Genomic DNA, 72,089 nt, shown 5'->3' on the forward strand with positions numbered 1-72,089 from the left:
GTCACCATCATTCTCTATGTTCTCCTCTGCAGACTGCGCTCTGATCACGGAGCCGTCACCATCATTCTCTATGTTCTCTGCAGACTGCGCTCTGATCTCGGAGCCGTCACCATCATTCTCTATGTCCTCTGCAGACTGCGCTCTGATCACGGAGCCGTCACCATCATTCTCTATGTCCTCTGCAGACTGCGCTTTGATCACGGAGCCGTCACCATCATTCTCTATGTCCTCTGCAGACTGCGCTCTGATCACGGAGCCGTCACCATCATTCTCTATGTTCTCTGCAGACTGCGCTCTGATCACGGAGCCGTCACCATCATTCTCTATGTCCTCTGCAGACTGCGCTCTGATCACGGAGCCGTCACCATCATTCTCTATGTTCTCTGCAGACTGCGCTCTGATCACGGAGCCGTCACCATCATTCTCTATGTTCTCCTCTGCAGACTGCGCTCTGATCACGGAGCCGTCACCATCATTCTCTATGTCCTCTGCAAACTGCGCTCTGATCACGGAGCCGTCACCATCATTCTCTATGTTCTCTGCAGACTGCGCTCTGATCACGGAGCCGTCACCATCATTCTCTATGTCCTCTGCAGACTGCGCTCTGATCACGGAGCCGTCACCATCATTCTCTATGTTCTCTGCAGACTGCCCTTTGATCACGGAGCCGTCACCATCATTCTCGATGTCATCTGCAGACTGCGCTCTGATCACGGAGCCGTCACCATCATTCTCTATGTTCTCTGCAGACTGCGCTCTGATCACTGAGCCGTCACCATCATTCTCTATGTTCTTTGCAGACTGCGCTCTGATCACGGAGCCGTCACCATCATTCTCTATGTCCTCTGCAGACTGCGCTCTGATCACGGAGCCGTCACCATCATTCTCTATGTTCTCCTCTGCAGACTGCGCTCTGATCACGGAGCCGTCACCATCATTCTCTATGTTCTCCTCTGCAGACTGCGCTCTGATCACGGAGCCGTCACCATCATTCTCTATGTTCTCTGCAGACTGCGCTCTGATCACTGAGCCGTCACCATCATTCTCTATGTCCTCTGCAGACTGCGCTCTGATCACGGAGCCGTCACCATCATTCTCTATGTCCTCTGCAGACTGCGCTTTGATCACGGAGCCGTCACCATCATTCTCTATGTCCTCTGCAGACTGCGCTCTGATCACGGAGCCGTCACCATCATTCTCTATGTTCTCCTCTGCAGACTGTGCTCTGATCACGGAGCCGTCACCATCATTCTCTATGTTCTCTGCAGACTGCGCTCTGATCACGGAGCCGTCACCATCATTCTCTATGTTCTTTGCAGACTGCGCTCTGATCACGGAGCCGTCACCATCATTCTCTATGTTCTCTGCAGACTGCGCTCTGATCACGGAGCCGTCACCATCATTCTCTATGTTCTCCTCTGCAGACTGCGCTCTGATCACGGAGCCGTCACCATCATTCTCTATGTCCTCTGCAAACTGCGCTCTGATCACGGAGCCGTCACCATCATTCTCTATGTTCTCTGCAGACTGCGCTCTGATTACGGAGCCGTCACCATCATTCTCTATGTTCTCCTCTGCAGACTGCGCTCTGATTACGGAGCCGTCACCATCATTCTCTATGTTACCCTCTGCAGACTGCGCTCTGATCACGGAGCAGTCACCATCATTCTATATGTTCTCTGCAGACTGCGCTCTGATTACGGAGCCGTCACCATCATTCTCTATGTTCTCCTCTGCAGACTGCGCTCTGATCACGGAGCCGTCACCATCATTCTCTATGTTCTCCTCTGCAGACTGCGCTCTGATCACGGAGCCGTCACCATCATTCTCTATGTTCTCCTCTGCAGACTGCGCTCTGATCACGGAGCCGTCACCATCATTCTCTATGTTCTCTGCAGACTGCGCTCTGATCACGGAGCCGTCACCATCATTCTCTATGTTCTCTGCAGACTGCGCTCTGATCACGGAGCCGTCACCATCATTCTCTATGTTCTCTGCAGACTGCGCTCTGATCACGGAGCCGTCACCATCATTCTCTATGTTCTCTGCAGACTGCGCTCTGATCACGGAGCCGTCACCATCATTCTCTATGTTCTCTGCAGACTGGGCTCTGATCACGGAGCCGTCACCATCATTCTCTATGTCCTCTGCAGACTGCGCTCTGATCACGGAGCCGTCACCATCATTCTCTATGTCGTCTGCAGACTGCGCTCTGATCACGGAGCCGTCACCATCATTCTCTATGTCCTCTGCAGACTGCGCACCGATCACTGAGCCGTCACCATCATTCTCTATGTTCTCCTCTGCAGACTGCGCTCTGATCACGGAGCCGTCACCATCATTCTCTATGTCCTCTGCAGACTGCGCTCTGATCACGGAGCCGTCACCATCATCTCTATCTCCTCTGCAACTGCGCTCTGATCACGGAGCCGTCACCATCATTCTCTATGTTCCCCTCTGCAGACTGCGCTCTGATCACGGGAGCCGTCACCATCATTTCTCTATGTTCCTCTGCAGACTGCGCTCTGATCACGGAGCCGTCACCATCATTCTCTATGTTCCTCTGCAGACTGCGCTCTGATCACGGAGCACGTCACCATCATTCTCTATGTCCTCTGCAGACTGCGCTCTGATCACGGAGCCGTCACCATCATTCCTCTATGTTCTCTGCAGACTGCGCTCTGATCACGGAGCCCGTCACCATCATTCTCTATTGTCCTCTGCAGACTGCGCTCTGATTCACGGAGCCGTCACCATCATTCTCTATTGTCTCCTCTGCAGACTGCGCTCTGATCACGGAGCCGTCACCATCATTCTCTATGTTCTCTGCAGACTGCGCTCTGATCACGGAGTTGTCACCATCATTCTCTATGTTACCCTCTGCAGACTGCGCTCTGATCACGGAGCCGTCACCATCATTCTCTATGTTCTCTGCAGACTGCGCTCTGATCACGGAGCCGTCACCATCATTCTCTATGTTCTCCTCTGCAGACTGCGCTCTGATCATGGATCTGTCACCATCATTCTCTATGTTCTCCTCTGCAGACTGCGCTCTGATCACGGAGCCGTCACCATCATTCTCTATGTCCTCTGCAGACTGCGCACCGATCACGGAGCCGTCACCATCATTCTCTATGTCCTCTGCAGACTGCGCTCTGATCACGGAGCCGTCACCATCATTCTCTATGTTCTCCTCTGCAGACTGCGCTCTGATCACGGAGCCGTCACCATCATTCTCTATGTTCTCTGCAGACTGCGCTCTGATCACGGAGCCGTCACCATCATTCTCTATGTCCTCTGCAGACTGCGCTCTGATCACGGAGCCGTCACCATCATTCTCTATGTCGTCTGCAGACTGCGCTCTGATCACGGAGCCGTCACCATCATTCTCTATGTCCTCTGCAGACTGCGCACCGATCACTGAGCCGTCACCAGTCATTCTCTATGTTCTCCTCTGCAGACTGCGCTCTGATCACGGAGCCGTCACACATCATTCTCTATGTCCTCTGCAGACTGCGCTCTGATCACGGAGCCGTCACCATCATTCTCTATTCTCCTCTGCAGACTGCGCTCTGATCACGGAGCCGTCACCATCATTCTCTATGTTCCCCTCTGCAAGACTGCGCTCTGATCACGGAGCCGTCACCATCATTCTCTATGTGTCTCTGCAGACTGCGCTCTGATCACGGAGCCGTCACCATCATTCTCTATGTCCTCTGCAGACTGGCGCGCTCTGATCACGGAGCCGTCACCATCATTCTCTATGGTCCTCTGCAGACTGCGCTCTGATCACGGAGCCGTCACCATCATTCTCTATGTCTCTGCAGACTGCGCTCTGATCACGGAGCCGTCACCATCATTCTCTATGTTCTCTGCAGACTGCCTCTGATTACGGGAGCCGTCACCATCATTCTCTATGTTCTCTGCAAGGACTGCGTCTCATCGATCACGGAAGCCGTCACCATCTTCTCTATGTTCTCTTGCAGACTGCGCTCTGACACGGAGCCGTCACCATCATTTCTCTATGTTCTCCTCTGCAGACTGCGCTTCTGATCACGGAGCCGTCACCATCATCTCTTATGTCCTCTGCAGACTGCGCACCGATCACGGAGCCGTCACCATCATTCTCTATGTTCTCTGCAGACTGCGCTCTGATCACGGAGCCCGGCACCATCATGCTCTATGTCCTCTGCAGACTGCGCTCTGATCACGGAGCCGTCACCATCATTCTCTATGTTCTCTGCAGACTGCGCTCCTGATCACGGTATTGTCACCATCATTCTCTATGTTACCCTCTGCAGACTGCGCTCTGATCACGGAGCCGTCACCATCATTCTCTATGTTCTCTGCAGACTGCGCTCTGATCACGGAGTTGTCACCATCATTCTCTATGTTACCCTCTGCAGACTGCGCTCTGATCACGGAGCCGTCACCATCATTCTCTATGTTCTCTGCAGACTGCGCTCTGATCACGGAGCCGTCACCATCATTCTCTATGTTCTCCTCTGCAGACTGCGCTCTGATCATGGATCTGTCACCATCATTCTCTATGTTCTCCTCTGCAGACTGCGCTCTGATCACGGAGCCGTCACCATCATTCTCTATGTCCTCTGCAGACTGCGCACCGATCACGGAGCCGTCACCATCATTCTCTATGTCCTCTGCAGACTGCGCTCTGATCACGGAGCCGTCACCATCATTCTCTATGTTCTCCTCTGCAGACTGCGCTCTGATCACGGAGCCGTCACCATCATTCTCTATGTTCTCTGCAGACTGCGCTCTGATCACGGAGCCGTCACCATCATTCTCTATGTCCTCTGCAGACTGCGCTCTGATCACGGAGCCGTCACCATCATTCTCTATGTTCTCTGCAGACTGCGCTCTGATCACGGAGCCGTCACCATCATTCTCTATGTTCCCCTCTGCAGACTGCGCTCTGATCACGGAGCCGTCACCATCATTCTCTATGTCCTCTGCAAACTGCGCTCTGATCACGGAGCCGTCACCATCATTCTCTATGTCCTCTGCAGACTGCGCTCTGATCACGGAGCCGTCACCATCATTCTCTATGTCCTCTGCAGACTGCGCTCTGATCACGGAGCCGTCACCATCATTCTCTATGTCCTCTGCAGACTGCGCTCTGATCACGGAGCCGTCACCATCATTCTCTATGTTCTCTGCAGACTGCACTCTGATTACGGAGCCGTCACCATCTTTCTCTATGTCCTCTGCAGACTGCGCTCTGATCACGGAGCCGTCACCATCATTCTCTATGTCCTCTGCAGACTGCGCTCTGATCACGGAGCCGTCACCATCATTCTCTATGTCCTCTGCAGACTGCGCACCGATCACGGAGCCGTCACCATCATTCTCTATGTTCTCTGCAGACTGCGCTCTGATCACGGAGCCGTCACCATCATTCTCTATGTCCTCTGCAGACTGCGCTCTGATCAAGGAGCCGTCACCATCATTCTCTATGTCCTCTGCAGACTGCGCTCTGATCACGGAGCCGTCACCATCATTCTCTATGTTCTCTGCAGACTGCGCTCTGATCACGGAGCCTTCACCATCATTCTCTATGTTCTCTGCAGACTGCGCTCTGATTATGGAGCCGTCACCATCATTCTCTATGTTCTCCTCTGCAGACTGCGCTCTGATCACGGAGCCGTCACCATCATTCTCTATGTCCTCTGCAGACTGCGCTCTGATCACGGAGCCGTCACCATCATTCTCTATGTTCTCCTCTGCAGACTGCGCTCTGATCACGGAGCCGTCACCATCATTCTCTATGTTCTCCTCTGCAGACTGCGCTCTGATCACGGAGCCGTCACCATCATTCTCTATGTTCTCTGCAGACTGCGCTCTGATCACGGAGCCGTCACCATCATTCTCTATGTACTCTGCAGACTGCGCTCTGATCACGGAGCCGTCACCATTATTCTCTATGTTCTTTGCAGACTGCGCTCTGATCACGGAGCCGTCACCATCATTCTCTATGTCCTCTGCAGACTGCGCTCTGATCACGGAGCCGTCACCATCATTCTCTATGTTCTCCTCTGCAGACTGCGCTCTGATCACGGAGCCGTCACCATCATTCTCTATGTCCTCTGCAGACTGCGCTCTGATCACGGAGCCGTCACCATCATTCTCTATGTCCTCTGCAGACTGCGCTCTGATCACGGAGCCATCACCATCATTCTCTATGTCCTCTGCAGACTGCGCTCTGATCACGGAGCCGTCACCATCATTCTCTATGTCCTCTGCAGACTGCGCACTGATCACGGAGCCGTCACCATCATTCTCTATGTCCTCTGCAGACTGCGCTTTGATCACGGAGCCGTCACCATCATTCTCTATGTCCTCTGCAGACTGCGCTCTGATCACGGAGCCGTCACCATCATTCTCTATGTCCTCTGCAGACTGCGCTCTGATCACGGAGCCGTCACCATCATTCTCTATGTTCTCTGCAGACTGCACTCTGATTACGGAGCCGTCACCATCTTTCTCTATGTCCTCTGCAGACTGCGCTCTGATCACGGAGCCGTCACCATCATTCTCTATGTTCTCTGCAGACTGCGCTCTGATCACGGAGCCGTCACCATCATTCTCTATGTCCTCTGCAGACTGCGCTCTGATCACGGAGCCGTCACCATCATTCTCTATGTTCTCCTCTGCAGACTGCGCTCTGATCACGGAGCCGTCACCATCATTCTCTATGTTCTCTGCAGACTGCGCTCTGATCACGGAGCCGTCACCATCATTCTCTATGTTCCCCTCTGCAGACTGCGTTCTGATCACGGAGCCGTCACCATCATTCTCTATGTCCTCTGCAAACTGCGCTCTGATCACGGAGCCGTCACCATCATTCTCTATGTTCTCTGCAGACTGCGCTCTGATCACGGAGCCGTCACCATCATTCTCTATGTTCTCTGCAGACTGCGCTCTGATCACGGAGCCGTCACCATCATTCTCTATGTTCTCCTCTGCAGACTGTGCTCTGATCACGGAGCCGTCACCATCATTCTCTATGTTCTCTGCAGACTGCGCTCTGATCACGGAGCCGTCACCATCATTCTCTATGTTCTCTGCAGACTGCGCTCTGATCACGGAGCCGTCACCATCATTCTATATGTTCTCTGCAGACTGCGCTCTGATTACGGAGCCGTCACCATCATTCTCTATGTTCTCCTCTGCAGACTGCACTCTGATCACGGAGCCGTCACCATCATTCTCTATGTTCTCTGCAGACTGCGCTCTGATCACGGAGCCGTCACCATCATTCTCTATGTTCTCCTCTGCAGACTGCACTCTGATCACGGAGCCGTCACCATCATTCTCTATGTTCTCCTCTGCAGACTGCGCTCTGATCACTGAGCCGTCACCATCATTCTCTATGTCCTCTGCAGACTGCGCTCTGATCACGGAGCCGTCACCATCATTCTCTATGTCCTCTGCAAACTGCGCTCTGATCACGGAGCCGTCACCATCATTCTCTATGTTCTCCTCTGCAGACTGCGCTCTGATCACGGAGCCGTCACCATCATTCTCTATGTCCTCTGCAGACTGCGCTCTGATCACGGAGCCGTCACCATCATTCTCTATGTCCTCTGCAGACTGCGCTCTGATCACGGAGCCATCACCATCATTCTCTATGTCCTCTGCAGACTGCGCTCTGATCACGGAGCCGTCACCATCATTCTCTATGTCCTCTGCAGACTGCGCTCTGATCACGGAGCCGCCACCATCATTCTCTATGTTCTCCTCTGCAGACTGCGCTCTGATCACGGAGCCGTCACCATCATTCTCTATGTTCTCCTCTGCAGACTGCGCTCTGATCACTGAGCCGTCACCATCATTCTCTATGTCCTCTGCAGACTGCGCTCTGATCACGGAGCCGTCACCATCATTCTCTATGTCCTCTGCAAACTGCGCTCTGATCACGGAGCCGTCACCATCATTCTCTATGTCCTCTGCAGACTGCGCTCTGATCACGGAGCCATCACCATCATTCTCTATGTCCTCTGCAGACTGCGCTCTGATCACGGAGCCATCACCATCATTCTCTATGTCCTCTGCAGACTGCGCTCTGATCACGGAGCCGTCACCATCATTCTCTATGTCCTCTGCAGACTGCGCTCTGATCACGGAGCCGCCACCATCATTCTCTATGTTCTCCTCTGCAGACTGCGCTCTGATCACGGAGCCGTCACCATCATTCTCTATGTCCTCTGCAGACTGCGCTCTGATCACGGAGCCGTCACCATCATTCTCTATGTTCTCTGCAGACTGCGCTCTGATCACGGAGCCGTCACCATCATTTTCTATGTCCTCTGCAGACTGCGCTCTGATCACGGAGCCGTCACCATCATTCTCTATGTTCTCCTCTGCAGACTGCGCTCTGATCACGGAGCCGTCACCATCATTCTCTATGTTCTCTGCAGACTGCGCTCTGATCACGGAGCCGTCACCATCATTCTCTATGTTCCCCTCTGCAGACTGCGCTCTGATCACGGAGCCGTCACCATCATTCTCTATGTCCTCTGCAGACTGCGCTCTGATCACGGAGCCGTCACCATCATTCTCTATGTCCTCTGCAGACTGCGCTCTGATCACGGAGCCGTCACCATCATTCTCTATGTCCTCTGCAGACTGCGCTCTGATCACGGAGCCGTCACCATCATTCTCTATGTTCTCCTTCAGATTAATAAAGTTAAGATGAAACAAAAAGTTTTGGGAGTGTCTGGTGGATTTCTCTTTGAGCTGTTCCCTTGCTCCGACGTTCCGTTCCGCCGCCCGTAATGAGACATTTGGTAAATTATTACGTTAAACAGGGAATAATCCCGAGCCGCGGTCTCATGTATCACAGAAAGGGGAATCGTCGTCTTAATGAAGATTCTATTGTAGAAGGAGTCTCCACATCGAGACAAGAATGTTCACCTAAATATAGGTTCCAGCAAACAGAAGTGGAATTAAGGTCTCATCAGGAAACGAATCCGCGGAGGGAGGAGAGAAAAGAATATTACATTCTGTGGCACCAGCTCACAGAACGATTTAAAGGGGTACTCCGGCCAAAATCAACTGGTTTTAGAAAGTTATTTAGATTTCTCTCCAGTCTTACACAGTGCTCTCTGCTGCCACCTCTGTCCATGTCAGGAACTGTCCAGAGCAGTAGAGGTTTTCTATGGGGATTTGCTGCTGCTCTGGACAGTTCCTGACATAGACAGAGGTGGCAGCAGAGAGCACTGTGTCAGACTGGAGAGAATACACCACTTCCTGCAGGACATACAGAAGCTGATAAGTACTGGAAGACTGGAGATTTTTAAATAGAAGTAAATTACAAATCTGTTTAACTTTCTGAAAACAGTTGATTTGAAGGAAGAAGATTTTCACCGGAGTACCCCTTTAATGTTAAAGGGACAGGCACCTCCAGAAAAGAATAATAACAGCATCGTTCAGTGCCACCAGGAGGTTGGAATACTCCATCCTATATACTGTATTAGGGCCAATTCACACGGCGTAAAACTGGAGGAATTCTGCGGCAGAACTCTCCGCCATGGAATCTCGCAAGCCTCGGTGTCATACAGGCAGTCTATGGGAGGGCTCAGCGCCTGCTCTCTCCGCTCAGAAGAATTGACATGTCAGCCAAATTGACAATTCCGCCAGTTTTACTCCGTGTGATCTGGCTCTTAGACCCCCCACTGCCTTCAGCACATCCCCCGCTGATCTCTACAACCAATCACTGAGAAAGATGATCAGTGATCAATATAAAACCAGGAAGCAGTGATCAGCGGGGACCTGCACCTAACATTTACCTCCGGAGTATATTCACATGCTGCAGTTTTATTGTTATGGCAAAGTGTGGTCACTCCCTGAGGGATTATGTCGGAGGAGCGGCCGGTCACTTGCTAGGTGGTTAGGTGTGACCATTGGCGTAGCTACCATGAAGGCAGGGAAGGCGACTGCTATGGGGCCTCTGCAGGAAGGGGGCCCGAGGAAGCCTGCCCTGCCTTCATGGTAGGTACTGACATCCGACCACTGTATTCCCAGGGATCCAGAGAGGAAGAGGGACCCACCACTGCACTGTTCAGCCCCCTCACTGTAGTGCCGGGTGAGCGGGCTGAACAGAGGAACAGGACCTGCCAGATGGCACAGGAGAGGGATGAAGGACCTTATGGTCACATGACCCAAAGGTCCTGTATACTTCTATGTGAAGATCAGCCTGGACTACAGGAGGAGGGGGGAAGCCTGGGAGCTGTAAGTGCTGTGTATGTGTGTTACTGAGTGTATATATGTATCTGTGGGTATATGTATATGTCAGTATGTGTATGTATCTGTGGATATATGTATATGTCAGTGTGTGTATATATGTATCTGTCTGTGTATGTGTGTCAGTGTGTGTACATATGTATCTGTGTATATATTTATATGTCAGTGTGTGTATATATGTATATGTCAGTATGTGTATGTATCTGGGGCTATATGTGTGTGTATGTCAGCAATGTCTGTAACACTGGTGTATATGTGTGTGTGTATGTATCTGTGGCTATATATATATATATATATATATATATATCTATATAGTCTGTAACACTGATGTATATGTGTGTGTGTGTGTATCTGTGGCTATATATATATATATATATATATATATATATATATACTGGTGTGTTTGTGTATGTCAGTTGTGTCTTAAGTGATTGACAGGTTTGCTCCCAAAGATGTTCTGCAGCAGCTTCTATTAATGTTGGGCTCTAATAAAAGAACCCACCACTAATATCTGCTGCATTTTCTTTTAATTCTGGTTGAGTATTTCTTATTACACTGAGATGATTTCCCTGTATACAGTCTATTCATGGTGTATACATCAGCACTAGTGTCATCACATTACAGCGTATATATGTGTGTATGTCAGTGGCGTATCTGTATATATGTTATTGGTGCCTCTGTGTGTATATATGTGTGTATGTCAGTGGCTTATCTGTATATATGTTATTGGTGCCTCTGTGTGTGTATAAATGTGCGTCATTGTATGTGTTTGGCGGGGGGGGGGGGGGGGGGGGGGGGTAGGGGAGCGTACAGGATTCATGGGGCCCCGTACAGTTTTTTGTTATGGGGCCCCATGAATCCTAGCTACGCCCCTGGGTGTGACGCCAGCTCTATGGTGATTGGCCGAGATACAGCCGAGCCCAGTGATGCCAGTGCTGGTCGGGCACACAGGTATGGTGGCACACCTGCTTTTAGTTGAACAGGCTGGTTGTACCTTGTTCCACTGTGGACAGTGTCCTGCCGGGCTGCCAGGGGGTCCCTTTTGATGATATCACGGTGGTCCGGAGTGGTGTAGTGACCTTTCCGGACTGTTGGAACTGCCACTCACATAAAGGGGAAGTGTCCCAAGGCTCTAGTGTACACTGTGTTGGTGCGGGGTGAAGAACCACAGAGTCTCTCTACCATAAATAATCTAGTTTTTACTTGGAAAGTACTTGTGTGCAGCCGGTAATACAACTTTGCATTGACAGGACATGTTTCTCTTGAGAAAGCACTTGATATTACTATTTACAACACACTTAGTAGAGAGTACAGTCGTGCTGACTGAGTTGCGTGCTGAGAGATACAAAGATTCAGAGTAGCAGAGAGGAGAATGTAGTGAGAATCCCAACCCAAGTAGTACTGTGCTCTGCCGGGATGTTGCAGGATGAGGTAAAAGAATACTTAGAAGAAGAAGAGAATACTTGTGCCCATGTTTTGACCTTTGGGTCTTCACACCACCTAATACCCTACCAGTGTTGGGGGACCCGTCCTAGAGGGTGACACAAGGCCCCAGATCTTGTTACATGGGATGAGCAAAATGCTGAGGATTTCCTGCTGACAACCGTACTGCGATAGAGTTCCTAGGCTCTTAGCAACTTTGCTCTATTCGGATCACTTCCTAGCTTACTGCTGTCTGTGGATACTGTCCTGCTCTCCGACTCTCCTAGTCCACGGCGTGGGTTGCGGTTGTCTCTGACTTGTCCTCTCCTGTAGGAGTTTAACACTGTATAGTGTTGTGTAGCATTACTAAGAAGAAACTGTTAGCAGCGTCTTGTCTTGCTTCCCACCCATACAGGGATCTGACTAAGACTGACCCGCTTGGAGGTAGGGGACCTGGCAGAGGGCCAGGGCCCAAGAGGACCACTGTAGAGAGCTTTCTAGCTTACGGCCTTCCTCTACAATGTCCAACACAAAAGACTCATACACTTCCTCTACCCATGTGACTTCCTTTCTCAGCGTATCTAAGTTGCGCTGTTAGTGGGCGAAGAGTGCAAATAGAAGAAGTAAAGTGAGAGATGATAGGATAGAAGAAGAAAAGACTCCTATAGGTTCACAGATCCATGTGACACACAAGTAAACAATAACCCTTTACATACTTCAGCCGTGCAGCATCTAAGTACATATACCTAATACAGCGACATCTAGTGGCAAAACTTTATCACTACTTTCATCACCACTGACAATAAGTACAGGCTTTTACGAAGGGTGTAACACCATAAAAGCTGCAAATAATAATTTTAAAAAAGCTGATTAAGGTTGGGTTCTCCTTTAAGACTCTTTATATGTAGGAATCAGGGGCTTCTCCGTACACAATAAGCAGAACATAAAGCACTAAATGATCCTGCTTGGCTTCGGACCCTGTGATCCGCAGCCCCATACTCCACGCAGGGCCGGCCCTAACTCCAGGAGGCCGGGACACAGGTAATGTATTGTAGTCCTATGAGTCAGGAGATTGGGGAAAGGCAGACAGGGGCCATGCAAGTTGACCTTCTAGGAACAACTTGTTCCTGGCGTAAACTCAAGATTCCACATAACTTCAAGCTCACTTGTCAAACAAGACTTTGCATGAGAATCTTTATCCTCCACAGGTACAAGTCCTATAAGATCATCATCTCCTTTATTGGACATATAAGGTGCAATCTCCCAGGCATCGGCCCGGGGTACACGCGGGGTCACATCCAATGGTGTCCTCTTAGAGGATCACTCCACTCTTCAGTTCCTAGCAGAACATTTGTGAGACTATTGGTTCCTGTCAATAAAAGAAAAGGGATAAAGAGCAGAAGGCTGGAGCCTGGCACGGTTCAGCTGCCATGGGAAAACGTGGCAAAGAGATAACCAATGACTAGATACTGTACTATAACAGAGAACACACAGCTGAGAGCACTCAATGGGGTCACAAAGTGTCACTCATACCCACTGGATTCTACCTTTAAGGATCTGTATCCCCCAATGACCATTCTAACATCACCATCAGTGGTGACCAATGGTGCGGTGGCCTCACTGGTGGGCAATTCACATGTACATGTGTCCACTCCTCACTAATATCATGCCACATTTTGCTTCCCACCACAGAAGGGTCTAACATCTATTTGCCCTCTCCGTCATTATTGGGCCAATTCCATCCCCAATATTTGCAGCTTCCTGGAGCCTGAGCAGTGTCCCAGAACCCATCTGCCACTGCCGCAGGTATATACGTGTATGTAGGTCGGCACTGACTTGTATATACTACAGGGTAATCTGAGGATGTTGGTGTCCTTCTGCATTGTGGTCACTAGATGTCACTGTATGCAGTCTTATCACTGTAAGCAGGTGCTGAAGGAGAGTGTTAAGGGTTAGTGGTGGATGTGGCTATGTGACTAACCATATGTCTACTGTCTGCCACCTGCTGAGAGTTGCCTTATCCACCTATCCCTGCAAAAGTGACCTCACAGAAAGATACTTTTCTGTCCGCCCAGCTTCCTCTTCACCAATAGCAGGCTGCCTAGAAGCTTATAAGTAGAGGTGGAGATTGCCATGCGGCAGACTAGTGCAGGCTGGATTAGCTAGTGGGTGTAGGAGAGTGGTGTATTCTCATCCTGCAAGCTTCCAATGTTCCTGGTTACTAGCCATGTCGGTCCAGTACACCATGGGTGCCGCTCCCGCCAACAAGGGATAAAGGCCTATCCAGACTGAGGGGGCTATCCTGATCCCCCAGGAGCTTCAGTCTACAGACAACAGATTGGAGAAGAGCTTCTATGCCGACGTACCCCGCTGCAACTCACCAGGACCTAAGGGCAATCCTGACGGCTGGTTCACCCTGGGGGCCTGTACTACTGGTCATGTCACTCGGGGCCCGGGCCCCACAATAGACCAATCATCATAGCCGTGAGTACAGCTTGTGTCTTCAAGTTTATCACCACCAACTCCAAAGTGGTTAAAGCCCCTACAGCAGAGTACTGCACTAACTGGATAGGTCCCTTCTAGGTAGTCCGCCTAGGTCTCCTAGGTGTAACCCTAACAAGTCACCCTCTAAAGAGACTTTGCAAAACTCATTCAACTCAGTCTACTCGCTAGCACCAGTGATTTCAAGTGTTGGCCGGGACCCCGAGCAGCTGACTCCTCCTTGCATAGGAGAACTTTGTATTACTTGTAATGCACCCTTAAGAAAACCTCCAGTAAATGTTTTATCCTGTTAAAGTAAACTGGGGCTCTGTGGCCTTCTTATCTTGCGCCCTCGCACTACCGAGGGGAACTCCAGGGACTATATCTTTTAACTGGTGTGTGCTGGGACTTAGGGAGGGCTTCTGTGGTGTCCCACTGTAAGTGTTTCTCTGCACCTGTCAAAAAGTTCTCAGGTTTTATATATTTATATGTCTCTCTATGAACAACTGAAGGAAGCAATGGGTTAATGTTTATGTGTACTATGTGTTATGTGCTGACCACTAGGAGGTGCTCCTTCTCTCTCTGCCTATCCTCTCTATTCTTGCTCTCTGCACACACAACCCTGTTGGAGGAGTTACCTTCCTGTGGGAGAAAGTGAGTTAAGTCAGTTCGGACTAGGTTGTCAGTGTGAACAGATGCAGCTTGTGACAAAGAGTTCTTCTTAAGCAACTACCACTTATATTAAGCACCAGAAAGGGAGAATAGCACCAAGAAACACCCTAGCCCACACCAGGAGCACATCAAAAAAGTGCAGGACAGACTCTTGAGGAGATATGAGCTGGTCTCAGTAGGACAAAGCAACCGTAAAAGTAAAGGTCTAAGTATCTTACTGCGCAGTGCAGGTAACTGGGACACCTTGGACACTTAGATACACCCATGTAACCATGGCTGGGGCTCGTACTACCCTGACAGAATGAGTAGCTCGCAACTGTAGGGCAGAAGGCTGTCAGACACAGTCTAAACCAAAGTACAAGTATGACTTCCCTACTAAAGATATCTACCAAGGTAACAAGTAGCACCCAGCACCCCTGGGTCACCACAAGATGACTTCACTAACCAGTTAAAAATGAGCTGAAACCAACTCGGCCTGGTCCCTCTAGTATCCACATGTTACTGTCCTATTCTACCCTCCATAGGGCAGCATGGAAGAGCCACGGGACCCCTCCCCAAGCACCATTCATATAGTCAGGTTTTATTTTCCCCACACACTCGGTGCTGTAGGGATCGGACACGCCCGGTGCTGTGGGGATCGGACACGCTCGGTGCTGTGGGGATCGGACACGCTCGGTGCTGTGGGGATCGGACACGCTCGGTGCTGTGGGGATCGGACACGCCCAGTGCTGTGGGGATCGGACACGCTCGGTGCTGTGGGGATCGGACACGCTCTGTGCCGAGGGGATCGGACACGCTCGGTGCTGTGGGGATCGGACACGCTCTGTGCTGAGGGGATCGGACATGCTCGGTGCTGTAGGGATTGGACACGCTCGGTGCTGTGCGGATCGGACACGCTCGGTGCTGTGGGGATCGGACACGCTCGGTGCTGTGGGGATCGGACACGCCCAGTGCTGTGGGGATCGGACACGCTCGGTGCTGTGGGGATCTGACACGCTCTGTGCTGTGGGGATCGGACACGCTCGGTGCTGTGGGGATCGGACACGCTCGGTGCTGTGGGGATCGGACACGCTCGGTGCCGTGGGGATCGGACACGCTCTGTGCCGAGGGGATCGGACACGCTCGGTGCTGTGGGGATCTGACACGCTCTGTGCTGTGGGGATCTGACACGCTCTGTGCTGTGGGGATCGGACACGCTCTGTGCTGTGGGGATCGGACACGCTCGGTGCTGTGGGGATCGGACACGCTCGGTGCTGTGGGGATCGGACACGCTCGGTTCTGTGGGGATCGGACACGCTCGGTGCCGTGGGGATCGGACACGCTCTGTGCCGTGGGGATCGGACACGCTCGGTGCTGTGGGGATCTGACACGCTCTGTGCTGTGGGGATCGGACACGCTCGGTGCTGTGGGGATCGGACACGCTCGGTGCTGTGGGGATCGGACACGCTCGGTGCCGTGGGGATAGGACACGCTCTGTGCCGAGGGGATCGGACACGCTCGGTGCTGTGGGGATCTGACACGCTCTGTGCTGTGGGGATCTGACACGCTCTGTGCTGTGGGGATCGGACACGCTCTGTGCTGTGGGGATCGGACACGCTCGGTGCTGTGGGGATCGGACACGCTCGGTGCTGTGGGGATCGGACACGCTCGGTGCTGTGGGGATCGGACACGCTCGGTGCCGTGGGGATCGGACACGCTCTGTGCCGAGGGGATCGGACACGCTCGGTGCTGTGGGGATCTGACACGCTCTGTGCTGTGGGGATCGGACACGCTCGGTGCTGTGGGGATCGGACACGCTCGGTGCTGTGGGGATCGGACACGCTCGGTGCCGTGGGGATCGGACACGCTCTGTGCCGAGGGGATCGGACACGCTCGGTGCTGTGGGGATCTGACACGCTCTGTGCTGTGGGGATCTGACACGCTCTGTGCTGTGGGGATCGGACACGCTCTGTGCTGTGGGGATCGGACACGCTCGGTGCTGTGGGGATCGGACACGCTCGGTGCTGTGGGGATCGGACACGCTCGGTGCTGTGGGGATCGGACACGCTCGGTGCCGTGGGGATCGGACACGCTCTGTGCCGAGGGGATCGGACACGCTCGGTGCTGTGGGGATCGGACACGCTCTGTGCTGAGGGGATCGGACACGCTCGGTGCTGTGGGGATCGGACACGCCCGGTGCTGTGGGGATCGGACACGCTCGGTGCTGTGGGGATCTGACACGCTCGGTGCTGTGGGGATCGGACACGCTCGGTGCTGTGGGGATCGGACACGCTCGGTGCTGTGGGGATCGGACACGCTCGGTGCTGTGGGGATCGGACACGCTCGGTGCTGTGGGGATCGGACACGCTCGGTGCCGTGGGGATCGGACACGCACGGTGCCGTGTGGATCGGACACGCTCGGTGCCGTGTGGATCGGACACGCTCGGTGCTGTGGGGATCGGACACGCTCGGTGCTGTGCGGATCGGACACGCTCGGTGCTGTGGGGATCGGACACGCTCGGTGCTGTGGGGATCGGACACGCTCGGTGCATCAGACCCTGATCCGCATGGTATCAGGAGAAGAAGGAACACAACCAAGCCAATCTCTTAAACTTTTCATGTCAGTTTAGTGGAAAAAAAAATAAACGTTGAGGTATTTGTCTGCGAAGGGAACGTCGGAGAGCAGCGAGCGAAGGTTGTGTCCATCTGAAAGCAGAAGGATCAGCAGAATTCTTTCCATTTTACACACAGCTCGTCATGAAATTCTTACAGGACAATAAAGCGGCCATATGGCAGCGGCTCGCAGGGAATGTTGGGCTGATTGTCTGTAAAGCCTCAGATCTCCGAGCACCGAGCTCAGGGTGGGAAGGCGAGATTGTAAAGGTTAGAAACTGAATTCCCCATCAGCGAGATGACTCAGCACAACGAGCGGCGCACAGGCGCTGATCCCGCCATTAGACAGGCCCAGAACGTAACATGTGACTCCGATATTCTGCGAAGGAAGGGAAGCGCTCCGACCTGAGGACTCGTCAATCAGATTCTTATTAATAACATATTAAGAATTTATATTTATATATTTGTTACTATACACATAAAGGAAAAAGTAAAAGATTGCAGTTCCCACACCGGCCACTAGAGCCGTCACATTCCCGGTCTATAGTACCTCACTTATTAGCTTTGCTGTATAGATTGGGGCAGAATGAGCATACAGCACATACCCCACTGTATACAGAAGGTACCATAAAGCACAAACCCCAATGTATGCAGAAGACGCCATAAAGCACACTGCTGTATACAGAAGACGCCATAAAGCACAAACACTGCTGTATACAGAAGACGCCATAAAGCACAAACACTGCTGTATACAAAAGACACCATAAAGCACAAACCCCAATGTATACAGAAGACGCCATAAAGCACACTGCTGTATACAGAAGATTCCATAAAGCACAAACACTGCTGTATACAGAAGATTCCATAAAGCACAAACACTGCTGTATACAGAAGATTCCATAAAGCACAAACACTGCTGTATACAGAAGATTCCATAAAGCACAAACACTGCTGTATACAGAAGACGCCATAAAGCACAAACACTGCTGTATACAGAAGACGCCATAAAGCACAAACCCCAATGTATGCAGAAGACGCCATAAAGCACAAACACTGCTGTATACAGAAGACACCATAAAGCACAAACACTGCTGTATACAGAAGACACCATAAAGCACAAACACTGCTGTATACAAAAGACACCATAAAGCGCAAACCCCAATGTATACAGAAGATGCCATAAAGCACAAACCCCAATGTATGCAGAAGATGCCATAAAGCACACTGCTGTATACAAAAGACACCATAAAGCACAAACCCCACTGTATACAAAAGACACCATAAAGCACACTGCTGTATACAGAAGATACCATAAAGCACACTGCTGTATACAAAAGACACCATAAAGACAAACCCCACTGTATACAGAAGATGCCATAAAGCACAAACACTGCTGTATATAGAAGGTACCATAAAGCACACTGCTGTATACAGAAGACGCCATAAAGCACAAACACTGCTGTATACAAAAGACACCATAAAGCGCAAACCCCACTGTATACAGAAGATGCCATAAAGCACACTGCTGTATACAGAAGATGCCATAAAGCACACTGCTGTATACAGAAGACGCCATAAAGCACAAACACTGCTGTATACAGAAGACGCCATAAAGCACAAACACTGCTGTATACAGAAGACACCATAAAGCACAAACACTGCTGTATACAAAAGACACCATAAAGCGCAAACCCCACTGTATACAAAAGACACCATAAAGCACACTGCTGTATACAAAAGACACCATAAAGCACAAACCTCACTGTATACAGAAGACGCCTACTACTACTACTACTACTACTACTATGTGGATACTCAGAGGAGGGCCTTACTACTATATGAGGGAGCAAAGAAGTCCTAACTACTATATGGAGGCACAAAGGGGCCTTACTACTATATGGATAGACAAAGGAGGGCCTTAATAATATGTGGGGGCACAGGGGGGCCTTACCATACCTCCCAACTTTTGCAAAGAGCAAAGAGGGACATGTGCGCCGCGGTCCCCATAGCCACGCCCTCATAGCGACCCTCCATAGCCACGCCCCCATATCAACCCTCCATAGCCACGCCCCCCATATCAACCCTCCATAGCCACGCCCCCATAGCAACCCTCTATAGCCACTCCCCTAGTCACCACATGCTGCTGACTGAATAGTGCCTTATACAGTATCCAATCCCGCCAAAAATGCCCTATATAGTATCCAATCCCCCATTATAGTGCCCCACATAGTATCCAATCCCCCATTATAGTGCCCCACATAGTATCCAATCCCCATATAGTGCCCCACATAGTATCCAATCCCCCATTATAGTGCCCCACATAGTATCCAATGCCCCCATATAGTGCCCCACATAGTGTCCAAACCCCATATATTGTACCACATAGAATCCAATCCCCCACATAGTGTCCAATCCCCCACATAGTGCCCCACATAGTAGCCAATCCCCCACATAGTGCCCCACATAGAATCCAATCCCCCACATATATGCCCCACATAGTGTCCAATCCCCCACATAGTGCCCCACATAGAATCCAATCCCCCACATAGTGCCCCACATAGTATCCAATGCCCCCACATAGTGCCCCACATAGTATCCAATGCCCCACATAGTGCCCCACATACTAGCCTATGCCCCCATATAGTGCCCCACATAGTAGCCAATGCCCCCATATAGTGCCCCACATAGTAGCCAATGCCCCCATATAGTGCCCCACATAGTAGCCAATCCCCATATAGTGCCCCACATAGTAGCCAATCCCCCATATAGTGCCCCACATAGTAGCCAATCCCCATATAGTGCCCCACATAGTAGCCAATCCCCCCATATAGTGCCCCACATAGTAGCCAATCCCCATATAGTGCCCCACATAGTAGCCAATCCCTCCATATAGTGCCCCACATAGTAGCCAAACCCCCATAGAGTGCCCACATAGTAGCCAATGCCCCCATATATGCCCCACATAGTAGCCAATCCCCATTTATGCCCCACATAGTAGCCAATCCCCCATATATGCCCCACATAGTAGCCAATCCCCCATAGAGTGCCCCACATAGTAGCCAAACCCCCATAGAGTGCGCACATAGTAGCCAATGCCCCCATATATGCCCCACATAGTAGCCAATCCCCCATTTATGCCCCACATAGTAGCCAATCCCCCATATATGCTCCACATAGTAGCCAATCCCCCATATATGCCCCACATAGTAGCCAATCCCCCATTTATGCCCCACATAGTAGCCAATCCCCCATTTATGCCCCACATAGTAGCCAATCCCCCATATATGCCCCACATAGTAGCCAATCCCCCATATAGTGCCCCACATAGTAGCCAATCCCCCATATAGTGCCCCACATAGTAGCCAATGCCCCCAAATATGCCCCACATAGTAGCCAATCCCCATATAGTGCCCCACATAGTAGCCAATCCCCCATATAGTGCCCCACATAGTATCCAATCCCCATATAGTGCCCCACATAGTAGCCAATCCCCCATATAGTGCCCCACATAGTAGCCAATGCCCATATAGTGCCCCACATAGTAGCCAATCCCCCCACATAGTAGCCAATACCCCATATAGCGCCCCACAGAGTAGCCAATACCCCCCATTAGTGTGGCCCCAGCGGAAAAAAAAACAATAAACCAGTAACTCACCTGTCCTCCGGTCCCAGCAGCTCCTCTCCCGGCAGAGCGCGCACTCCCGTCATCCTCCGGGGCGGGCAGCGGGGCACAGAGTCACTGACTGTACCGGAAGTGATTCCTGATAGAGGCTGCAGGTCACTTCCGGCACAGTCAGTGTCTGTATACCCCGCTGCCCGCCCTGGAGGATGACGGGAGTGCGCGCTCTGCCGGGAGAGGAGCTGCTGGGACCGGAGGACAGGTGAGTTACTGGTTTATTGTTTTTTCGCTGGGGCCACATATAATGCGGAACACGGGGGGCCGTTCCGGGACCGCGGGACAGCACCCCGAAAACGGGACTGTCCCGCGAAATCCGGGACGGTTGGGAGGTATGGCCTTACTACTATATGGAGGCACAGAGGGGCCTGACTACTACATGGATACACAGAGGAGGGCCTGACTACTATATGGGGGAACATAGAAGTCTCAACTACTATAAGGAGGCACAGAGGGGCCTGACTACTATATGGGGGAACATAGAAGTCTCAACTACTATAAGGAGGCACAGAGGGGCCTGACTACTATATGGAGGCACAAATAGGGGTCTATCTCCTATATAAAAGCACCATGTGAGGGCATAGAGAGAGGCCTGGGTACTATCTCATGACCCATATTCGATACAGGGGCACAAAGTGGGCACTGTTACAGTGCAGAACAACACAACTGCAGGTTTTTTTTTTGTACTCTAGTTTAAAAGACTTCTACTCATCCCGACATACTGTATTCCTGCTGACACAGCTGAGGATCTGCTCCAATGTGTCAGTCATCCTAAATCACTGCAGTTTTTCTTCCAGTATTAATGGGTTTTCTGTGTAATGACAAAACCTTTAATACCAGAATGGCGATCAGCTAAATGTTATCCATAGGATAAAGGGCTGCATATGGGATATAGGGCGGTATATAGTATATAGAGCTATATATGGGATATAGAGATATATATAGTATATAGAGCTGTATATGGGATATAGAGATATATATAGTATATAGAGCTGTATATGGGATATAAGGGTATATATAGTATATAGAGCTGTATATGGGATATAAGGGTATATATAGTATATAGAGCTATATATGGGATATAGAGATATATATAGTATATAGAGCTGTATATGGGATAAAGGGCGGTATATATTATATAGAGCTGTATATGGGATATAAGGGTATATATAGTATATAGAGCTATGTATGGGATATATAGATATATATAGTATATAGAGCTGTATATGGGATATAGGGATATATATAGTATATAGAGCTATATATGGGATATAGGGCAGTATATAGTATATAGAGCTATATATGGAATATAAGGATAGATATAGTATATAGAGCTGTATATGGGATAAAGGGCGGTATATAGTATATAGAGCTGTATATGGGATAAAGGGCGGTATATAGTATATAGAGCTGTATATGGTATATAAGGTTATATATAGTATATAGAGATGAATATGGGATATAGGATGATATATAGTATATAGAGCTGTATATGGGATATAGGGATATGTATAGTACACAGAGCTGTATATAGGATATAGGGTTATATATAGTATATAGATCTGTATATGGGATATATATAGTATATAGAGCTGTATATGGGATATAGGGATAGATATAGTATATAGAGATGTATATGGGATATAGGGTGGTATATAGTATATAAAGTTGTATATGGGATATAGGAATATATATATAGTATATAGAGCTGTATATGGGATATAAGGGTATAAATAGTATATAGAGATGAATATGGGATATAGGACGATATATAGTATATAGAGCTGTATATGGGATATAGGGTGGTGTATATAATATACAGAGCTGTATATGGGATATAGGGATATATATAGTATATAGATCTGTATATGGGATATATATAGTATATAGAGCTGTATATGGGATATACAGATAGATATAGTATATAGAGCTGTATATGGGATATAAGACAGTCTATAGAATAAAGAGCTGTATATGTGACATACGACTGTATGGGACATTATATTTGTCCCTCTCTATAGGATGACCACTGGCTGTACACAATGGCTGCCTATGGGGCTGTATATAGTAATATGATAGATGTTACTGTTTCCATGTGTAGCATACTCTATATGTCATGTATATCAGAGCCTGGTGTCATGTGTTCCCCATTATACAGGACATCTATTTATAGCTGCCCCCCCCCCCCCCCCGTGTATGCTATGTAAGCTATACGCCTCTGACAACTGCTTCCTCTCCTTCCATTTTCCACAATTATATAAGCTGATTGTTCTACACAACATCCAGGACGGAGACGACCAGTCACCGCTCTATTTTAAGGTTGTGATGAACTCAGATATGCAGATAATAAAGGTCGTATTCCACCATAGACCTGTATGGTATCCAGTGTGACCGAATGGCCTTGAGATGGGGAGACCGCCCCAGGACCCCCACCGATCCCCAGACCCATGGAGCCTGTCCCTGTTACCAGTACAGAAGTGACGCCTAGTGGCAGATAGAGAGGACTGTAGATGTGCAGACAGGATTTGCAGATGTTCCAGTCATGGACGACCTTAACGTCAATTCTTTAATCCGAATTAAAGAAGCTTTAGTAGTGAGGATCGGCATTGGTCATTGATCGGACATGATGGGGGTGTCATCTAGGCTTGCTGGAGTGTAACACACCTGAGGAGGTAACGATGGCGGTCAGATTTACCGCCATAATTCTATGTCACGATTTATGTGGTGTGGAAAGCTGAGTGAACTCCCATATGTGCAATGTTATGGCCGCCATTAGTAGTTGTCACCAGGAAGACTCCGAACAGATCATTAAAGGACATCAGGGGCTTGACGCTTCCCATCTCACTTTCAGAGCATACGGCCATGTTGACACCAGCGGGCTTATTTATTATTATTAGTTCAGCCCATCGTACAGTGCGGTCATAAATATGGATGGCTCCACCGGGTATTTGGGGATAACAGTGAAGGCTCAGTGTTACCTCAGCTGTTACTGGACCTAAATAAGGAGGAACACATTGGTTTGGGGAATAAATCTTTCCACTGTATATCCGTGTATTGGGGACTAGGCACGGGGCCAGGATCTAATGCGGCCGGGTGAAGAGATGTGGAGAAGCACAAGAAGGTGGACCATTGTGGTCAATGTGTTGATCTTGAATAAATAACCCTGGGTTTGATCCCAGCCTTAGCCACTTACTCTGAATCTAGATCATCTTGGGCAAATCCTTGTACATGAAAATCTCAAGTCTTGAGAAGCCACCTGTCAGCGCTGAATAATACCGCCTCTGTTCCTTGCTATTTCTTTTTTCTATATTTTTGGACTAGACACTCGAGAGCTTCAGGAATCTGCTGGAAAACTAAATGCCGTATACTGTATATCCACACAAGTTCATCTCGTGTAAACCATATTTAAACTAGAAGGTATGCATCAGACATTCTATCCCGGAGCATTGCAGTCCAATTCCACTTTTGGGAACAGTCTGTAGAGTTTCCGAACAGTTGAAATTCCTTTGACGCCTTGTTCTTCTCTGTTTTTAACCATCTTCTAGTATGCAGGGGAAGGTTATACTGCAGTTCTATATTTGGGTCCAGATCTGGGTTATGTGTTGTGTCTCAGTACGTTCCAATCATTATTCTTTTTGATGAAACAAGCCTTGGGTTACCAGAACAAAGTCCAGGGACAAAAAAGGAGGGAGATTCAGGACCTTTCTAAGGCTTCTTTTTTTGGCTCGTTCAGTTTTAAGCAATGTCAAATAGAGATTCTCTAAAAATGTGATCAGTGAGGCTGCGGGCGCCACCGATGTGAAGGACACCAGGTCCCGGTACATGGTGGCTCCACCGGTCCTCACTCTACTTATATTCCATAATAATTTCAGTGGAAAGTGACCTGATCCACCATCTTGCCAGTGACAATGGAGATCAGAACTTTTGGACATCCCGGTGGTCTGAACCCAAACACTTACACATTTTGGGTCGTTTATACACACAGCATTTTGGGAAAAACACCTCTACAGTTCTAATGAAATATTTCTTGGCCAAATCCAGCAGTGGATCGAAAAGGAATTGGGCACATAGGGAGGGCTAATTCTTCTTCCAGCTGGATCCACTCCTGGCTTTGGTTCAGAAATCTGTACCCAGAAGGTAAAGTACGTTATTTTGTCCCCAGATGCCTCATAAGAGCAGTTTTCTGGATGGTATTGTTCTTCTGTTGTGATATTCACATATATTGGTCTTGTTTCCGACATAACCAGAGAAACAATGAATGGATGGCACAAATCACCTTGAAGACCCTCCAATTCCAGAGATATTCATGTGGTCCCAAGGCTTTCATGCCCTAGAGTGATCTCATGTGTGAACAAGCATGTAGCTGAGGGTAACCAGAGCATGGTTAGTATGTCGCCATAGTGCCGTCATATACATGGCGCGAAACATCTCTTATAGTAGGATATGACTCTGGATATATTGTAGCACTACACTGTGAAGTTCCATCATGGCTGCGGCAAACTCCACCCGGTTACTTGGCCAGTTAAGGATTCAGAAATAAAAACAAAATATGTTTATGATTTTCGAGCGTTCTCAATGTGTTTCAACTGGGACCATGAGGATTTTATATTAGTCAGCACTAACCACATCTAATATCTGCTACTTAGAAGAATCTCTATCACTCTTTACTCTTCCAGGAAATCTCACAGGAAATGCAATCTGTCATCTGGGCTGTATCTCAATCAGAATGGAATCCATGCACTGGCAACCAAAAGAGCTGGATCCTGCACCCTGCTGCGCACAATTCAGACGACATCCAGATATCATTGGCCATTAATCCATCGTGACACGGAGCGAAAACAGCTGGAGTTGTCACTGACTCTTCCCTCACTATAAGCAGAGTATACACTCACCCGATAATCCAGGCTTGGATGCCACAGTGATGGGTTGCAAGGGAATGAGGAATCAGGCCACACACTACCCCACTAGACCCCAAGAAGAGACACCCACAAGAATACCACATCCTAAGAAATCCTGGAGGAAGAACCTTGAAAGTGAGCCAAAAGGAAAGTATATAAGACTGATGAGAATGTGTGCCACATCATGACTACTAGAACATGGATGAGTCTCAGTTATCTCATCTGACCGCCCTGTGCCCCTCAGTGTTGGCTTTCCGTCCTAATGGGGTAGTACGAGTCCCAGGTCTCTGTCACTGGGTGAAGCTGGCTTGTAGTTTCCTTCCTATTCAGCCGAGCGTAAGTCAGTAGAGAGTGGCTAACTTGCACCGTGCTCTACTGGGGTACAGCCTTAGTGTTCCTCTCCTTTCTTTAGGTGGTTGACGGTCCTGAGTTTAAATAAATCCACAGCATGGGCAAGGGGCGAGTCTCTCTTGTCTCCTGCTTTCCTGAGGGTGAAGTCTAGCAACTCACAGAGGTTGAGTCACTACTGCAGGAGAACAAATTATACATGTCCTGCCCGGCCTGAAGCCAGGCACTAACTAAACTAAAGTGAAGTACAGGCTATAGAGGGAACGTGTGTGTACCCAGTTTTGACAGCAGTGTGCTGTGGGAGAGTGTCACACCTAGTGGTTGGACTACGGTACAGCAGCTTACTGTCCTACCTGTGACACGGTATAGAAACACTTTTACCTAGGTGTATGAAAGGAGAAAAACACGTAGTGGGATACTACACTGTTCTTACCCTGCTCCTCTACAGAGCCCCTGCCGGCCTACTGTCCCTACCCTGCTCCACAGAGCCCCTGCCCAACTATTGTCCCTACCCTGCTCCTCCACAGAGACCCTGCCCGCCTACTGTCCCTAACCTGCTCCTCTACAGAGCCCCTGCCCAACTACTGTTCTTACCCTGCTCCACAGAACCTCTGCCAAACAACTGTCCCTACCCTGCTCCACAGAACCCCATCCCAACTACTGTCCCTACCCTGCTCCACAGAGCCTCTGCCCAACTACTGTCCCTACCCTGCTTCACAGAGCCTCTGCCCAACTACTGTCCCTACCCTGCTCCTCTACAGAGCCTCTGCCCAACTACTGTCCCTACCCTGCTTCACAGAGCCGCTGCCCAACTACTGTCCCTACCCTGCTTCACAGAGCCCCTGCCCAACTACTGTCCCTACCCGGCTCCACAGAGTCCCTGCCCAACTACTGTCCCTACCCTGCTCCACAGAGCCCCAGCCCAACTACTGTCCCTACCCTGCTCCTCCACAGAACCCCATCCCAACTACTGTCCCTACCCTGCTCCACAGAGCCGCTGCCCAACTACTGTCCCTACCCTGCTCCACAGAGCCGCTGCCCAACTACTGTCCCTACCCTGCTCCACAGAGCCGCTGCCCAACTACTGTCCCTACCCTGCTCCTCCACAGAACCCCATCCCAACTACTGTCCTTATACTGCTCCTCCACAGAGTCCCTGCCCAACTACTGTCCCTACCCTGCTCCTCCACAGAGCCCCTGCCCAACTACTGTCCTTACCCTGCTCCTCCACAGAGTCCCTGCCCAACTACTGTCCCTACCCTGCTCCTCCACAGAGCCCCTGCCCAACTACTGTCCTTACCCTGCTCCTCCACAGAGTCCCTGCCCAACTACTGTCCCTTCCCTGCTCCTCCACAGAGCCCTTGCCCAACTACTGTCCCTAACTTGCTCCTCCCCAGAGCCCCTGTCCGGTTGCTTGCCACATTCTGTTTCCCTTCCTCCTCCAAAGATGTCATGCCACTTTGTGCCACCTAGAAAAGAACAACAAAACCGTGTACTTTGTGTCTAACCTACTCCGGCAGAGCTTGTAATTCACCTCCTCTGCCCCTTCTGCCAATTGTAACCAAGAAGCCCAGGAGCTCAAACTTCCTCGAAACTTTCAGCAGTCGGTCCTGCCAGACACAATAAAATGGATGTGTGTTGGTATTATGTGATGTTCCATTTTCTTGGCCTATTCACACTGCTGTTATAGGGGGGTCCCAAGGGGTACGATCTCTGCGCTCACAGAATAGTGCCCATCGATAGAAAGTTGTAAAGAAAATCTAATTTGCAGTCAGTCATGAGAGCCGCCAAGTCAATTTCTAACAGCGACATTTTCACAAACAGCCGGTTGTCACAGCCCCGCCCCTCTCCTTGCAGCATTGAATAGTGATAGGATATAGGGATATAATCCATACAGGATGGACGGTGGACGTCTGAGCAACCTTATGTCCTTTACCTATAGCCACCTTTTTAGTTGTGGGCGGGGCTACCTTTTGTATGTTTTTGCCCTTAGGCCTTCTGGTTGGTAAAAGAATCTGTGAAGAATTAGCTCAGTCATCTCTAATAAGAAGCTGCGATGTTCTCAGGAGACGCCGTCCTCTGGGTTCACGCGAGGACACGGAGCTGGATCAGAATGGCTGCTGAGTAAGGGATAACAACTTGCAGAGTTCATTGCTCCCGGCGCGGCCTTTCTCTTACTTTCCCCTGGTGAAGTGCGAGGAACACGCTGTAGTAGGAGCAGAACTCCAGCTCTCGGGACGCCCGCACCGTTCTCCTCCACGTTTGCCTCCGCGGACTCCCATCGGCTCAGGACAATTCTCATCCATCTAAACAAATTTATCGCAGTTCTGAACAACGGGAAGCGATTAAAGTTTTCCCTAATGAAGATGAAATGGTTCATAGCAACTGCGAGACCAAGAGGAAGAATGCTGAGCGCTGTAACATGGACAGGGAAGAGCCGACTGTGCTGAAACACGGCCAGACGGCCCTCGGCCTTCTACAAGGCTCCATTGGGGGTAATAAGATGTCCCTTCAAGGGGGGGGGGCTTCTTTTATCCATCACATTTCAGTCTGTGGGAGAGAAGCCATCTGTTTGTTCTGTGTTTTTTTTTATTTCTCTGTCTTTTTTCATTGGTAGTTTATATTTATTTAAATATCCCCGGAGGCAGCCATATTGGAGACATGGGCTCTCTTGTAGTATTGTCGCTATAGGCGGCGCAGCAGGAGGCACGTTCATTCATGACAGCTGTAAGATACCAGCGGGCAGGAAAACATCAGGTTATATTACAGCCTACGGAAAATTAAGGGTACAGCCCCCCCCCCATGTATACAGCCTTACTGTCCTGCCTGAGACCACCAAAGTACAATGAGATGACTGCTAACCCCGCCCACTAATGATAATGAGATGACTCTGCTGACCCCGCCCTCTAATGATAATGAGATGACTGCTGACCCCGCCCACTAATGATAATGAGATGACTCTGCTGACCCCGCCCTCTAATGATAATTAAGTGACTCTGCCGACCCCGCCCTCTAATGACAATGAGATGACTGGTGACCCCGCCCACTAATGATAATGAGATGACTGCTGACCCCGCCCACTAATGATAATGAGATGACTCTGCTGACCCCGCCCTCTAATGATAATTAAGTGACTCTGCCGACCCCGCCCTCTAATGACAATGAGATGACTGCTGACCCCGCCCTCTAATGACAATGAGATGACTGCTGACCCCGCCCTCTAATGATAATTAAGTGACTCTGCCGACCCCGCCCTCTAATGACAATGAGATGACTGCTGACCCCGCCCCCTAATGATAATGAGATGACTGCTGACCCCGCCCTCTAATGATAAGATGATTGCTGACCCCGCCCTCTAATGATAATGAGATGACTGCTGACCACGCCCTCTAATGATAAGAAGATGACACTGTGGACCCCGCCCTCTAATGATAATGAGATGACACTGCTGACCCCGCCCTCTAATGATAATGAGATGACTGTGCTGACCCCGCCCTCTAATGATAATGAGATGACTGCTGACCACGCCCTCTAATGATAAGAAGATGACACTGTGGACCCCGCCCTCTATTGATAATGAGATGACACTGCTGACCCCGCCCTCTAATGATAATGAGATGACTGCTGACCCCGCCCTCTAATGATAATGAGATGACACTGCTGACCCCGCCCTCTAATGATAATGAGATGACTGCTGACCCCGCCCTCTAATGATAATGCGATGACTGCTGACCACGCCCTCTAATGATAAGAAAATGACACTGTGGATCCCGCCCTCTAATGATAATGAGATGACTGCTGACCCCGCCCTCTAATGATAATGAGATGACTGTGCTGACCCCGCCCTCTAATGATAATGAGATGACTGCTGACCACGCCCTCTAATGATAAGAAGATGACACTGTGGACCCCGCCCTCTAATGATAATGAGATGACTGCTGACCCCGCCCTCTAATGATAATGAGATGACTGCTGACCCCGCCCTCTAATGATAATGAGATGACTGCTGACCCTGCCCTCTAATGATAATGAGATGACTCTGCTGACCCCGCCCTCTAATGATAATGAGATGACTGCTGACTCCGCCCTCTAATGATAATGAGATGACTGCTGACTCCGCCCTCTAATTATAATGAGATGACTGCTGACCCCGCCCACTAATGATAATAAGATGACTGCTGACCCCGCCCTCTAATGATAATTAAATGACCACTCATCCTGCTGACGCATCTATTCCGTTACAGAGTACATGGGGGCCGTATATGGAGGCTATGCTGACTGTGTATAGTGTCCTGCCACTCTCTGGTGCCCCCTATCTCAGGTGGTAAGAATTCCCATCATCCGCACATAGCATTGTGTCCTGCCGCTCTCTGGTGCCCCCTATCTCAGGTGGTAACAATTCCCATTATCCTGCTGACTGCACATAGTGTTGTGTCCTGACGCTCTCTGGTGCCCCCTATCTCAGGTGGTAAGAATTCTCATCCCAACATTTTCGGACCCCAATCTTAACCCCTGAGTTGTGTGAGCAGAGCTGGGTTAGTTACATTGTGTTTGTACAGTCCGTTTGCAATCCATCCAGATGAGCAGGCAGATTTGTGCTGGGTGAGGCCGCCCAGACTGATACACTGTAACAAAGCAGTTCCCATTAGCTGACAGTAAGCAGAAAGCTCGAGAGATTGAGCCAGAAAGTAAATCAGAAAGCTGCAAAACTTTTTGTCATATAATGATTGAGCTTTATTTATACAAATCTAGAACATCCCTTTAAGATCATGAATCGTTTCACACAGAACATTACCTTCTGCGTCTGATTCCTTTAACTTTCTGTCATGGCGGCCACTACCCAGCGCGATCCGGTGCGGACAGGAACGCAGGCAGCGAATCCTTCACTGGTTCAGCCCAGTAACATGAGAACATTCATGCGGCGCGGTCAGATAGAGATCATAGAACATTTCATGTCAGATTATTATACTAACTAAACACATTTGCGCGTCCCCCAGATCCTCGCGCGGTTTATTTTATCAGTGGTTCCATTAGAGCAGTTTTTATAGTGGTAAATGCACTGGGGAGAGGTCCTCCAAACACTCAGCCAGGAGCCCAGGGGGAAAAGAATCTCTCAAGTATAAAATTGGAACTATAATGAATAAATTGAAACTTGTTGAAGAAAGTTTTCCGTAAGAAATTGCCAACTTTCTTAGAAGAAAGCTGTAACAATATCCCTGTAGGAGCACATTACAAAGAGAGGCTAAGGGACCATCCCTAGGAGACCATTCCCTGAGTGACCATCCCTAGGAGACCATTCCCTGAGTGACCATCCCTGGGAGACCATTCCCTGAGTGACCATCCCTAGGAGACCATTCCCTGAGTGACCATCCCTAGGAGACCATTCCCTGAGTGACCATCCCTGGGAGACCATTCCCTGAGTGACCATCCCTGGGAGACCATTCCCTGAGTGACCATCCCTAGGAGACCATTCCCTGAGTGACCATCCCTGGGAGACCATTCCCTGAGTGACCATCCCTGGGAGACCATTCCCTGAGTGACCATCCCTGGGAGACCATTCCCTGAGTGACCATCCCTGGGAGACCATTCCCTGAGTGACCATCCCTGGGAGACCATTCCCTGAGTGACCATCCCTAGGAGACCATTCCCTGAGTGACCATCCCTGGGAGACCATTCCCTGAGTGACCATCCCTAGGAGACCATTCCCTGAGTGACCATCCCTGGGAGACCATTCCCTGAGTGACCATCCCTGGGAGACCATTCCCTGAGTGACCATCCCTGGGAGACCATTCCCTGAGTGACCATCCCTGGGAGACCATTCCCTGAGTGACCATCCCTGGGAGAGCAACCCCTGAGTTACCATCACCTGAGGACCACCCCTTAGGGACCAGCCCTGAGTGACCACCCCTGAGAGCCACCACTGAGGGACCATCCTCTGAGGGACCACCCCTGAGAGCCACCTCATAGGGACCATCCTGGATGGACCATCCCCTGAGAGCTACCCCATAGAGACCATCCATGATAGACAATCCCCTGAATGGCCATCCCCTGAAGGCCACCCCTGAGGGACCATCCTTTGAAGGCCACCCCTGAGGGACCATCCCCTGAGAGACCATCCCTGAGGGACATCCCCTGAATGACCATCCGCAGAGGGACCACTCCTGAGAGACCACACCTGAGGGACCATCCCTGAGGAACCTTCCCCTGAGGGACTTTCCTCTGAGTGACCACCCCTGAGGGAACACGCGTGAGAGACCATCCTAGAGGGACCACTTTGGAGGGACCATCCCAGAGGGTCCACCCCTGAGGGACCATCATGCTTTCATTAGGTTCAAATGAAAATGGTTCTGACTTCTGACTCATCTTCAAGGAGAATGCAATAAGGACATCATAGTTCAAAGAAAAAAGCAGGGAATAAAATGACATTTATTGAGTGGGGAGGTAGTTTAGGGGTTAATGTGAATCATTTGCCCCCAACTTTTAAGGATAACCCCAATTTTCCCTGGTATGCAGTTCTTTGGTCTATGACATTGGTCTGGAAGCTCAAGACAAGTCTAAACCATATACTGCATCCACCATAAGAGTTGGCTTTGCAGAAGAAGAGTCCATGTGCTGAGCTGCCGGCTGGAGCTTCGATCAGAAAACGTTTGGCAGAAATAAAAAATCCAACAAAGAGTAAAGTTTGTGTCTATGAGATTTATAGATCATTATATTGTGTTCTTAGTCACATTTTACCCAACTTATCGAAACCTGGAACCTTCTCCTGCTGGTCAGAAGCAATGCATCATCTACGGAGGTAACACAGAAAAACATTAAAAAGGAGCGTGGCTAAAAACCTCCAAAACATCATGTACACCATAGAAAAGAAGTGCTCATGTGCCAGCTGTGGCCAATGGCTGAACAATAGCGTAAAAGCATCAGACTCAACGCACAACTGCAACACCAGTGATTTCATCAAAATAATGAAGACCCCGAGGAGCCATTAAAACCGGGAGAAGATCCCAAACCTGAATCTAATCAATTACTCATCAGATCATCGGGGGATCAGGAAGACCATGAGGTCACCGCCCCAAATCCAGCATCTAGAATAGTGAAGTGGACATTGCACCGTGTTCTGGGGTCTATCCTCTGCCCGGATTGAGATGCACCCAGTCTGATCGGGGTTCTTCATGGTTGCACCTTAGTTTCTTCATTTCCAGATCATTTTTGTGCCTGGAGCGGTGATGTAAATGTTGTACCCCCTAATGGTCATTGAATCATTGAACTGAAACTGCAGAAGAACTGATGCAGAGTGGAACCAAACTGAGGATGTCCGGGCATCACTCGTCTTAACGTTAGCAGGGGCTGCCATGGTGGCCTGTAACCCAGGGGCAGCCTCTCTGGTGCTCCATGCTTTTAGGCACAGGCACCAGTCGCCTCCTTCCATACTGACCAGTTAGTCACCCTGGGTTCAGTTTACACAACATCAGAGAAGGCCTGACCACCTTCAAATGTTCCCGACTTGTTTAGAAGCCGAGTTCACATCTGATTGCTTTTACAAGGAGTAAGAGTTTCCCTGTTTAAAGTCAAATTGGCGTACATCGCCCCCGGCCATGTTATTTTCAGCTCTTTGAACTTTGGAGATACGTGTTGTATATTTATACATGGAGACGTATACACAAGCGTATTTTTGGCACCACTTTTGGGGCTGTAAGGAGCGGACGACAATTAAAGCTATTTTCCATTATGCATTTTGGGCTCCACAGATCTAAACTTACAAATTGTGGCCATTGTTATCCATGACGTGGGTTATTGATGAGCCGGATACAGGAAAGGAACGCTCTATCTTAATGCTGGCTGGGGTCAGGCTTCGGCATCAGCACAGACACAGCTTCTAGATTGCTTTTACATTAGCCTTTGGCTGTCAGGGCATGATAGGAGTTTTGTTTTTGCAACAGCTGGAAATCTGGAGGTTGAAGAACGCTGCAGGAATCAAAGGACATGATGGGCTAGTGGTCAGCAATGGGGTCCTGCCTTCAAACCCATCGTCTGCATGGAGTTGCCATGTTCTTACCGTATTTTATGGGATTCCTCTAGGGTTTCTTCCTGTCAGGACCTGGACAGCAGGACAAGACAGTGAGCCCTGACTCTGAACCCAGCCCACTGTCCCTACCTGCTTGCCATAATCCGCCCTAAGATGGCGGCGTGCAACTGGGCGGCGTTCCCTACGCTGCAGTACGTAAAAACACAAAACAAGACAAGACGAAACTGATACAATAAGGAATAGTCGACAGTAGGGTCACAACAATCGGCCAGCAAAAGTACAAAATCACAATCCTATAAGCAGAGTCAAAAAGCAAGCAATATGGTCAGGGGTAGGCGGCTAGCAAGGATGGTCAGAACACAAGGCAGAAAGGTCAGAGTAAAGACAGAATATAGCAGAAACGCAGGCAGAGACCAGCTCAATATCCGGCACTAGAATGAGCCCAGGAGACAGTTCCAGCCCCTTATTGGACAAGGCTCCTGGTTCCAAACAGAATCACCTGCGGATGAGAACTGGCAGCAGTAACTCCTTCACAGCCAGAGCACACAGCAGACGGGTGGGGCCGATCATCAAGCTAGAAGTAGGAGTGGAGAAGTCTTGGAATTTTTGATTGGGAATTTTTGTTATCTTGTTGCTGTGTCGTTTGTTTTTTTTCCCTCTTTCTTTTGATACATTGGTCAAGGGGAGGGTGGGAGGGGGAGGTGGGTTTTCTTATTATGGTATAGTAATATTTTTTATGATCTGATCTGAAGACTTACTGTATTATGGAACTGTATAGATTTGTATTATCTGTTGTTTAGGGGAAAGGAAAATTAATAAAAGTATTTAAAATAAAAAAAAAAGTAGTGGGCAGCTGTGCACATCTCCCCCTAGGTTGCTGCACACCCCGCCTAGCCACAGGAGATAGTCTCCATTGTAAATCTATGGAGCTTGTCTTGTATATAGTCTATGGAACCCATCTCCTGCAATAAGTTGGATAGAGGAGTGAAGAAGACAGTCGCTTACTTCTCCCACCTCTACCTAATGATCCATTGTGATCTGAACACCCAGACGCCAACCGATCCAAAGTTTTTGCCATGTCTGTGTGATATGTCAAAGGTTTTTTAAAGTGACAGGGGCATTTTAAACCTGATGTCATGACCTGTAATTCATATATATACATAGTCTCATATTGCACTATGTCTGGGTACTATTTTTAGTTTCAAAAACTTTCCACCATTAGTATGTACTAGCTGTATTCATGCCATTGTGAGCAATGAAAAAAAAAAAGCTAGAAGTAGGCCAGTGTTCAGACAGGGTTCAGGTTACTGCACAAGACATACAAAAACAATGAATATCAGCGCCATCTCAGCCGCACAGCACTAGCTGAGGGCCGCACAGACTTCATCCCAGGCACATTCATGACACTTCCCATACTGAAGAACATAATTCAATGAGAAGTGGCCCCAATGTGATTGTCTGAGACATGTATCTGGCTGGTTATGGAAGGAAAATGGGATGGGGGGGGGGATCCCTCTTATTTCTATAACTGGACAGATACCGATGAAGTGATAACAGCCTAATAATACCAGGGTTGGAGGAGCTAAGTCCGCAGCCTGTCACCACCCCGCCATTTCTGACAGTCTGCACCTACCCGGTTCGTACCCCTGTGGTGGTGGGTACTGGGGTAATAAGGGAAGGTGGGGGCATTTTGTGCTCTCATGCCAAGCCCCTGATGGATGTGTCTACCGGGCGACTTCCACTACTGAGTAAAAAATCTTGAAATATCCCCCACGATACCCCTCGTTAACCTTTTTACTAAATAAAAATAAATATCTTCTTTCTTCTTCTTCTCCTCCTAGTTGATAGCTGTATATGTGTGTGTATATAGAACCAGTAAAGGTTGGCACTGGGTATCACTGGGGATATGATACTCTAACTTTTTCGACCTTCCAGCTTCCCTTTAATGCTAGCCACAGTTTTCTTTTACTGTATGTGAAGACGCAGACAGGTTCCATTTCAGCCCCCACAACTCCCCAGGTCACCCACCCTTTTGGGGAGGAGGGTCTTGCTCAGGATGGATGATGACTTCACGACATAAGAACTTTGCTTATTTGCTGTACTCACAACGCTGAAAGATGGCAGCAAACATACATTGCATGTTATTCAAAGTGTCCAACTATTTTGATAGATGAAATAACAAAAAGAGGAAGAAACAGTTTACACCAGGCGTCCGGATCAGCCGTCACAACAGGCGCAAACGGACGATGACAGAAATGCGAATCACATGTGGCGACTTTTACTCTTTACACCAAGATTTTCTCCTGTTACTGTACATAGAGATGAGATAATCTGTTTGTATATGAGATGACCATATTCTCAGACAGGAGTCAGATGGGAGTCTATTACATTCAGTAGTGGAGACTATTCTTCCCCCCACCGCATTCAGACCAAGTCCCATGAGAAATATACCAAGGAGATAAGTCGTCTTCTGGTCCCTGTTTCTGCTCAGCTATTGGTTCTTGGTGCTTGCCTGCTTATGGTTCTTGTTCCTGGCCTGCTCCTGGCTCTTGTTCCTGGCCTGCTCCTGGCTCTTGTTCCTGGCCTGCTCATGGTTCTTGTTCCTGGCCTGCTCCTGGTTCTTGTTCCTGGCCTGCTCCTGGCTCTTGTTCCTGACCTGCTCCGGGTTCTTGTTCCTGGCCTGCTCCTGGTTCTTGTTCCTGGCCTGCTCCTGGTTCTTGTTCCTGGCCTGCTCCTGGCTCTTGTTCCTGGCCTGCTCCTGGTTCTTGTTCCTGGCCTGCTCCTGGTTCTTGTTCCTGGCCTGCTCCTGGTTCTTGTTCCTGGCCTGCTCATGGTTCTTGTTCCTGGCCTGCTCCTGGTTCTTGTTCCTGGCCTGCTCCTGGCTCTTGTTCCTGACCTGCTCCGGGTTCTTGTTCCTGGCCTGCTCCTGGTTCTTGTTCCTGGCCTGCTCCTGGTTCTTGTTCCTGGCCTGCTCCTGGTTCTTGTTCGTGGCCTGCTCCTGGTTCTTGTTCCTGGCCTGCTCCTGGTTCTTGTTCCTGGCCTGCTCATGGTTCTTGTTACTTGCCTGCTCATGGCTCTTGTTCCTGGCCTGCTCCTGGTTCTTGTTCCTTGCCTGCTCATGGCTCTTGTTCCTTGCCTGCTCATAGTTCTTGTTCCTGGCCTGCTCCTGGTTCTTGTTCCTGGCCTGCTCCTGGTTCTTGTTCCTGGCCTGCTCCTGGTTCTTGTTCCTGGCCTGCTCCTGGTTCTTGTTCCTGGCCTGCTCCTGGTTCTTGTTCCTGGCCTGCTCCTGGCTCTTGTTCCTGGCCTGCTCCTGGTTCTTGTTCCTGGCCTGCTCCTGGTTCTTGTTCCTGGCCTGCTCCTGGTTCTTGTTCCTGGCCTGCTCATGGTTCTTGTTCCTGGCCTGCTCATGGTTCTTGTTCCTGGCCTACTCCTGGTTCTTGTTCCTGGCCTGCTCATGGTTCTTGTTCCAGGCCTGCTCCTGGTTCTTGTTCCTGGCCTGCTCATGGTTCTTGTTCCTAGTCATCTTCTAGTCCTCGTTCCTAGTTAGCTACTGGTTCTTGTTCATGACCAAAGAAAATGTACATTTAGAAGATGCACCTACTATCACTTAATAATGAGTATCTGAACTTGCTAGGTGTCTGTATATCTTAGTATAAATGCACACCTGTCTACATGTAGCTACGGGCTGATATATCATACAACACCTATCTACAAAAAACACCAAACTACCAAAATATAAATTTACTAAATCTTTATTAGATAAAAACATACATCTTGTTCATGGCCTGCTCCTTGTTCTTGTTCCTGGTAAGCTTCTGCTCCTGGATCTTGTTCTTGGTCAGCTCCTGGTCCTTGTTCCTGGTCAGCTCCTGGTTCTTGTTCCAGGCCTGCTCATAGTTCTTGTTCCTGGTCAGCTCCTGGTCCTTGTTCCTGACTCTTTTTCTTGGCCTGCCCCTTGCCCTTGTTCCTGGTCAGCTGCTGGTTCTAGTTCTTGGCCTACTCCTGGATCTTTCATCCTGGCCTGCTCATGATTAATATTACTGGCCTGCTTCTGTGTCTTGTTCCTGCTCAGCTCCTGGTTCTTGATCCTGGCCTGCTCATGGTTCTTGTTCCTGGCCTTCTCCTGGTTCTTGGCCTGCTCCTGCTCCTTTCATCCTGGCCTGCTCATGGTTCTTGATCCTGGCCTGCTCATGGTTCTTGTTCCTGGCCTGCTCCTTGTTCTTGTTCCTGGCCTGCTCATGGTTCTTGTTCCTGGCCTGCTCCTTGTTCTTGTTCCTGGCCTGCTCCTTGTTCTTGTTCCTGGCCTGCTCATGGTTCTTGTTCCTGGCCTGCTCCTTGTTCTTGTTCCTGGCCTACTCCAGGTTCTTGTTCCTGGCCTGCTCAGGGTTCTTGTTCCTGGCCTGCTCAGGGTTCTTGTTCCTGGCCTGCTCATGGTTCTTGTTCCTGGCCTGCTCATGGTTCTTGTTCCTGGCCTGCTCCTTGTTCTTGTTCCTGGCCTGCTCATGGTTCTTGTTCCTGGCCTGCTCCTGGTTCTTGTTCCTGGCCTGCTCATGGTTCTTGTTCCTGGCCTACTCCTGGTTCTTCTTCCTGTCCTGCTCCTGGTTCTTGTTCCTGGCCTACTCCGGGTTCTTGTTCCTAGCCTGCTCAGGGTTCTTGTTCCTGGTCTACTCCTGGTTCTTGTTCCTGTCCTGCTCCTGGTTCTTGTTCCTGGCCTCCTCCTGCAACCTTGCTCTTGATCTTTTTTCCTGGTCTTTGTTCCTGCTTCTTCCTAGTGTACTGGAAATACAGACCCCAGACCAGATATTCTGATACTCACCTCTCAGGTTCCTTCCATTCACTGCATGGAACCGTCCCTGAATATTCTATATAAGTGTAGCAGCTTCCATATTCCTTTCATGTCCAGTTGGCAGCTGTTATAAAGTCATAAAAAGTTCTTGGGCTTGGACATGGGTTTGGGATGAAATATGTAAATAAAACTGTTGGTCATTCATTAACCCTGTCTAATCCAGTGTGTGGATCAGTATTTATCTTGAGCTCCATTGAAAGAGCTAATCGGCAAAATCCATCCACAACAATTTGTGTCCAGATGCTTAATAATGCGGCAAACTTGGTCCGAGAGGATCTTATTTTTCATTAAGTTTTACCGGCGCTCTTACTTTAATGTGGGATAACCGTTTATTAGAAAATGGAATCAAAAGCATTCCTGACCGTGTCCCAATGGTAGACGAGCCCTCCGCACATTAAACCTTAGAGCAGGGAGGATCCCATCTGGTCGACCAGCATTATTAACTCTTTAGGGACTGGTGATGTATTGAATGTGACAACAAAAGCTGCAAAACAATCAGACCTGATGTCTGAGCAGCAATTGGCAGCATCCAGCTTTGACAGATTGGATGGGGGCTGGCGGTGGACGCCATTGTCAGGTCTCTCCAGAGATATCCTATTGGGGTTAGGGCTCTGGCCGGGCCCCTCCAGGACATTTACAGCGTTTTCCCTAAGTCCTGGCTGTGCCCTGAGGCTCATTGTCTTGTTGGAAGGTGAAACCTTTGTCATATGCTGCGGTAGCTGAGCAGTGTTGCGGCAGCTAGGTGGGTGTTGGGTCACTTGGGCACTTGTCACGGTGGTAATGGAGGTAGAACAGTAAACCAAGTGTAGAGGTGTAGGTGCTAGTGCGAGTGCTGGTAGAGTAAGGAGTAGGGATGTGTCATGGGGGCCTTGTCTAGGTAGTAGTGTACTCTGCTTGGATGGTGCTTAGTAGAAGAAGACGTTGAAGATGATAGAGTACTCGTACTCACGTTTAGATATGTTATCTGACCTTTTACCCTAACCAGTTCAACGAGTGCCAGGGTGGGTAGTACGAGCCCCAGGACTGGGGGCGTAGCTGACTTCCCAAGACTTCCCAGAAGCTTCCTGCAAACAGTAGGATACGCCAGCTTTTCTCGCTATTTGTCCAACTGGGGTCAGTACCTCACTGTAGTGGTTACTGCCCTTGTGTTTTAGAAGGATCCCAGGTGTGGACAAGGTTTTCCTCAGAGAACAGCTATCCCTACCAAGGGATTTTAGCAGTGCATTAGAGATGAGCGAATACGATTTGATCGAGATGGTATTCGATAGAATATTGCGGTATTCGAAAGATTCGAATTTAATTGAGTAGTGTGATGAATACGCGGCAAACATTCGAAAGCCCTCCCATCGCAGTTGGCGCTTTTTTTAAACCAATCACCATGCAGGGAGGCTGGGAGGGACCCTGGGAGTGTCTACCCTAAAAGGGTGTCTACCCTCATTGGATGGCTGAACCACATGACCTCGAATATTTAATAGTTGAGTTCCACCTCTCAACCACAGATGCGCTTTCAACCTAGCCAGGGAGAGATCTTGGAGCAGGGAGAGATCTTGGAGCAGGGAGAGATCTTGGAGCAGGGAGAGATCGGTGTTAGTAGGTTTGGTCAGGCAGGATTACTACAGAACCCAAAGGTCCTTTTCAGGGCGAAGATCCAGCGAAAAAGTCATCTCTGAATCCAAAGCTTCTCAGTGCTAAGAAATAGAGGATAACAAGAGCAGCAGCAGGTGTATTCATCCCAGTACCCTGTGTGTACAAGTGACTTATAGTGTCCCTGGTGTAGCCCACTAAGGGCGCGTATACGTTATACATATTGTGCCATTTGCCCAGTAAAAGGCACGTGATATCTATAGTGCCAGTTGCCTAATCTCTGCTCTGCTGCGGCCTAGCGTTCATACAGTGTAATGCATGATACGCGCGAATAACGTGACGCTCTACGGACGCACATTGGAATCATGTATGTAACGCTGAGCGCGAAATACGAAGGAAATGTGTGAACATTACCGTAAACATTCGTAAAGCATTTGCAAATATTTTTTCTTCGCAACTGCGGAAAGGGGCATTATTCTGCGATTTTGGGGTGTTGTGTGCACCCATGCATGCTCCCCCTAATGTCCCAGTGTCATTCCGGAGGTGTTGGCATCAATTAGGGAGGTTTCATGGGGGAATTGGTGACCTCCAAGTGGTCGAATTTGGATTTCCAAGTGGCGAGAATTTTTTTCCCATAGACTATAATGGGATCGAATATTCGTTCGAATAGTCGAATATTGGCGCCTATTCGATTCGAATTCTCGAAAGTGGAATATTTCACTATTGCTCATCTCTACAGTGCATATTAGCAAGTTGGCCACAGCAGGGAACAAGTAGCTTAAGTGACTCTACTCTACCTCTACTGACAAAAGACTAGAAGGAACCCTCTCCAGGACCTAACCTCCCTTTTATAGGGGTAAACCAAGCAGTGTGATGATTGGTGGGCTGTGGCTGTGAAGAAGTGTGATAGGTGGAAAATGTGAGGGAAAGAGCCTGCACCTGTGACAGGGTAAAACAGAACATGTGACAAAAACAGTTAACCCATCCCACCTTCAGCTCCGCTTAAAGGAGAAGTCCAGTGAAAATATTTGTTAAAGTATTGTATTGCCCCCCAAAAGTTATACAAATCACCAATATACACTTATTACAGGAAATGCACATAAAGGGCTTTTTTTCCCTGCACTTACTACTGCATCAAGGCTTCACTTCCTGGATAACATGGTGATGTCACTTCCTGGATAACATGGTGATAATGTCACTTCCTGGATAACATGGTGATGTCACTTCCTGGATAACATAATGATGTCACTTCTTGGATAACATGGTGATGTCACTTCCTGGATAACATGATGATGTAACTTCCTGGATAAAATCGTGATGTCACGACTCCCAGAGCTGTGCTGGCTGTGGCTGCTGGAGAGGATGATGGCAGAGGGATGCTCTGTGTCCCTCCAGTGCCCTGCGTCCCTCAGTGTCCCCCTGCCATCATCCTCTCCAGCAGCCACAGCCCGCACAGCTCTGGGAGTTGGGTCGTGACATCACCATGTTATCCTGGAAGTAACATCTCCATGTTATCCATGAAGTGACATCACCATGTTATCCAGGAAGTGACATCACCATGTTATCCAGGAAGTGACATCACCATGTTATCCAGGAAGTGACATCACCATGTTATCCAGAAAGTGACATCACCATGTTATCCAGAAAGTGACATCACCATCTTATCCAGGAAGTGACATCACCATGTTATCCAGAAAGTGACATCACCATGTTATCCAGGAAGTGACATCACCATGTTATCCAGGAAGTGACATCACCATGTTATCCAGGAAGTGACCACCATGTTATCCAGGAAGTGACATCACCATGTTATCCAGGAAGTGACATCACCATGTTATCCAGGAAGTGACCACCATGTTATCCATGAAGTGACATCACCATGTTATCCAGGAAGTGACATCACCATGTTATTCAGGAGGTGAAGCCTTTATTAAGTGCATGAAAAAAAAGCACTTTATAAGCATTTCCCGTAATAAGTGTATATTGGGGATTTGTTTAACTTTTGGGGGACAATACAATACTTTAATAAATTTTTTTGCTGGACTTCTCCTTTAACCTCTTAAGGACGGAGCCAATTTTCATTTTTGCATTTTAGTTTTTTCCTCCTTGCGTTTAAAAGGCCATAGCACTTGCATTTTTCCACCTAGAGACCCATATGAGCCCTTATTTTTTGCGTCACTAATTGTACTTTGCAATGACGGCTGAATTTTTGCATTAAGTACAATGCGAAACCAGAAAAAAATTCAATGTGTGGTGAAATTGAACAAAAAAACACATTTTTTTATTCAGGGTTTTTTTGTTTTTACGCCATTCGCCCTGGGGTAACACTGACTCGTTATACATGTTCCTTAAGTCGTTACGATTACAACGATATATAACATGTATAACTTTTCTTGTATCTGATGGCCGGTAAAAAATTCAAACCATTGTTAACAAATATACGTTCCTTACAATGGCTCCATTCCCAGGCTTATAGCGCTTTTATCCTTTGGTCTATGGGGCTGTGTCAGGTGTCAGTTTTTGCGCCATGATGTGTTCTTTCTATCGGTATTTTGATTGCACATATACGACTTTTTGATCGCTTTTTATTACATTTTTTCTTGATTTGATACGACCAAAAATGCACAATTTTGCACTTTGGGATTGTGCTTACGCCGTTTACCGTGCGAGATCAGGAATGTGATTAATAGTTCGGGCGATTACGCACATGTTTGTTTGTTTATTTATTTGTTTACTTTCATTAAAAACCTGGGAAAAGGGGGGTGATTCAGACTTTTATTAGGGGAGGGGGCTTTTTACTAATAATAACACTTTTTTTTTTTTTACACATATACTAAAAGCCCCCCTGGGGTTAGGGTTATTCCCCCTGGGGTTAGGGTTATTCCCCCCTGGGGTTAAGGTTATTTCTCCTGGGGTTAGGGTTATTCCCCCCTGGGGTTAGAGTTATTCCCCCCTGGGGTTAGGGTTATTCCCCCCTGGGGTTAGAGTTATTCCCCCTGGGGTTAGGGTTATTCCCCCTGGGGTTAGAGTTATTCCCCCCTGGGGTTAGGGTTATTCCCCCCTGGGGTTAGGGTTATTCCCCCCTGGGGTTAGGGTTATTCCCCCCTGGGGTTAGGGTTATTCCCCCCTGGGGTTAGGGTTATTCCACCCTGGGGTTAGGGTTATTCCACCCTGGGGTTAGGGTTATTCCTCCCTGGGGTTAGGGTTATTCCCCCTGGGGTTAGGGTTATTCCCTCCTGGGGTTAGGGTTATTTCCCCTGGGGTTAGGGTTATTCCCCCCTTCCCCCCCCCCGGGGTTAGGGTTATTCCCCCCTGGGGTTAGGGTTATTTCCCCTCTGGGGTTAGGGTTATTCCCCCCCCTGGGGTTAGGGTTATTCCCCTTGGGGTTAGGGTTATTCCCCCCCTGGGGTTAGGGTTATTCCACCCGGGGTTAGAGTTATTCCCCCCTGAGGTTAGGGTTATTCCCCCCCTGGGGTTAGGGTTATTCCCCCCTGGGGTTAGGGTTATTCCCCCCCTGGGGTTAGGGTTATTCCCCCTGGGGGACTTGTAGTATAAGTATACTGATCTCTCATTGAGATCTTTGCTGTATAGTTATACAGCAAAGATCAATGAGATCGGTACTCGGATGCTTTCGGCTGCAGCATCCGAAAGCATCCGAGTGCCGAGTCCAGGCCGACACCAGTCACGGAAATCGCTCCTCGGGGACAACGTCCCGGAGGAGCGATCTCCGCCACTAGACACCAGGGAAGTGCTGCGTCTGGTAATGGGATGCAGCTGTCATCTTTGACAGCTGCATCTGATTACTGTATTAGTGGGCACGGCGACCAGACCGTGCCCGCTAATACCCGCGGTCCCGTGCTACAAGCGACACCTGGGACCCAGCGGTTCAGAGCAGGGTCGTCGCGCGGCCCCGCTCTGAACATCTCTTGTGGGCACATGAGGTACGAGTACGTCATGCGTCCTTAAGAGGTTAATACATAACATATAATGATACAGACAGTGACATCTAGTGGGGAAAATACATACTGACATCTTCTTCATCCCCTTTGTGCCATACCTGACAGAGATACTTTATTCAAACGGATCCCGCCTCCTTCACTGAGTGGCTGAGCGGCCCTGAGACGTAGCGTCTCGGGCGGCGTCAGACACCAGGAAGCGGCCGGAAACGGGGCACCGGAGCGCCGTCATGCGGGACCTGCCGCTGGAACCGGGGAGGTAAGTGAACGTCTTTTATTTCACCGGTCCCCCCAAAAAGTGCCCCCACGCTAGAGCACCCCTTTAAAGCGACTCTGTACCCACAATCTGACCCCCCCCAAACCACTTGTACCTTCGGATAGCTGCTTTTAATCCAAGACCTGTCCTGGGGTCTGTTCGGCAGGGGATGCAGTTATTGTCCTAAAAACAACTTTTAATCCTGCAGCGCTGTGTCTAACGGCCGGGGCTTACATTTGTATATGCATTAGGCTGGCACACCCTCTCCGTCCTTCCTCCCCACCCTCCTCATCATTAGGAATGCTCCAGGAACATTTACTGCTGTTTGAGCTTTGCGCAGGTGTATTAACGATCCAGCCCATGTTCATTATACACACAGGTGGGGAATAGGAAGCAATCTGCCTGGAGCATTCCTAATGCTGAGGAGGGTGGGGAGGAAGGACGGAGAGGGTGTGCCAGCCTAATGCATATACAAATGTAAGCCCCGGACGTTAGACACAGCGCTGTAGGATTAAAAGTTGTTTTTAGGACAATAACTGCATCCCCTGCCGAACGGACCCCAGGACAAATCTGGGATTAAAAGCAGCTATCCGAGGGTACAAGTGGTTTGGGGGGGGACAGATTGTGGGTACAGAGTCACTTTAAGCAAAACTTCTTCGTTCAACTCCCTTCTACTATCAGCTGCTACCTCACGCATTACCAGCACCTGTTCCTATTAACCTTATTAATGTGGATCGTACTGAAGTTCTCATCTTTTAGCGCTGGACTCTGTGCTCATTCTTCCTCCACCTGCACCCACACATTTGTGCTACCCTTTACAAAGCCCAGTGCCAGTGTGTTGGGGGGGAATCATCACTCTGGGCCACCGAGACTGACAAGTGCCCCAGAGAACACATCAGAAGCTGCCCTGCTGTTGCCACCCCCCACCCCCCCAGGCCACAGCACAATGGATCCAATGTCAGTGTTTTTAGTGTGACTGAGTATCCTGTTCTCTTCGGCCCCTTCGTGCTTCCCACCTTTAGGCTATGTTCACACTACGTAAAACTACGGCCATTGTTGCTGATGGCAACAACGGCCGTACTTTTTGCGGGGTGGAACAATGCCTTAGTTTCAATGGGATCCCAGCCGGACCGTATACACATCGTATACGCTCCGGCCGGGATCCCGTGCAGCCCCGCAAATAACTGACATGTTAGTTTTCTGCGGTCACAATTCAATGAATTTTCGGCCGTATGAAAACCTGTCAGTTCACACAGTAAAGCGAGCGGCTCAGGTCGCTCGCTCCATAGTGTGCAGGGCGAAGCTCTGATGCGGGTGCGCGCTGATGCGCCCTCATCAGAGCTCTGTGGCCGGACAGAACATCCGGCCGTTACTTAAGTACCGGCCGCAATGATCTGGGCAGCGGCCGGTCCGATAGGCAGTGTGCACATAGCCTTATTCTGGTAACTTCTTTCTAATATTGTATCTTAAATGTGACCACTAGAGAAGAGCGGCGATACAATGGAGCCGCGTCATAGAGGGGAGGGAATTCCCTCCCACCGGGGGCCGGCCGACCTCCAGTGCTTTAGCGGTTCGAAAAATGGACGTGGCATCGGCTTCCCCATGACGGGGCCAATCTATCGGTGTGTTAAATTCAAGAGGATGTACCTGGTGGTACATCCTCTTTAATGGCCTGTCACTTAGTTTTTGGAGGTCTCACCTCAAGGGCCTTAAACTAAATTCAGGAAGCCCTCCAAAAGATCAGTTTGAGGCCTTTGAAGTCGAATTTTTACTGCATATTTGGTCGGATGCTCCGAAAAACAAGTCAATTAAAAAGTGTAGAATTCCATGCGAATACCACTCGCTCCAGTACTACTCGCCCCTCTCTACTAGTGACCACTAAGTGTTATATGGGCACAGCTGCTGTAACTTATTGCTGCCCTATGGTTGTCACTGCTATGAGGCGCTGTGGAAGTTCCTGCTATGCGGCATTATTGATGTTGTGCACAAATATTGTAGCCATCATAATTATGGGATTGCTGTTGCTATCAGTTTTGAGCCTGTCACTGTTATGGGGGCACTGGCTGAGCCTATCACTGTTATGGGGGCACTGGCTGAGGCCATCACTGTTATGGGGGCTCTGGCTGAGCCTATCACTGTTATGGGGGCACTGGCTGAGCCTATCACTGTTATGGGGGCACTGGCTGAGGCTATCACTGTTATGGGGGCACTGGCTGAGGCTATCACTGTTATGGGGGCACTGGCTGAGCCTATCAACTGTTATGGGGGCACTGGCTGAGGCTATCACTGTTATGGGGTAATGGCTGAGCCTATCACTGTTATGGGGGCACTGGCTGAGGCTATCACTGTTATGGGGGCACTGGCTGAGGCTATCACTGTTATGGGGGCACTGGCTGAGGCTATCACTGTTATGGGGGCACTGGCTGAGGCTATCACTGTTATGGGGGCACTGGCTGAGCCTATCACTGTTATGGGGGCACTGGCTTAGGCTATTACTGTTATGGGGCACTGGCTGAGGCTATCACTGTTATGGGGGCACTGGCTGTGCCTATCACTGTTATGGGGGCACTGGCTGAGGCTATTACAGTTATGGGGGCACTGGCTGAGGCTATTACAGTTATGGGGGCACTGGCTGAGCCTATTACTGTTATGGGGGCACTGGCTGAGCCTATCACTGTTATGGGGTAATGGCTGAGCCTATCACTGTTATGGGGGCACTGGCTGAGGCTATCACTGTTATGGGGGCACTGGCTGAGGCTATCACTGTTACGGGGGCACTGGCTGAGCCTATCACTGTTATGGGGGCACTGGCTGAGCCTATCACTGTTATGGGGTAATGGCTGAGCCTATCACTGTTATGGGGGCACTGGCTGAGCCTATCACTGTTATGGGGGCACTGGCTGAGCCTATCACTGTTATGGGGGCACTGACTGAGCCTATCACTGTTATGGGGGCACTGGCTGAGGCTATGACTGTTACGGGGGCACTGGCTGAAGCTATCACTGTTATGGGGTAATGGCTGAGCCTATCAATGTTATTGGGGGCACTGGCTGAGGCTATCACTGTTATGGGGGCACTGGCTGAGCCTATCACTGTTATGGGGGCACTGGCTGAGGCTATCACTGTTATGGGGTAATGGCTGAGCCTATCAATGTTATTGGGGGCACTGGCTGAGGCTATTACTGTTATGGGGCACTGGCTGAGCCTATTACTGTTATGGGGGCACTGGCTGAGCCTATTACTGTTATGGGGGCACTGGCTGAGCCTATTACTGTTATGGGGGCACTGGCTGAGCCTATTACTGTTATGGGGGCACTGGCTGAGGCTATTACTGTTATGGGGGCACTGGCTGAGGCTATCACTGTTATGGGGGCACTGGCTGAGGCTATCACTGTTACGGGGGCACTGGCTGAGGCTACCACTGATACTGGGGCACTGGCTGAGCCTATTACTGTTATGGGGGCACTGGCTGAGCCTATCACTGTAATGGGGGCACTGGCTGAGGCTGTTACTGTTATGGGGGCACTGGCTGAGGCTATCACTGTTACGGGGGCACTGGCTGAGCCTATCACTGTTATGGGGGCACTGGCTGAGGCTATTACTGTTACGGGGGCACTGGCTGAGCCTATCACTGTTACGGGGGCACTGGCTGAGGCTATTACAGTTATGGGGGCACTGGCTGAGGCTATCACTGTTACGGGGGCACTGGCTGAGCCTATCACTGTTATGGGGGCACTGGCTGAGGCTATTACTGTTACGGGGGCACTGGCTGAGCCTATCACTGTTACGGGGGCACTGGCTGAGCCTATCACTGTTACGGGGGCACTGGCTGAGCCTATCACTGTTATTGGGGCTCTTGGAGTGTGAGAAGGGTATCAGAGTCTCCTATCACTCAGTGGCTATAGATTGTCCCGTCCGTGCGCCGTCAGCTTGAAGCCATTTCTGCGTTATGTAAACAAGACATTAATGAGATCTCTGATTTCTACCACAAACCGGATTTATCTCCACGAGGAGTCTGAGATCTCTACATCTGGGCTGTAAACCCCGCGCAGCGGTGGAGTAAACACCAGAGGACACAACCGTCTTAGCTCTGCCAAACCTCCCTGCGCAGGAGGAAAAGTGCCCAACACATGTCTATTGTCAACCATGAACACATATGTATATGTGCAGCTGGTATAACCTAGGTATACACTGTATATAATTATATATGTACAGCTGGTATAATCTGGGTATACACTGTATATAATTATATATGTACAGCTGATATAACCTGGGTATATACTGCATATAATTATATATGTACAGCTGGTATAACCTGGGGATCTCCTGTATATAACTATATATACCGGCTGTGCATATATAATTATATACATGAGATACCCAGGTTATACCAGCTGTACATATATAATTATATACAGTATATACCCAGGTTATACCAGCTGTACATGTATAATTATATACAGTATATACCCAGGTTATACCAGCTGTGCATATATAGTTATATACAGTATATACCCAGATTATACCTGCTGTACATATATAATTATATACAGCATATACCCAGGTTATAGCAGCAGTACATATATAATTATATACAGTATATACCCAGGTTATACCAGCTGTACATATATAATATATACAGGAGATACCCAGGTTATACCAGCTGTACATATATAATTATATACAGGAGATACCCAGGTTATACCAGCTGTACATATATAATTATATACAGTATATACCCAGGTTATACCAGCTGTACATATATAATATATACAGGAGATACCCAGGTTATACCAGCTCTACATATATAATTATATACAGTATATACCCAGGTTATACCAGCTGTACATATATAAATATATACAGTATATACCCAGGTTATACCAGCTGTACATATATAAATATATACAGTATATACCCAGGTTATACCAGCTGTACATATATAATTATATACAGTATATACCCAGGTTATACCAGCTGTACATGTATAGTTATATATAGTATATACCCAGGTTATACCAGCTGTACATATATAATTATATACAGTATATACCCAGGTTATACCAGCTGTACATATATAATTATATACAGTATATACCCAGGTTATACCAGCTGTACATATATAATTATATGCAGTATATACCCAGGTTATACCAGCTGTACATATATAATTATATACAGTATATACCCAGGTTATACCAGCTGTACATATATAATTATATGCAGTATATACCCAGGTTATACCAGCTGTACATATATAATTATATACAGTATATACCCAGGTTATACCAGCTGTACATATATAATTATATGCAGTATATACCCAGGTTATACCAGCTGTACATAACCTGGGGATCTCCTGTATATAATTATATATGTACAGCTGGTGTAACTTGGATATCTCCTGTATATAATTATATATGTACAGCCGGTATAACCTGGGTAATGGTATATACTGTATATAACTATATATGTACAGCTGCTATAACCTGGGTATATACTGCATATGGCTATGTTCACACTACGTATCTTTCCTGCCATAGTGCGAACTGCGAATATACTCACCTAGTTTTGAGGTTGATGCGTTCGCTTGGAAGTATACGATATACGGCCGCACAATGCACACTACGTATGAGCTTACGGCCGGATCGTATGCGGCGCCGTGAAAAATGAACAAGACCATTGTTTGAGGACGGAAATGTTCCAACTCACGGCCGTGGATTTCCATGCGGTCCCGTACGAAGAACTTATTTCAGCCAAATTGAACTTGATTTTTCGATCCAAAAGGTTCTGTGTGGTTTACGGGGCTGGGCGAAGATTTCCAAGTAAATGAGCTGCCCCAGATCACTACGAAACAAGCTAGGGAAGCAGAACTGTACTACGGGCGTATGCTCGCAATCCAGCCGCATGTCTATTTTTCCCACGGCCGTACTTTCAGCCGCACATGTACGGCTGCGTACGAACTACGGCCTGACTCATACGTAGTGTGAACATAGCCTCTAATTGTATATGTACAGCTGCTATATCCTGGGTATCTCCTGTATATAATTATATATGTACAGCTGGTATAACCTGGGTATCTCCTGTATATAATTATATATGTACAGCTGGTATAACCTGGGTATATACTGTATATAATTATATATGTACAGCTGGTATAACCTGGGTATATACTGTATATAATTATATATGTACAGCCGGTATAACCTGGGTATATACTGTATATAATTATATATGTACAGCTGGTATAACCTGGGATCTCCTGTATATAATTATATATGTACAGCTGGTATAACCTGGGTATATACTGTATATAATTATATATGTACAGCTGGTATATCCTGGGTATATACTGTATATAATTATATATGTACAGCTGGTATAACCTGGGTATATACTGTATATAATTATATATGTACAGCTGGTATAACCTGGGTATATACTGTATATAATTATATATGTACAGCCGGTATAACCTGGGTATATACTGTATATAATTATATATGTACAGCTGGTATAACCTGGGATCTCCTGTATATAATTATATATGTACAGCTGGTATAACCTGGGTATATACTGTATATAATTATATATGTACAGCCGGTATAACCTGGGTATATACTGTATATAACTATATATGTACAGCTGGTATAACCTAGGGATCTCCTGTATATAATTATATATGTACAGCTGGTATAACCTGGGTATATACTGCATATAATTGTATATGTACAGTTGGTATAAACTGGGGATATCCTGTATATAATTATATATGTACAGCTGGTATAACCTGGGTATCTCCTGTATATAATTATATATGTACAGCCGGTATAACCTGGGTATATACTGTATATAATTATATATGTACAGCTGGTATAACCTGGGTATATACTGTATATAATTATATATGTACAGCTGGTATAACCTGGGTATATACTGTATATAATTATATATGTACAGCTGGTATAACCTGGGTATATACTGTATATAATTATATATGTACAGCTGGTATAACCTGGGTACATACTGTATATAATTATATGTACAGCTGGTATAACCTGGGCAGCTCCTGTATATAATTATATATGTACAGCTGGTATAACCTGGGGATCTCCTGTATATAATTATATATGTACAGCTGCTATAATCTGGGTATATACTGTATATAATTATATATGTACAGCTGGTATAACCTGGGTATATACTGTATATAATTATATATGTACAGCTGGTATAACCTGGGTATATACTGTATATAATTATATTATATGTACAGCTGGTATAACCTGGGTATATACTGTATATAATTATATATGTACAGCTGGTATAACCTGGGTATATTCTGTATATAATATACATGTACAGCTGGTATAACCTGGGGATCTCCTGTATAATATGCTTTGTCTTTTTTATCACTTTGGATGATCTGGCTTTTTGAGATGTTGAGCTTTTTGTCTTCTACGTTTAGAGCTACAATAACAAGTGAAGCAGTTTGTTGCCTTGTGGCCCCTGGAGCCTCCTTTATTCTATCACATCTGTGTTTCTTATGAGCTTTTAGGAGGTGTTTGTCCGCTTTGTAATGTAATTGCCTTGAATCCTGTAATATTTCCCTCAGTTAGCCAGAAGCTTATTCCCCCGAACATCAGGAGCCAACCAGGAAAAATGCTCTACTTAAGCAATTTGCAATTAGTATAAATCAGATTAGGGATTGATAAACGATCTGCCGTCCCGGGGTTAGAGAAAGGAGGGAAAACAAGTCCACAATGTTATATTTCTGAGAAATTATTAGAGTATTTCTTGAGAAACAGTAAAAATGAAAAACATCCCTAGGTATTTGGGGGTTGGACGTCTGCGCGGTTCGCTCCTGAACTCCATGGATTTCTACCATGAATTGTGATGGTAATTTTTATTGAGATATTTGGGATCATCATGAGTCTGGGCTTGGACTCCACCAATCTTACTCCCTGGGCTAGGACTCCACCAATGACATTCCCTGGGCTCGGAATCCACCAATGACATTTCCTGGGCCCGGTCTCCACCAATGACATTCCCTGGGCCCGGTCTCCACCAATGACATTCCCTGGGCTTGGACTTCATAAATGACATTCCCTGGGCTTGGACTTCATAAATGACATTCCCTGGGCTCGCTCTCCACCAATGACATTCCCTGGGCTCGGTCTTCACCAATGACATTCCCTGGGCTCGGTCTCCACCAATGACATTCCCTGGGCTTGGACTTCATAAATGACATTCCCTGGGCTCGCTCTCCACCAATTACATTCCCTGGGCTCGGTCTTCACCAATGACATTCCCTGGGCTCGGTCTTCACCAATGACATTCCCTGGGCTCGGTCTCCACCAATGACATTCCCTGGGCTCGGAATTCACCAATGACATTCCCTGGGCTCGGTCTCCACCAATGACATACCTTAGGCTCGGTATCCACCAATGACATTCCCTGGGCTCGGTCTCCACCAATGACATTCCCTGGGCTCGGAATTCACCAATGACATTCCCTGGGCTCGGTCTCCACCAATGACATACCTTAGGCTCGGTATCCACCAATGACATTCCCTGGGCTCGGTCTCCACCAATGACATTCCCTGGGCTCGGTCTCCACCAATGACATTCCCTGGGCTCGGTCTCCACCAATGACATTCCCGTCCCTTTTGTCACATGAATCTTGGCTTTGACTCCATCAATGACATTTCCTGGGCTCGGTCTCCACCCGTGACATTCCCTGGACTTGGACTCCACCAATGACATTCCTTGGGCTTGGACTCCAACAATGACATATCCTGGGCTCGCTCTCCACCAATTACATTCCCTGGGCTTGGACTCCACCATTTACATTCCCTGGGCTCGGAATCCACCAATGACATTGCCTGGGCTCGGTCTCCACCAATGACATTCCCTGGGATCGGAATCCACCAATGACATTCCCTGGGCTTGGTCTCCACCAATGACATTCCCTGGGTTCGGAATCCACCAATGACATTCCCTGGGCTTGGTCTCCACCAATGACATTCCCTGGGCTCGGTCTCCACCAATGACATTCCCTGGGCTCGGAATCTACCAATAACATTCCCTGGACTCAGTCTCCACCAATGACATTCCCTGGGCTCGGAATCCACCAATGATATTTCCTGGGCTTGGACTCCACCATTGACATTCCATGGGCTCGGAATCCACCAATGACATTCCCTGGGCTCGGAATCCACCAATAACATTCCCTGGGCTCGAAATCCCTCAATGACATTCCCTGGGCTCGGTCTCCACCAATGACATTCCCTGGGCTCAGTCTCCACCAATGACATTCCCTGGGCTCGGTCTCCACCAATGACATTCCCTGGGCTCGGTCTCCACCAATGACATTCCTTGGGCTCGGAATCCACCAATTACATTCCCTGGGCTCAGTCTCCACCAATGACATTTCCTGGGCTCGGTCTCCACCAATGACATTTCCTGGACTTGGACTCCACCAATGACATTCCCTGGGCTCAGTCTCCACCAATGACATTCCCTGGGCTCGGTCTCCACCAATGACATTCCCTGGGCTCGGAATCCACCAATGACATTCCCTGGACTTGTCTCCACCAATGACATTCCTTGGGCTCGGAATCCACCAATGACATTCCCTGGCTCAGTCTCCACCAATAACACTCCTTGGGCTCGGAATCCACCAATGACATTCTCTGGGCTCAGTCTCCACCAATGACATTTCCTGGACTTGGACTCCAACAATGACACTCCCGTCACTTTTGTCACTTGACTCTGGGCTTTGACTCTACCATTGACATTTCCTGGGCTTGGATTCCACCAATGACATTCCCGTCCCCTTTGCCGCATGATGGTTTTTCATGGAGTTTACAATAAATTTTTGAAGATACAATAGTCAGGATCTACAACACGTAGAATTATTAGCCGTTCATCACCTAGGACCATGCATCAGAGTGGTCACAGGACAACATTGTCTTCTTCCAGAGACCTCCGCCTTGTTATTAACCCCTGTGTTGTTCTAAACTTTAGTGCCATTGCCCAGGTTCCACACCAGGGCCACATCTCATCTACCTCTTGGTGTCGTCCCTCGGCAGTGTCCATACTGTAGACGTTATTGTATTGCCGCCACAGTAACCACTGGCCAGGATATTTAGCTGATCATATAACTTGTTACAGAGCGTTACCTCCAGGGTACTTAAAGAACCATTCAAATGCTCCAGACACAACACCCCTATAATACAACACACTAAGGCTGGCTGTACACATTGGATGGCGATCAGCTGACACTGACAGCGATGTCTCCGGTGCCTCCGTACACATGAATGGGGAACAGGAAGAAAGCCGCTACCAGACTCCTATGACAGCCGCTTATCTTGACTGCGAATAAAAGATTCCCACTCATCCAGCACTAGGAGCAGCTCCCCCCCCCCCCTCCCAGCCCCCTCCCAGCTAGTGGTACCCCATACCAGCTCTATACTCATCCAGCACTAGGGGCACCTCCCCCCCAGCCCCCTCCCAGCTAGTGGTGCCCCATACCAGCTCTATACTCATCCAGCACTAGGGGCACCTCCCCCCCAGCCCCCTCCCATCTATTGGTACCCAATAACAGCTCTATACTCATCCAGCACTAGGGGCACCTCCCCCAGCCCCTCCCAGCTAGTGGTGCCCCATACCAGCTCTATACTCATCCAGCACTAGGGGCACCTCCCCCAGCCCCTCCCAGCTAGTGGTGCCCCATACCAGCTCTATACTAATCCAGCACTAGGGGCACCTCCCCCCCAGCCCCCTCCCAGCTAGTGGTGCCCCATACCAGCTCTATACTCATCCAGCACTAGGGGTTCCTATCCCCAGCCCCCTCCCAGCTAGTGGTGCCCCATACCAGCTCTATACTCATCCAGCACTAGGGGTTCCTATCCCCCTCCCCCAGCCCCCTCCCAGCTAGTGGTGCCCCATACCAGCTCTATACTCATCCAGCACTAGGGGCACCTAACCCTCAGCCACCACCCAGCTAGTGGTACCCAATACCAGCTCTATACTCATCCAGCACTAGGGGCACCTCCCCCAGCTAGTGGTACCCAATACCAGCTCTATACTCATCCAGCACTAGGGGCACCTAACCCTCAGCCCCCTCCCAGCTAATGGTACCCAATACCAGCTCTATACTCATCCAGCATAAGGGGCACCTCCCCCCCAGCCCCCTCCCAGCTAGTGGTACCCAATACCAGCTCTATACTCATCCAGCACTAGGGGCACCTAACCCTCAGCCCCCTCCCAGCTAATGGTACCCAATACCAGCTCTATACTCATCCAGCACTAGGGGTTCCTATCCCCAGCCCCCTCCCAGCTAATGGTACCCCATACCAGCTCTATACTCATCCAGCACTAGGGGCACCTCCCCCCCCAGCCCCCTCCCAGCTAATGGTACCCCATACCAGCTCTATACTCATCCAGCACTAGGGGCACCTAACCCTCAGCCCCCTCCCAGCTAATGGTACCCAATACCAGCTCTATACTCATCCAGCATAAGGGGCACCTAACCCTCAGCCCCCTCCCAGCTAATGGTACCCAATACCAGCTCTATACTCATCCAGCACTAGGGGTTCCTATCCCCAGCCCCCTCCCAGCTAGTGGTACCCCATACCAGCTCTATACTCATCCAGCACTAGGGGCACCTCCGCCCCAGCCCCCTCCCAGCTAATGGTACCCAATACCAGCTCTATACTCATCCAGCACTAGGGGCACCTCCCCCAGCCTCCTCCCAGCTAGTGGTACCCCATACCAGCTCCATACTCATCCAGCACTAGGAGCACCTAACCCTCAGCCCCCACCCAGCTAGTGGTGTCCACGGCTCTATACTCATCCAACTATTGGGCAGACACAGGTTGACATTATCAGTTCAATTCAACAGCGCTTTATTATTAATCTCATCTATTGGGGAAAATCTGGCCAATTGTCATAGTTTTGGGGGCAGCCGACAGCCACCTAAAAAGGGGTCCCCCAGGATTTGTGTAAATATTTCTGTGCAAAGTAGCAGTAAAGTGACCCTGTTCTGTTGTGTACATGTCGGTTTGTTTGTCGTATATTATATCCAGTCCCTGGATCAAGCTGAGTTAACATTTTGGCACCTGCGGTGAGCGATCGGCATTCCTGCGTTGAGCTTTTACACTTTCAGCCAAATTTTGAACTCTATAAAATATTAATTGTCTAATTTAATAAGACATTTCTGGGGCACGGCTTCATCGCCATGTGGGTCAGTAAGTAAAGCTTAACATTCTTCCAGTGTGTTTTTTATCCTTTCCAGGAAATTTAGATCTTAAAGAGAAACATGTCAGTCTTGGGGGTTTTGGAGTTGTCTAATTCCTGTTTGAGGCTTTGACAGAAACATCATTTATAGTCTAAAAGTGACATCTCTGGGGCCAGTGGACGGCCTAGGCTAGAGAAATGTGGTATTACATGGCGGCCTAGGCCAGACAAATGTGGCATTACATGGCGGCCTAGGGCAGAGAAATGTGGTATTACATGGTGGCCTAGGGCAGAGAAATGTGGTATTACATGGCAGCCTAGGGCAGAGAAATGTGGTATTACATGGCAGCGTAGGCCAGAGAAATGTGGTATTACATGGCAGCCTAGGGCAGAGAAATGTGGTATTACATGGCAGCGTAGGCCAGAGAAATGTGGTATTACATGGCAGCCTAGGGCAGAGAAATGTGGTATTACATGGCGGCCTAGGGCAGAGAAATGTGGTATTACATGGCAGTATAGGCCAGAGAAATGTGGTATTACATGGTGGCATAGGCCAGAGAAATGTGGTATTACATGGCAGCCTAAGGCAGAGAAATGTGGTATTACATGGCGGCCTAGGGCAGAGAAATGTGGTATTACATGGCGGCCTAGGCCAGAGAAATGTGGTATTACATGGCGGCCTAGGGCAGAGAAATGTGGTATTACATGGCGGCCTAGGCCAGAGAAATGTGGTATTACATAGCGGCCTAGGGCAGAGAAATGTGGTATTACATGGCAGCCTAGGGCAGAGAAATGTGGTATTACATGGCGGCCTAGGGCAGAGAAATGTGGTATTACATGGCAGCATAGGCCAGAGAAATGTGGTATTACATGGTGGCATAGGCCAGAGAAATGTGGTATTACATGGCAGCCTAAGGCAGAGAAATGTGGTATTACATGGCGGCCTAGGGCAGAGAAATGTGGTATTACATGGCGGCCTAGGCCAGAGAAATGTGGTATTACATGGCAGCCTAAGGCAGAGAAATGTGGTATTACATGGCGGCCTAGGGCAGAGAAATGTGGTATTACATGGCGGCCTAGGGCAGAGAAATGTGGTATAACCTGTTGGCCTAGGCCAGAGAAATGTGGTATTACATGGTGGCATAGGCCAGAGAAATTTGGTATAACATGGCAGCCTAGGCCAGAGAAATGTGGTATTACATGCCATTTTAGACCTGGGAAATGTGGTATTACATGGCGGCCTAGGCCAGGGATAATGTGGTATTATATGGTGGCCTAGGCTGGGAAAATTTGGTATTACATGGCGGCCTAGGCCGGGGAAATGTGGCATTACATGGCGGCCTAGGCCCGGAAAATGTGATGTTACATGGCGGCCTAGGTTGGGGAAATGTGGTATTACATGTAGCTGCTGCTGTTTCTGAGTTACAAGTTTTTATAAAAGCCAGTCTATAACCAAGATTGAAAACTACATTTCCCATCATGCATTTCCCCGATTGGTCCATTTGTGTACTCGCCCCCTTAGCTTTCTTTCCTGCCCACTGCTGTCATTACAATTGCACATGGCCCCAATATATTTTCCATACTAGCTGATGGTGTTGCTGAGCTGATGCATGCATGGTGTAGCTACACTACCGTTCAAAAGTTTGGGGTCACATTGAAATGTCCTTATTTTTGAAGGGAAAGCACTGTACTTTTCAATTAATATAACTTAAAACTAGTCCTAACTTTAAACTTTAAATCCACTCTATACATTGCTAATGTGGTAAATGACTATTCTAGCTGCAAATGTCTGGTTTTTGGTGCACTATCTACATAGGTGTATAGAGGCCCATTTCCAGCAACTATCACTCCAGTCTTCTAATGGTACAATGTGTTTGCTCATTGGCTCAGAAGGCTAATTGATGATTAGAAAACCCTTGTGCAATCATGTTCACACATCTGAAAACAGCCTAGCTCGTTACAGAAGCTACAAAACTGACCTTCCTTTGAGCAGATTGTGTTTCTGGAGCACCACATTTGTGGGGTCAATTAAATGCTCAAAATGGCCAGAAAAAGAGAACTTTCATCTGAAACTCGACAGTCTATTCTTGTTCTTAGAAATGAAGGCTATTCCATGCCAGAAATTGCTAAGAAATTGAAGATTTCCTACAACGGTGTGTACTACTCCCTTCGGAGGACAGCACAAACAGGCTCTAACCAGAGTAGAAAAAGAAGTGGGAGGCCGCGTTGCACAACTAAGCAAGAAGATAAGCACATTAGAGTCTCTAGTTTGAGAAACAGACGCCTCACAGGTCCCCAACTGGCATCTTCATTAAATAGTACCCGCAAAACACCAGTGTCACCATCTACAGTGAAGAGGCGGCTGCCGGATTTTGGGCTTCAGGGCAGAGTGGCAAAGAAAAAGCCATATCTGAGACTGGCCAATAAAAGAAAAAGATTAAGATGGGCAAAAGAACACAGAGATTGGACAGAGGAAGACTGGAAAAAAGTGTTGTGGACGGATGAATCCAAGTTTGAGGTGTTTGGATGACAAAGAAGAAGGTTTGTGAGACGCAGAAGAAATGAGAAGATGCTGGAAGAATGCCTGACGCCATCTGTTAGCATGGTGGAGGTCATGTGATGGTCTGGGGTTGGTGCTGGTAAGGTGGGAGATTTGTACAGGGTAAAAGGGATTGTGAATAAGGAAGGCCATCACTCTGCACCGCCATGCCATACCCAGTGGGCAGCGCTTGGTTGGAGCCAATTTCATCCTACAACAGGACAATGACCCTAAACACACCTCCAAATTGTGCAAGAACTATTTCCAGCAGAAGCAGCAGCTGGTATTCTACCATAGGTAATGGAGTGGCCAGCGCAGTCACCAGATCACCACCCCATTGTGGGAGCAGCTGGACCGTATGGTACGCCAGAAGTGCCCATCCAACCAATCCAACTTGTGGGAGCTGCTTCTAGAAGCGTGGGGGGCAATTTCTCCAGCTTACCCCAACAGATTAATAGCTAAAATGCCAAAGGTGTGCAATGCTGGAACTGCTGCAAAAGGAGTATTAACATGGAAAACACAAAAAATTTTGAGTGACCCCAAACTTTTGAACGGTAGACTCTAAGAGCATCTATAACACTTACACTATACATAGCTGTGACACGAAGACAAGTACATATATCTGCATCCACTGACAGCAAGCAGAGATAGCACTATATATTTCGTATTACAGAAACCTAGGCTCAGGGACGTAAGTCTATGGAAGCAGCACAGGTGCATGGAGATCATGCAGATGTCGTCTCCTGGGAGTCCGGTTACCAAGTCAATAGACAGCTAATCTGGCCCCCAGAGAGGAGATCACATGTCCTGTGACTACAAAGGGAGGGGGAAGAGGGAGCTGAGCATGGTCAGAGTGGACCTAGAGAAAGAATGAGAAAAAAACAGGGAAAGGGTGCAAGATAGGTTATACATGTATATTAGACATAGAGTAGTGTTGGGAAGGGGATTGTTTAGAATAATGTTTTTGTTACCTTGATAACTACTTCAAAAATTATACAATAATGAGAAAAAAGAAATAACAAAAAATAAAGTTCTATATTTAATTTCCATCAGGGGATTTGAACCAAAGAATGAGCTGCTGGTGGTCTCTTGACAGGTGAGTTACGCCTAGACCACAGCTGCAACACATTTGGGCTCAAAGGTTCAACTATATCTGAGTGTTTCTTTCACACATAAACTGCTTACAAAGGACTGATCTGCAATCAGAGACACTGCCTGACAGTGGAGGGAGCAGGAGGCCGAGCAGCAGAGACACTGGCTGACAGCGGAGTGAGCAGGAGGTCGGGCAGCAGAGACACTGACTGACAGCTGAGCAAGCAGGAGGCCGGGCAGCAGAGACACTGACTGACAGCTGAGCCAGCAGGACGCCGGGCAGCAGAGACACTGACTGACAGCTGAGCGAGCAGGAGGCTGGGTAGCAGAGACACTGGTTGACAGCTGAGCGAGCAGGAGGCCAGGCAGCAGAGACACTAACTGACAGCTGAGCGAGCAGGAGGCCGGGCAGCAGAGACACTGACTGACAGCTGAACGAGCAGGCCGGGCAGCAGAGACAATGGCTGACAGCTGAGAGAGCACGAGGCCAGGCAGCAGAGACACTGACTGACAGCTGAGCGAGCAGGAGGCCGAGCAGCAGAGACACTGGCTGACAGCTGAGCGAGCAGGAGGCCGGGCAGCAGAGACAATGGCTGACAGCTGAACGAGCAGGAGGTCGGGCAGCAGAGACAATGGCTGACATCTGAGCCAGCAGGACGCCAGGCATCAGAGACACTAACTGACAGCTGAACAAGCAGGAGGCCGGGCAGCAGAGACACTGGCTGACAGCAGAGTGAGCAGGAGGTCAGGCAGCAGAGACACTGACTGACAGCTGAGTGAACAGGAGCCTGGACAGCAGAGACACTGACAGACAGCTGAGCAAACAGGAGTCTGGACAGCAGAGCAGGTTTTTTTTCCATTTTCCATACACATCGGGGAACTATCTTGCTGGCACAAAGGCCTTTGAATTGGGTCTGAAGAGAGAAGGTGATTTTATGACCTACAGGACTCTCTTTATTAGCTTGGAGGTCTCTCCAGAGAGAAACATTACTTCTTCCCCCAGATTCATGTCAAAGGTCTCTCTGCTAAGAAAGCCAGGACCCTACAAACAGAACCCCAAAATAGGTGTCGCAAGATGTTTTCCTCCTGGAGCAAAATTACTTTGCATATCGGAAAAGCTTAGAAAAGCAATTGAGGTGGTTCTGCTTGTTCTTAAAGGAATCCGGTGACTGGAAAACCATGAACATTACACCAACCAAGACCGGGATCTACCTAAGCTGGATCTATTTTCTTTCCATTACTAAGCAGTACGGTGGCCCAATGACCATAATGAATGGGACGATGCTTCAGGGCCAGAGATCACATGTGGAATCTAGGAGGGTGATTATGGTTACTTTTTTGGTGGCTTTTTGGAGAAACCTTCATTGGAGATCTTGAAAATACAGTTGTTTTTTATGGAGAACACTTCTGTGCAGATGATTTAAGAATTGTCTCTTCTCTGACTTCCTCCAAATCTTGTTTCATCTAATGGGTCAACAAAGAGTTCATTGGTTCATGGCCATAACTGCTCCATCACAAGGTAGATATCAAGCAGTTATGATCTATTACAAAAAAGAAAATAAAAACAGATGAATTTCCATGTATTATCATGTATATAGGCAGGAATATAACCCGTGATTGATGGTTCGTGTGAGCACAGTGGATGTGGATGGATCAAGCCAAGCTGGGCTTCAACATTCAGTCTATTCCTGTACCCCGGGCTATGCCCACCGCTCCTGTAAAAGACATTTCTTGGAAGCTGCCACTTCTCCAAAGTAGAAACCTATAATTTAGCAGCAGAATCGAGTGCCAGTAATGTTCTGTTTTGCTGGAGACTTTACAGTTCCTATATCCTGTCTGCTCAACTTTAATAAAAGGTAAAATATTTTTCAATCCCCTCTTTTTCATGGGCTCAGGATACATATCCTCTGGCACTTACAGCCCTACATCCTGATAACCGTAACCTGAGAGCGGCTATTTTTGTGCCATGCATTAGGCCCACTTGGCTTTCTGTGTTCCTTGTGCCCACAAGATGGTAAATGATGGGGTTATTTAGTACCTTGTAAAAGAGGAAGTAATAATGTTTTTCTTTGAGAAAGTGCTAAAACGAAGCTTTTAAACTGGAGTCCAACAATTTTATTGCCGTCTTGACTGTCGGAGCAGAGTAGGCCCGAGTTCAAACAGAGCTTGGTTCTCTGACTCTGGCCATTTATCAAGGCAACGTGTGGGCAGGGAAGGCAGATTCCAGGTTGGTCATGTCATGGTTCTTAACTGTTTAGCTTTCCAAAGTCTCGTATCCTGGAGCAGATTGCCATGTGGACCATGTGTGGATTAATCCCAGATTGTTTATATGAAATGTACGAAGGAGAAGCGATAAATGTCATCTCTCGGACCGGACTGAGCCGCCAAGTTCAGGAAACTGGAGATTTGGAGCCTCAAGAGTTTGTGAACTTGATGGCAAATTCTTCTTTGCAGGTGAAAGATTGGAAATTTCTTAATTTTTTCCTTTGTAAATAGTTTGTCTATAATTTCTATTACAAATAAGGGATGTCTTGTAAAGATGCGCCTGTCCATGTGTCTGATAGATGCCAGAGCCTGGGTCCAGGTGAGGGGGAGAGGATGGGGTCACACACAGGTGATGAGGAGAGGATGGGGTCACACACAGGTGAGGGGGAGAGGATGGGGTCACACACAGGTGAGGGGGAGAGGATGGGGTCACACACAGGTGAGGGGGAGAGGATGGGGTCACACACAGGTGATGAGGAGAGGATGGGGTCACACACAGGTGAGGGGGAGAGGATGGGGTCACACACAGGTGATGAGGAGAGGATGGGATAACACACAGGTGAGGGGGAGAGGATGGGGTCACACACAGGTGAGGGGGAGAGGATGGGGTCACACACAGGTGATGAGGAGAGGATGGGGTAACACACAGGTGAGGGGGAGAGGATGGGGTAACACACAGGTGAGGGGGAGAGGATGGGGTCACACACAGGTGATGAGGAGAGGATGGGGTCACACACAGGTGACAGGGAGAGGATGGGGTAACACACAGGTGAGGGGGAGAGGATGGGGTCACACACAGGTGATGAGGAGAGGATGGGGTCACACACAGGTGATGAGGAGAGGATGGGGTAACACACAGGTGACAGGGAGAGGATGGGGTAACACACAGGTGAGGGGGAGAGGATGGGGTCACACACAGGTGATGAGGAGAGGATGGGGTCACACACAGGTGACAGGGAGAGGATGGGGTAACACACAGGTGACAGGGAGAGGATGGGGTAACACACAGGTGAGGGGGAGAGGATGGGGTCACACACAGGTGATGAGGAGAGGATGGGGTCACACACAGGTGATGAGGAGAGGATGGGGTAACACACAGGTGACAGGGAGAGGATGGGGTAACACACAGGTGAGGGGGAGAGGATGGGGTCACACACAGGTGATGAGGAGAGGATGGGGTCACACACAGGTGATGAGGAGAGGATGGGGTCACACACAGGTGACAGGGAGAGGATGGGGTAACACACAGGTGAGGGGGAGAGGATGGGGTAACACACAGGTGATGAGGAGAGGATGGGGTAACACACAGGTGATGAGGAGAGGATGGGGTAACACACAGGTGAGGGGAAGAGGATGGGGTCACACACAGGGGGCAGGATATAGTCACACACAGAGGGCAGGATATAGTCACACACAGGGGGCAGGATATAGTCACACACAGGGGGCAGGATATAGTCACACACAGGGGGCAGGATGGGGTCACACACAGGGGGCAGGATGGGGTCACACACAGGGGGCAGGATATAGTCACACACAGGGGGCAGGATATAGTCACACACAGGGGGCAGGATATAGTCACACACAGGGGGCAGGATATAGTCACACACAGGGGGCAGGATATGGTCACACACAGGGGGCAGGATATGGTCACACACAGGGGGCAGGATATAGTCACACACAGGGGGCAGGATAGGGTCACACACAGGGGGCAGGATATAGTCACACACAGGGGGCAGGATATGGTCACACACAGGGGGCAGGATATGGTCACACACAGGGGGCAGGATATGGTCACACACAGGGGCAGGATATGGTCACACAACAGAATGCCAGTCACTGGGGACAGATAGCAGCTGGCTCCCCTGGGCATAGACTGGGCCCACCTACTGACATCCCTCCATACTTAGGGGCCTATTCCACGGAGAGATAATAGGCCAATTATTGCTCTGTGGAATAGAGAGAATGATCAGTTATTTCGGTTCAAACCTAAAATAATCGTTCGCCACTCGTGCATCGCTACGTGGAATAGCGGTGCGCGGTGGGCCACCGACGATTTCAAAACATCATACATCACCTGTCCAGGTGCAGGTCTTCTTCTTCTCCCGGTCCCGCGCCGCAGCAGCTTCGGAGTGGCCTGTCTGAGTTGACAGACCGCTCAGCCAATCACTGGCCAGGACCGCCGCAGCCAGGGACCGGGAGAAGGAGAAGACCTGTGCCTGGACAGGTAATGTATGAAACAAGGGCGGTAATGATGTCCCTGCAGCCCTCGCTTAACGATCATCGGGGGGCGTAGATCGGCGCTCGTTTACATTGTTGATTGGGCCCTGCTCGGCCCGTGGAATAGGACCCTTACACAGGGCACATGTGCTGTACATACAGGGCAGATTGGATACATATATATTCCGAAACTGCAGTCTGTGGATGGATGCCCGGCCTTGGTAACCCTTGTCTTATGTCGTTATACTCGCCACAGAGTTAGACTTTGACTCACAGGGGCCACCCTGGTGTTTCCCTATTTAGGTCCCAAAGCTCGCAACAGAGTGAGGACCTGAGGGACTACGTATCCGTGTGGTTTCGTGCTCTCCCCACTAGGAGGCGCCCCTTGGCAATGGGCTTCCTTCTCTGGAGAGAGGGATATCTGGCTATTCCCGTGTTTTGAGACTCGTAACTGAGGCTCCACGGACCCCTTTTTTGCATATACATATATTTACAGTATACACACACACATATATATATACACTCACCGGCCACTTTATTAGGTACACCTGTCCAACTGCACGTTACCACTTAATTTCTAATCAGCCAATCACATGGCGGCAACTCAGTGCATTTAGGCATGTAGACATGGTCAAGACAATCTCCTGCAGTTCAAACCGAGCATCAGTATGGGGAAGAAAGGTGATTTGAGGCCTTTGAACGTGGCATGGTTGTTGGTGCCAGAAGGGCTGGTCTGAGTATTTCAGAAACTGCTGATCTACTGGGATTTTCACGCACAACCATCTCTAGGGTTTACAGAGAATGGTCCGAAAAAGAAAAAACATCCAGTGAGCGGCCGTTCTGTGGGCGGAAATGCCTTGTTGATGCCAGAGGTCAGAGGAGAATGGGCAGACTGGTTCCAGCTGATAGAAAGGCAACAGTGACTCAAATAGCCAACCGTTACAACCAAGGTAGGCAGAAGAGCATCTCTGAACGCACAGTACGGCCAACTCTGAGGCAGATGGGCTACAGCAGCAGAAGACCACCCGTTACTAGCATGGTGTACCTAATAAAGTGGCCGGTGAGTGTATATACACACCCACACACACACATATATATATATATATATATATATATATATATACACACACACACATACACATATACACTACCGTTCAAAAGTTTGGGGTCACATTGAAATGTCCTTATTTTTGAAGGAAAAGCTCTGTACTTAGCAATGAAGATAACTATAAACTAGTCCTAACTTTAAACCAATCCACTCTATACATTGCTAATGTGGTAAATGACTATTCTAGCTGCAAATGTCTGGTGTTTGGTGCAATATCTACATAGGTGTATAGAGGCCCATTTCCAGCAACTATCACTCCAGTCTTCTAATGGTACAAGGTGTTTGCTCATTGGCTCAGAAGGCTAATTGGTGATTAGAAAACCCTTGTGCAATCATGTTCACACATCTGAAAACAGTCTACAGTTTACAGAAGCTACAAAACTGACCTTCCTTTGAGCAGATTGTGTTTCTGGAGCATCACATTTGTGGGGTCAATTAAACGCTCAAAATGGCCAGAAAAAGAGAACTTTCATCTGAAACTCGACAGTCTATTCTTGTTCTTAGAAATGAAGGCTATTCCATGCCAGAAATTGCTAAGAAATTGAAGATTTCCTACAACGGTGTGTACTACTCCCTTCAGAGGACAGCACAAACAGGCTCTAACCAGAGTAGAAAAAGAAGTGGGAGGCCGCAATGCACAACTAAGCAAGAAGATAAGCACATTAGAGTCTCTAGTTTGAGAAACAGACGCCTCACAGGTCCCCAACTGGCATCTTCATTACATAGGACCCGCAAAACACCAGTGTCACCATCTACAGGGAAGAGGCGGCTGCCGGATTTTGGGCTTCAGGGCAGAGTGGCAAAGAAAAAGCCGTATCTGAGACTGGCCAATAAAAGAAAAAGATTAAGATGGGCAAAAGAACACAGACATGGACAGAGGAAGGGCCCTATTCCACCGGACGATTATCGTTTGCATAATCGTTAACGATTAACGATCTCAAACGACTGCTATTGCAAAAGACCTGAAAACGTTCACTCATTTCCATGGAACGATAATCGTTTACTTATGATCGTAATTGCGATCATTTTTCTTCGCTATTTATTCGTTATTGCGTTCGTATCTATTGCAAACGACCGAACGATGTCTTATTCAATGCGAACGATATGCGAACGTTTGGCGAACGAGCAACGATAAAAATAGGTCCAGGTCTTATAAAGCGATCAACGATTTCTCGTTTGGTCGTTAATCGTTAACTGCATTTCAACCGAACGATTATCGTTTAGATTTGAACGATTTAACGATAATCTGAACGATAATCGTCCAGTGGAATAGGGCCCGAAGACTGGAAAAAAGTGTTGTGGACGGATGAATCCAAGTTTGAGGTGTTTGGATGACAAAGAAGAAGGTTTGTGAGACGCAGAAGAAATGAGAAGATGCTGGAAGAATGCCTGACGCCATCTGTTATATATGGTGGAGGTCATGTGATGGTCTGGGGTTGGTGCTGGTAAGGTGGGAGATTTGGACAGGGTAAAAGGGATTGTGAATAAGGAAGGCTATCACTCTGCACCGCCATGCCATACCCAGTGGGCAGCGCTTGGATGGAGCCAATTTCATCCTACAACAGGACAATGACCCTAAACACCTCCAAATTGTGCAAGAACTATTTCCAGCAGAAGCAGCAGCTGGTATTCTATCATAGGTAATGGAGTGGCCAGCGCAGTCACCAGATCACCACCCCATTGTGGGAGCAGCTGGACCGTATGGTACGCCAGAAGTGCCCATCCAACCAATCCAACTTGTGGGAGCTGCTTCTAGAAGCGCGGGGGGCAATTTCTCCAGCTTACCCCAACAGATTAATAGCTAGAATGCCAAAGGTGGGCAATGCTGGAACTGCTGCACAAGGAGGATTCTGGGACGGAAGCAAAGTGTGATGGAAGAACAATGTTATTTCACATACAAATCAGTATTTCTAACATTGTCAATGTCTTGTCTCTATTTTCTATTCATTTCACAACGTATGGGGGTGAAGAAGTGCGACTTTTCATGGAAAACACTAAATTGTTTGGGTGACCCCAAACTTTTGAAAGGTAGTGTATACACACACATATATATATATACACACGCCCATACATATATACACACACACACACACACACACACACACACACAAATACTGTACACACACACACTAACCTCCTGTGTCTCCTCTGTAGCAGATGTCACACCCCAGGCCAGCAGTGAAGGGGTCAGGATATCAGGCTGTATGGGAGGGGACAGGGCACACACAGCTTCCAATCATACCTGCTGTGGTGCTGGGCCTCCCTCCCCCTTCTCTCTGCTCCGACACAGCCAGCATAGGAGACCAATTCTTCCTTTACTATCCAGTCAGGCCAGACAGCCGTCATCACTGAGCTAGGGAGAGGGGGCCTGAGGAGGGGGCAGAGGGCCCTGAGGAGGCAGGAGTGCCTGGTGCTGTGCCTGCAGACCGGATAACAAGACATCTTGCCAATTGCAGAATGAAAGTAAGGGATTGTGCCGCCCCCTAGTGGAGCAAAGAATCTGCCGCCTGAGGCAGAAAGCTCACCCTGCCTCATGGCAGAAGCGGCCCTGAGTTCGGCCATCCTTATAAATTGGGCAGTGCGTTCGTGTGTTTATGTATGTGTATATATGTGTGTGTGTGTATGTATGCGTGTGTATGTATGTGTATATATATATGTATGTATATGTGTATACATGTGTATGTAAGTATGTGTGTGTGTATGTATATATATATGTATACATGTATGTGTGTGTATGAATGTATGTGTGTGTTTCTATGTGTTTATGTATGTGTGTGTATGCATGTATGTATATATGTGTGTGTGTATATGTATGTATATATGTATGTATGTATGCGTGTGTATGTGTATATTTATGTATGTATGCATGTGTATGTAGTATGCGTGTGTATGTGTGTGTGTGGGGATCAGAGTAGGGAGCCTAATAGGCTTGCTTGAAAAGATGAGTTTTGAGGGCATGTTTGAAGCTTTGGGTATTGCTGGTCAGTGTGATTGGTAGAAGTAACTAAGATACCCCTCTGTGATAGGGTACTGACCTCTGAGGTAGCTCAGGGACTGGTTAAACATAAATCATCAGACAGCGGCATCAGTTAACCTTTAAGACAGTTTCTCCTTCAGCTGTGAGAGGCAAGTCACAGTGACACCTGGTGGTGGGAGTAGCAAACTACAGATTCAGTCTGAGAGCATATACACATACAGTACCGACCTCTACCTGCAGAAATAAAGCAGTGGACTCTCAGACACTGCATACTCCCCCACTAAAAAGAAGCCGACCACGCTGTACTTATATTGTGGTTCCTGCAAATATACTATAGAAGAAACAAGAGCAGCATGGGTTACTGGAAGACATGTTATAATGAAAAGGCCACTGAAATAAAAAATATAGTAGTCAAGACAGTAAGGCGCATAAGCAGCATAAAACATTTGTAAATGCAATAGGCAATAAGTGCAACAGCACGCTGCATAAAGGGGTGACTGGTAACAACTTTTGGGGTCTAGAGCAAGGACGGGGTGAGGGGTAATATCCCTGGGGGTCTAGAGCAAGGACGGGGTGATGGGGTAACATCCCAGGGCATCTAGAGCAAGGACGAGGTGAAGGGTAACATCCCAGGGGGTCTAGAGCAAGGACGAGGTGAGGAGTAACATCCCTGGGCATCTAGAGCAAGCATGAGGTGAGGGGTAACATCCCTGGGGGTCTAGAGCAAGGACAGGGTGAGGGGTAATATCCCTGGGGGTCTAGAGCAAGGACGGGGTGAGGGGTTACATCCCTGGGTTTCTAGAGCAAGGATGGGGTGAGGGGTTACATCCCTGGGGGTCTAGAGCAAGGACGGGGTGAGGGGTAATATCCCTGGGCATCTAGAGCAAGGACGAGGTGAGGGGTAACATCCCTGGGCATCTAGAGCAAGCATGAGGTGAGGGATAACATCCCTGGGGTCTAGAGCAAGGACGGGGTGAGGGGTAACATCCCTGGGGGTCTAGAGCAAGGACGAGGTGAGGGGTAACATCCCTGGGCATCTAGATCAAGCATGAGGTGAGGGATAACATCCCTGGGGTCTAGAGCAAGGACGGGGTGAGGGGTAACATCCCTGGGGGTCTAGAGCAAGGATGGGGTGAGGGGTAACATCCCTGGGCATCTACAGCAAGGACGAGGTGAGGAGTAACATCCCTGGGGGTCTAGAGCAAGGACGGGGTGAGGGGTAACATCCCTGGGCATCTACAGCAAGGACGGGGTAAAAAGTAAAGTTCCTGCTGGTCTAGGACGATTTTCTTCTATAATAGCAGGTGGAATGAGCCCAGCTCACCAGGTTGAGTCTTCTTCCCTTTAGTAGAGATGACGCAGGGGGCAGGGAGGGTATAACTGGCGGATCCCTCTCTGTCTGTTGTTAGATATAGTGGCTGGAGTCTCAGGTTGCTCCGTGTGGCCCATCCTCCTGGGGGTCCCAGGGATTCTGGGTGATGTCCCCCATAACCTCCTGGTCTCCCTGGCGTCGCTCCGCTCTTTAGCTGTCCATGAAGAGGTTACAGATACATAATGTAATGATGACTGGGATGATCTGGGGTGAGGTTCTCCATTACTGGAAAGATCATGAAGATATAGTTATCAAGTGATGGCGGAGGAGCCCGACACATGTGACACTAATCTTCTCACCATGTCGCCTCCCGCCGAGGGCAAATCTGGAATTTACTAATGAATAAAACCAAAGTTGGCCGGTGCCAAGAGACTATCACCGGGCTAATGTTTCATGAGTCGGGGCCAGTTGTATCCAGAAGGAAAGAAGATTACACAAGTGGCCAACACCAGAGGAACGCATTATTTAGGCCTCTCGCTTCAGTCTTCTGATCAGAGATTTCTCCAAAATACGAAAAAATAAAATCCACAAGAAATCAAGAGTCTGATGGAGTGGAGGTGGCGGAGCTGGCGTCTATGCGCATCATGGGGGGGGGATCTCCGAAACCTAAGAGAGCAATGGGGGGGGGGGGAGGAAAAGGATAGGGCAGGAGTAGCCGGAGCCATGCTGGAGATCCGGGGTCATGCAGGCTCCTTATGGGGGATTCCTGAAGTGCGGCAGAGCAATACATACCACAGAGTACAACAATAATGCATGTCAGGAACTGTCCAGAGCAGGAGAGGTTCTTTATGGGTATTTAATGCTGCTCTGGACAGTTCCTGACATGGACAGAGGTGGCAGCAGAGAGCACTGTGTCAGACTGGAGAGAATACACCACTTCCTGCAGGGCATACAGCAGCTGAAAAGTAATGGAAGACTGGAGATTTTTTTTTTATAGAAGTAAATTGTATATCTTTATAACTTTCAAAAACCAGCTGATTTAAAAGAAAAAGAAATATGCTGGAGTTCTCCTTTAATGCTTTCCTGAAATGGTGAGAGTTAATGCCTTCCTTGCCCTCCTTCCTGAGCCGCTCCTGTCCTCCTCCTTCCTGAGCCGCTCCTGTCCTCCTCCTTCCTGAGCCGCTCCTGTCCTCCTCCTTCCTGAGCCGCTCCTGTCCTCCTCCTTCCTGAGCCGCTCCTGTCCTCCTCCTTCCTGAGCCGCTCCTGTCCTCCTCCTTCCTGAGCCGCTCCTGTCCTCCTCCTTCCTGAGCCGCTCCTG

General features: G+C 48.7%; 1 protein-coding gene across 1 annotated transcript; it reads right to left on the minus strand.

Moving 5' to 3' along the window:
* Positions 1-36,868: 36,868 nt before the first annotated feature.
* Positions 36,869-37,900, minus strand: LOC138801094 (uncharacterized). The gene is made up of 2 exons (XM_069983561.1): positions 37,826-37,900; positions 36,869-37,777 (listed from the first exon to the last, which is right to left on the minus strand). Exons 1-2 carry the CDS (start codon positions 37,898-37,900, stop codon positions 36,869-36,871), a joined length of 984 nt encoding a protein of 327 aa, XP_069839662.1.
* Between the last annotated feature and the right edge of the window lie 34,189 nt (positions 37,901-72,089).

Source organism: Dendropsophus ebraccatus, chromosome 9, assembly GCF_027789765.1.
Source record: "Dendropsophus ebraccatus isolate aDenEbr1 chromosome 9, aDenEbr1.pat, whole genome shotgun sequence".
NCBI lineage: Eukaryota > Metazoa > Chordata > Amphibia > Anura > Hylidae > Dendropsophus > Dendropsophus ebraccatus.

Bases quoted from the DNA above. Each gene is read 5' to 3' on its own strand.
- LOC138801094 (XM_069983561.1), bottom strand. From the start codon at position 37,900: ATGACTAGGAACAAGAACCATGAGCAGGCCAGGAACAAGAACCAGGAG. The intron at 37,778-37,825 runs GCCAGGAACAAG...AACCATGAGCAG, and splicing joins GGAACAAGAACCATGAGCAG to GCCAGGAACAAGAACCATGA.